The 60,948-nt window shown below is 45.5% G+C and overlaps 2 protein-coding genes across 5 annotated transcripts; both read right to left on the reverse strand.

Annotated features, from left to right (window-relative positions):
• Nucleotides 1–1,708: 1,708 nt before the first annotated feature.
• GP1BB (glycoprotein Ib platelet subunit beta) lies at nucleotides 1,709–6,143 on the reverse strand. Its single transcript, XM_058158776.1, has 2 exons — nucleotides 5,748–6,143; nucleotides 1,709–3,957 (listed from the first exon to the last, which is right to left on the reverse strand). The coding sequence occupies exon 2, from the start codon at nucleotides 3,947–3,949 to the stop codon at nucleotides 3,344–3,346; it is 606 nt and encodes a 201-aa protein (XP_058014759.1). The 5' UTR covers nucleotides 3,950–3,957; nucleotides 5,748–6,143; the 3' UTR covers nucleotides 1,709–3,343.
• A 6,229-nt stretch (nucleotides 6,144–12,372) lies between these two features.
• On the reverse strand, nucleotides 12,373–59,640 carry SEPTIN5 (septin 5). 4 transcript variants are annotated; one of them, XM_058158427.1, is made up of 11 exons: nucleotides 59,622–59,640; nucleotides 29,777–29,873; nucleotides 28,565–28,651; nucleotides 27,164–27,287; nucleotides 25,141–25,275; nucleotides 22,590–22,707; nucleotides 22,001–22,102; nucleotides 19,166–19,262; nucleotides 18,426–18,561; nucleotides 17,332–17,434; nucleotides 12,373–14,402 (listed from the first exon to the last, which is right to left on the reverse strand). In XM_058158427.1, exons 2-11 carry the CDS (start codon nucleotides 29,784–29,786, stop codon nucleotides 14,346–14,348), a joined length of 969 nt encoding a protein of 322 aa, XP_058014410.1. In that variant the 5' UTR covers nucleotides 29,787–29,873; nucleotides 59,622–59,640; the 3' UTR covers nucleotides 12,373–14,345. The 4 variants fall into 4 exon arrangements, with proteins under 4 accessions (XP_058014410.1, XP_058014407.1, XP_058014409.1 ...); XM_058158424.1 differs by lacking the exon at nucleotides 59,622–59,640 and adding an exon at nucleotides 35,079–35,303 and having other exon boundaries at nucleotides 29,777–29,906; XM_058158426.1 differs by lacking the exon at nucleotides 59,622–59,640 and adding an exon at nucleotides 35,079–35,301.
• Between the last annotated feature and the right edge of the window lie 1,308 nt (nucleotides 59,641–60,948).

The raw sequence follows: 60,948 nt of genomic DNA on the forward strand, positions 1-60,948 counted from the left end.
AAGAATGGATACTGAAAGTCATTAATTTGGCTGAGATGGCTAAAATCTCAGCTTTTTAAAAAGACAATACGCAGGAAAGATATTTAATTGAATGGAAAAAATGGATTGATTATCTACAAAACAGATATCAGATTAAGAAATATCAGATTGCCTTTGAATAATTAGAAAGTTATTTTATTTAATGGGGAGGGGGTTGGGAGATGAAAAGCTTTGGGTGAGGCTAATCGGATTGGAAGGGAAAATTTTATTCTATGTTTGGTTTATGTATAACAATACCTTGTGATTGACCCGGGAAGCCGGGGGAAGGAGGGGAAGGGGTTTTCTGGGAGGGAGGGAAAAAGGCGAAAATGTCTTTGTTTTTAAAACTTTTCAATTATATATATATATATATATATATATATATATATATATATATATATATATATATATATACATACATACATACATACATACATACATACATACATACATACATACATACATACATACATACATACATACATACAGGATATATATTATTTTCTTAAATGGAAAAAAAATATATAATATTGTGCCCTGGGATAGTTGTTCTATTGTATTAATGAATGGACTAGAGAAGTTTTCTAATTTTTCTCGTCTGTCTGCAGACGTTTGGTTTTCTATATATTATTTGCATTAGTAAAATACAAAAATTAGCTAGAGAAAGCCAGGGAAACAAACTCCAAGAGAATTCCACCTTTTCTGCAGACTGTTTTTTTGTACAAAATCAGTGTCGGCAGGTTCTATAACAGAGAAATAAAATCTCTTTGCTTCTCTGGCTATGATAGAGAGAGAGAAAGAAGTTAGCATTTGTCCTGGCAAGGAAGACACCAATTTGCTAATGAAATGACAAAATGAAAACACGGGAAAGAAAATGTAATGGGGTTTGTGCGCCCCCTTCTGGGGACAGAGAAAATACTTTTCTGGAAGTGAGATTTTAAAAAGAATTTTTAAAAAATGAACTGGCATACATTGAAAAAGGGAGGGAGAGAGAGAGAAAGAGAGGTGGGGAGAGATACAGAGAAAGAGAGGGGTGGGGAAGAAACAGAGACAGTGAGGGAGGGAAAGAGAGAGAGAAAGAAAGAGAGAGAAAGAGAGAGAGAGAGAGAAAGAGAATGGGAAAGAGAAAGAGAGCGAGAGAAAGAGAGAGAAAGAAAGAGAAAGAGAGAGGGAGAGAGAGAAAGAGAAAGAGAAAGAAAGAGAGAGAGAAAGAGAGAGGGGGAAAGAAACAGAGAGAGTGAGGGAGAGAAAGAGAGAGAGAAAAAGAAAGAAAGTGAGGGAGAGAAAGAGAGGGAGCGAGGGAGGGAGAGAGAGAAAGAGAGAGGGAAAGAAAGTGAGGGAGAGAAAGAGAGAGAAAGAGAGAGAGAGAGAGAAAAAGAGAGAGAGAGAGAGAAAGAGAGAGAGAGAAAGAGAGAGAGAAAGAGGGAGAGAGAGAGAGAGAAATTAAGCACCACAAACTTCACTGCGTTGTTTGAAAGAAAAAGGAACTTGACAGGACAATAGGTTTTTGAAACGAAGCCCGATTAATCTCTCTCTGCTCTGTAATCTCTTTAAACTGCCTAATAACAGAGTAGGAAGGGACCCTGGAGGTCTTCTAGTCCAACCCCCCTCCTCAAGCAGGAAACGCTGTACCATTTCAGACAAACGATTGTCCAATTTCTTCTCAAAAACCACCAGTGAGGTTTTTAAAGAGGTTTTAATAACTGCATTTTAATAATTTGAGATTAAAACTGAGGTTTCATAAACCGGAGCTAATCCAGACTGGAGTGGAAGAAGGACCGTGTTAATATGTTGAAATTTTTTAAAAAGCAACAAGTTACCACCTGCCATTTAACAGACTAAAAACAAAACAAAACATGGAAGGATTATACATGCAGTCCTTGACTTAGAATTACAATTGGGACCAGAATTTCTGCCGTTAAGCAAGACAGTCGTTAAGTAAATCACTACACGTTATTAAGTGAATCACTACTAACTTTGCTTGCCAGAAGACGGCTGAGAAGATCACAAATTTTGATCCCGGGATGCTGTAGCTGTCATAACTATAGGCCACATGCCAAATGGTTTGATTACATACAGATACAGATTAACAGAGTTGGAAGGGACCTTGTAGGTCATCTAGCCCAACCCGCCACCCAAGCAGGAGACCCTATACCATTTCTGACCGATGGCAGTCCAGTCTCTTCTTGAAAGCTTCCAGGGATGAAGCTCCCACAACTTCTGTTCCACTGGGTAACTGCGAGGACTTTTTTTCAGTGTCATTTTAACTTCGAATGGCCACATAGTGAGTGGTTGTAAGTCAAGGACTATCCATGCATAATATAGGGGGCATCAGGCAACCTTTGGCACGAGGCCGGGGGGAGGGGCTCAATCACAAGCCCCAAACCATTTTTTTCCCCTCTAATTATAGGAAGACTCTACGGAGTTTAAGTACCAAATGAGGGTCCAGAAATGGCAGCTTTTTCCATTTTGTTCTTCCACAATTATGTTTATCCATCCCGAACGTTGTACGTAGAAGCTTCTTCTTCTTCTTCTTCTTTTTCAAAACCGAGCATCTTCCAAATTCTGCCTAGAACTCCCAAGGTTCCTCCAAGGAAATAAGGCATTTTGGGGGAAAAAGCTAATTCCTGTGTGGCGATCTATTGATAAAAGGTAAAGGTTTCCTTCGCACATATGTGCTAGTCGTTGCCGACTCTAGGGGGCAGTGCTCATCTCCGTTTCAAAGCCGAAGAGCCAGCGCTGTCCGAAGACGTCTCCGTGGTCATGTGGCTGGCATGACTCAACGCCAAAGGCACACGGAACGCTGTTCCCTTCCCACCAAAGGTGGTCCCTATTTTTTCTACTTGCATTTTTATGTGCTTTCGAAACTGCTAGGTTGGCAGAAGCTGGGACAAGTAACAGGAGCTCACCCCGTTACACAGCAGCACTAGGGATTCAAACCGCTGAGCTGCCGACCTTTCGATCGACAAGCTCAACGTCCTAGCCCCTGAGCCACCGTGTCCCTTTGGGGTATCAATTGATACTGTCCCCCAAAGGTGCTTTTTTCAAAAGACAACTGGACTGTCTTAGTTTGTTTCCTTGAAGACCTTTCGCTTCTCATCCCAGAAGCTTCTTCAGTTGAAGAAGAAGCTTCCTGGAACTGAAGAAGCTTCTGGGATGAGAAGCGAAAGGTCTTCGCAAGGGGAGGGGAAAAAACCCCTAAGGAAGTCCAGTTGTCTTTTGAAAAGCACCTTTGGGACAACCATGACCTGGATGGTTGAGAATCTCCATAGACATTCAGGATTAAAAGGGTGGAACAGGGGTGAGGTTGGGTCTCCCCGGACCGTCAGTCAACACTGTTCTTACGAGCGCTTTCCCACGGATCCGTATTCTCATAAAATTCCAGCATGGTCCTCCTCGCTTCCTTGGCTATCCGCTGAAACCTGCAAAGGTAGAAGACCGCCAGAAGCAACAAGATAGCCTGCACCAGGATGAAGACAAAGAGGCAGATCTGGGCCACCAGAGCAACACCGCAATACCAGGACTGGCAGGTAGAGATGATCTCGTCTTCGGACAGGTAGGTGATAATCCGACCTTGAAGATGGGCAGGCGTCGAACACACCACGTCGCGATACAGAGTCCGGTTCTCTTGCCACTGTAGCCAGGAGCGGAGGTAGAGGATGTTGCAGGTACATTCCCAAGGATTGCCCCGCAGGTAAACAGCCTGGAGGTTGTGCAGGTTGTCGAAGAGACCTTTGGGGATGAAAGTCAAATAGTTGTTGTTGAGATAGAGCTTGCTCGTCAAGGGGGAGAAGGAGAGCGGGATCGTGTCGTCCGTCAGATGGGTCGACATGCAGTCCACGATGTCGGCGGCACAACGGCAAGGGCGGGGACAGCCTAGGGCGACACGAGGGAGCAAGGTGAAGATGAAGAAGAAGGCGACGAGACTCATCTTCGACTCTGAAAGGCACAGAAATCAGTTCAATTCAATGTAGTTTCAATTCGGAAATCGTTAAGTAGAGCAAACTCAAGGCCTGTGGCCCGGATGCGTCTACCCAATGTGAAGAAGAAATGTGGCAGCAGTTTGGGAGCGTGGCCATGGTGGGCATGGCCTAGTCGGCTTCCTGCACCACGGCGGAGGGAGGGGACTTTTTGCCCTCCCTGGGCTCCAGAGGCTTTCTTCGAGCCTCTGGGAGGGCGAAAACAGCCTCCCCAGGCTCCGAAGGCCCTCTGAAGGCCAGAAATGGGCCCGTTTCCAGCCTTCCCAAACTTCCGGTAGACCTGTTTTTCCGCCTCCCCGAACCTCCGCGCACACCCTGCACTTAAAGGTAAAGGTAAAGGTTCCTCTCGCACATATGTGTTAGTCGTTGCCGACTCTAGGGGGCGGTGCCAATCTCCGTTTCAAAGCCGAAGAGCCATGCTGTCCAAAGACGTCTCCGTGGTCATGTGGCCGGCATGACTCAACGTCAAAGGCGCACAGAACACCGTTCCCTTCCCACCAAAGGTGGTCCCTATTTTTTCTACTTGCATTTTTAGGTGCTTTCGAAACTGCTAGGTTGGCAGAAGCTGGGACAAGGAACGGGAGCTCACCCTGTTACACAGCAGCACTAGGGATTCGAACCGCTGAGCTGCCGACCTTTCGATCGACAAGCTCAACTTCCTAGCCTCTGAGCCACCGCGTCCCTGCACTTACCTGCATCCAAAACAGGCCACGTGGGGACACCTGGAAGGGGCGGGCAGGACTAGCCAGGAATAAGATTTGGGGGTTCTCCAAACTGCACAGAATCTTAGCTAGAGGTTCTCCCGAACCCCCAGCAGCCCACTCCTGCTATTACTTCTCGAATAATAATACAATTTCTAGTAAAACGTAAAATTTAATTTTGAATGAAACTCCGGCACCTTATTTTCAGAGGCTTTCTATTGCAACCTCTTCCTCGAGAACATTTGAATTTATTTACAGTAGACAATTGGTTTAGCTTAGAGTTGGCTCAATCACAGTCTAGCAAAGTCTAACAAATGCAGTCTAACAAGGAGAAGGACTAGGGGAGACATGATAGCGGTGTCCAATATTTGGGGGCTACCACCAAGAAAAGGGAGTCAAGCTATTCCCCAAAGCACCTGAGGGCAAGACAAGAAGCAATGGATGGAAACTAATCAAGGAGAGAAGCAACTTAGAACTAAGGAGGGCTTTCCAGACAGTTAGAACAATGAATCAGTGGAACAACTTGCCTCCAGAAGTTGCAAATGCTCCAACACTGGAAGTTTTTAAGAAGATGTTGGATAACTATTTGTATGAAGTGGTGCTGGGTTTCCTGCCTAAGCAGAGGGTTGGACTAGAAGACCTCCAAGGTCCCTTCCACTCATTAATCAGTGGAACGAATTGCTGCCAGAAATTGGGGGTGTTCCATCACTGGAGGTTTTTAAGAAGAGACTCAACAGCCACTTGTCTGAACTGGTATAAGGTATAAGTTGGACTAGAAGACCTCCAAGGTCCCTTCCAACTTTGTTATTCTATGTTCTATAGGAGCGATGTACATTGATGGCTTGATCAAAGCCTTACATGGAAAGATGCAACACCTATATATTGGGTGTCTCCTAAATGAAAGACACACACAGTCGGAAAGATACATGTCTATCTAACAGGCTGAAGGAACTCCAGATGATCTCCTCAAATGGTCATGGTCAACCACTCATTTGACCTGGTGGCCAAAATTGCTGTATAAGTGAAAGAAAACCCATTGAGGACTTACCTCTCTATGTCGCGTGTCTCTCTGGTATGAGATGTGAAGGACAACTGGCTGGTACAGCAAACAGCAGCAGAAGTTGAGCTGATAACCTCCATGCGTGTTCCAGAAAGATAAGAGGAACGCTTGTTGTCCTTAGTCATTCTCTAGAAATCCCTGGAGGTTTACCCTCTGATGGGGCCTTCTTCTTCTTCTTTTTTTCCCAAGCCAACATCTCTTGAACATTTTGTTTTGAAACGCAAGCGAAGTTGGAGTTTTTAACAAAGCCCGTGGATGGGAGTGCAGGAATTTTTGTTACCATCCTGGTTATTCACTTCGTGATTGAATCAATTGGACGTCGTGGCTCAGTGGGTAAGACACTGAGCTTGTCGATCGAAAGGTTGGCCGTACGGCGGTTCGAATCCCTAGCGCCGCGTAATGGGGTGAGCTCCCGTGACTCGCCCCGGCTTCTGCCAACCTAGCAGTTCGAAAGCACGTAAAAAAAAAAAGCAAGTAGAAAAAATAGGGACCACCTTTGGTGGGAAGGGAACGGTGTTCCGTGCGCCTTTGGCGTTGAGTCCTGCTGGCCACATGACCACGGAGACATCTTCAGACAGCGCTGGCTCTTCGGCTTTGAAACGGAGATGAGCACCGCCCCCTAGAGTCGGGAACGATTAGCACGTATGTGCGAGGGGAACCTTTACCTTTACCTACCTAAGTGTGTGCAGGATATCGACCCGTAGGCCAACCAGATGAGTTGCACAGGATGAGGCTAACTGGGTTCAAACTAACCAGGTTTAATGGGTTGTGGTTATGGAAATGTGGTTGTGGTTCTATCATTCTCATGGGTTTACTAATGCAATTCTTCAAATATTGTATTCTCAGGTGCAAATTTAAGAATCCTAGGGTTTAATCCTGTACCCCTGGACCACTTAGGATTCCCACAAAGTAGAGTCTTTGCTTGCAGACTATCTCCAGCATGGCTTATCAAGCCACCACACCCAGCTATATCCAGCTACTGTAGCTTGCAAACCATGTTTACGGTGTGTGATGCCAGTCCAATTTGGTGATTGGCCCAACTATCTTTAAATTGCGGTTTAGCCTAGTAACGAATCCAGGCGGCTCAAAGGGTCAGTCTAAAATGACACTTCATATGGTAACCAGATGTTCATGATTTTATCTTCCGGATAACCAAAAACCCAAAGATGGATGGGGTAGAAACAGTAGTGAAATTCAAATTTTTTTACTATCGGTTCTGTGGGTGTGGCTTGGTGGGCGTGGTAGGGGAAGGATACTGCCAAATCCCCATTCCCACCCCACTCCTGGGGGAAGGATACTGCCAAATCTGCATTCCCTTCCCACTCCAGGGGAAAGATACTGCCAAATCCCCATTCCCTCCCCACTCCAGGGGAAGGATACTGCAAAATCCCCATTCCCTCCCCACTCTGGGGCCAGCCGGAAGTGGTATTTGCCAGTTCTCTGAACTGCTCAAAATTTCCGCTACCGGTTCGTCAGAACTGGTCAGAACCTGCTGGATTTCACCCCTGCTTTGAAGGCACGAGCCAGTTGGTCCAGTGGAGAAGGTGTTGGACCAAGAGTGAGAAGTCCCAGATTCTGGTTCTCCCTCAACCATGGAAGTTCTCTGGATAATGCTGGGGGATAGTTCCTCTGCCTCAGGACCAAGATCCAGCGTGAGGTGTTGGTGAAGGTGGACAAGGATGGAGAGACCCAGCTTCCAACCTAGTTTGACCACAAATCCCTGGGGGAACCCTGGGGGAACTTGGGTTGAGTTCTTCCCCCACTCTCACTTCACTTCTCATAGGGGTCGTCATTGGTGGGGGTGGGGAAATGGCAGAAGGAAACCCCCTTGAGCTCCTGAAATACAGGATGAGTGGAAACCAACCAACTCAGTGGTCGGCAATCTTAAACACTCAAAAGAGCTATTTGGACTCAAAGAAAAGAAAACAACAGGAGCCACAAAACCCTTCCTGTGCCTGACTATTTCTTGAGCAGTCCCAAAACTAACATACATAGTTGAATTAAATGTTCTGTTTTCTTCTGAAACTTTTCTTTTCTTGGATTTATCCATGGTTAGCCTACCGGGGGTTAAAAAGGTCAATCAATCGCGTGCTGGCAGATGTCGCACATTGGCGTATGCGACACATATTTTGAGTGACAGGGAGCCGCAGCAGAGGGGTGAAAGAGCCACACGCGGCTCCAGAGCCCCGGGTTGCTGACTCCTGAACTAACCCAATGAATAAATAAGGAGACATTTCTGGACAGTGAGAGCAATTAAGTCAGTAGAACAGAAGTTGCCTCCAGACGTTGTGTGCAGACCTGCTCCATCACTGGAGTTCTTCAAGAGAAAATTGGACCACCGTTTGTCCGGATTGGTACAGGATCTCCTGCTTGAGATGGGGGTTGGACTAGAAGACCTCCGAGGTCCCTTCCAATTCTTCTGTTATTCTGTCCTGTTAAATAAATTGTAGAGACACTCCACCCACCCTCCACCCTTGTGAAACGGTGTTGGCTCTTTAATGACCAACCTCAAGCCAAAAAAAGAGGACAACCTCACAATGTGTTGCCACCCGATGGGGGGAAACGTTCTAGCCACAACAGCCAAACACTTCCTCTGTTAAGACAACCAGGAGTCCAGATTAGAATCTTCCCCCCCGAAGGAAGAGCAAAAATAAAGCATGCCATGAAAATGATAACTGGCAACTGTCAAGAGTCGTGGTGGCGCAGTGGTTAGAATGCAGTACCGCAAGCCAACTCGCTGCTCACGCCAGGAGTTCGATTCTCACCACCAGCTCAAGGTTGACTCAGCCTTCCATCCTTCCGAGGTCGGTAATATAAGGACCCAGATTGTTGGGGGCAAGTGGCTGACTCTGTAAACTGCTTAGAGAGGGCTGGAAAGCACTGTGAAGCGGTATATAAGTCCAAGTGCTATTTCCATTGCTATTATCCTTCCTTCCTTCCTTCCTTCCTTCCCCTCGCTCCCTCCCTCCATGGTGCACAGTGGTTAGAATGCAGTATTGCAGGCTGACTCTGCCCACTGTCAACAGTTCGATCCTGACTGGCTCAGGGTTGACCCAGCCTTCCATCCTTCCAAACTCGGTAATATAAGGACCCAGATATTGGGGGCAAATAGCGGACTCTGTAAACTGCTTAGAGAGGGCTGTAAAGCACCGTGAAGCGGTATATAAATCTAAGTGCTATTTCCATTGCTATTTTCCGTCCGTCCTTCCTTCCTTCCTTCCCTCCCTCCATGGTGCACAATGGTTAGAATGCAGTATTGCAGGCTGACTCTGCCCGCTGTCAGCAGTTCGATCCTGACCGGCTCAAGGTCGACTCAGCCTCCCATCCTTCTGAGGTGGGTAAAATGAGGACCCAGATTGTTAGGGGCAAGAGGCTGACTCCGTAAACTGCTTAGAGAGGGCTGGACAGCACTGTGAAGCAGCATATAAAATCTAAGTGCTATTTCCATTGCTATTGTCTGTCCTTCCTTCCTTCCTTCCTTCCTTCCCTCCCTCCATGGTGCACAATGGTTAGAATGCAGTATTGCAGGCTGTCTCTGCCCGCTGTCAGCAGTTCGATCCTGACCGGCTCAAGATCGACTCAGCCTTCCATCCTTCCGAGGTGGGTAAAATGAGGACTCAGATTGTCGGGGGCAAGAGGCTGACTCCGTAAACCGCTTAGAGAGGGCTGTAAAAGCACTGAGAAGCGGCACATAAATCTAGGCGCTACTGCTATTGGTGGAATCTGAAAGTCTCAGAACCAAATGCAATATAGGCAGTCCTCAGGTTACGACCCTAATGGAGCCTCTGCCTGTCGCATAAGTCAACTTTATAACTTTTTTTCCAAGTGGTCATTAAGCGAACTTAATGGTTGTAAAATGAATGCCACAGTCTTTCAGGAAAACCAGTGCTCCAATGTGTGCACAGAAAGCCAGACGTGAAGGCAAAACTGTTGTAAAATGGGGTCACGTAACCGTAGGGGGGTGGGATCAACTATCAGAACTTCAAATCCAGGTTATACGTTCCCCCCCTGCAATTGTAAGTTTGAATGGTCGCTAAGCAACTGGTCATAAGTCAGGGGGCCGCCTGTAAACCCCAAGCTCCTCATCCTGGAACTTTTTAAACGAATGACAGTTCTATTCCCTAAAAGGATGGGGCACCAACAGGAATAGACCATGATCCTCTTTTCTCCTTCTGTTTTGCGGGCTTTTTTTCTCACAACTGCATTTTGACTTTTTTTTCTTTTTAACGATCCTAACCTACAAGAAATCCTCAAAAATCAGTCCTGAAATTAGTTCTCCCGTAAAAGAATGGGGCACCAACAGGAATAGACCATGATCCCCACCCGCTCTCCTTTCTCGATCCGCTTTGCTGGCTTTTTCCCCTCACAACTGCATTTCAAAAGCAACAGTTTTTTTTTAAATAAAAAACACATTTCTTTGGATGCGATGAACGATAAAGAGATACGTGGCTCGTTTCCGCTTTTTTTTTTCTCCTCCTTTACTTCTTTTTGATCAGTTCAGGTAGTAGCAAACATTATATTAATATTCAATCCTCATCCCCATATTTTTTTTTTTAATAAAACGGATATATTCAAAAGGTCTCGCATCACGACGCACGAAATATCCCACCGAATATTTACAAAAAAAATCGGAACGATGCACGGAGGAAAGCCGAACGCAACGACAGAGCGACAGAAGGCAGAATCGGAATTTGGAACCGGGGTGGGTGGGGTCCCCAAGGGGTGACGGTTGAGGGTGCAGCCCGGAAAAAAAAAGAAAAGAATCCACGCCACGAAGAATATTCCCCACCAAGAAACTTTCTTTCTAGGAAAATCAATAAATAAAGGCATGCAAAGTGGGGCCAGGAAAACCAGCAACTGGACCACGGAGAGTTGATCACCGATTCTGGGTGCAAGTCAGCACATAAGCACAGAGTTGGGTTTCATACACTCTTCTTGAAGGTGCAACGTACCTAGGGACTCACATACACACACACATACATCCACACACACAAATGCTGTTTTTGTACAATTTTGGCTTTCAACCAGTGTTCCTTTCACCTTGGCAGGTTGGAGACTTCCAACTCCCAGAATTACTCCGCTTAGCCTTCTAACCAACTTCTAACCAAACGACAGAGGGTGTGCCTCTGGTTTTAAACCGGAGCCGGTTTTAAACCAAGCTGGGGAGTGGGGGGCAGGCGGGGGGAGAGAACCACGTCGCTTTCTTTCACACCGAAGAAAACAATGTGAATTTTGGAGCAGCTCAGAAACCGCTCCCCCCCACCCAAAAAAAAAAAAAGATTGCAAATTTTGAACTTCTAAAGGGGTAGATGGTTAACCTTTCTGGTGGCGAGTGCCCAAAGCGTGCGTGTGCATGCTCACGAATGAACGTGCCAGAACCCCCCTAATTGCAATGTGAGCACGCCCCTCCATGCGTGCGCAACCACCACTACCCCGTGCCTGTTTTGGCTTCCAGATTGGTGCAAGTGGTTTTCCAGGCCCAAAACGGGGTGCAGGGGGGGGGAAGGCGCCCCATTTTGGGCCTGGAAAACCACCTGCACCAATCTGCACCACAAATGCATCCCCCCGCCTCTCCCCCACATGCGCGACAGAGACAAGAAGACCAGCTGGCTGGCGGGAGGCGCCTGCACATGTACGGTGGAGCTGGGCTGGGGCGACGGCTAACATGCCCGCAGAGTGGGATCTCTGTGCCATGGGTTCGCCATCATGGGTTCTAAAGGGACGGGAGAAGAAAACGACGAACGGGAAAGTCATGTTATTAACGAGCATTTTGGATGGACCGACAAGGGAATCAAATTTGTATTTGGGCTTTGGTTTCCCTTGCCCGCAATTTTCTGGCCGTTCAGTCTCCAAATAACATCTTCCACTTGGAGGAGGGGGTATTGGAATTGTGAAATGCTGAGTGTATAACACAGTTTGGTGAAGAAGATGTGGGAGTGAGCGCGTCTTATTTTCTTATTTTAAGAGGAGTTTGTTGGTGCGGGAAAAATAAGCGTATCTTTTGTCAACAGGGCAAAAAAATATACTATTTTAAAAGAAGTATCCCGTTGGATGTAGAGAGAGGATCCTTATCTCACTTCAACAGGCCAAAGTGTTATCATTTCCTCTTGCTTTAAAGAAAAAAACCACACACACAAACGCCAGAGAAACACAAAAAGCCAAGAAAAGCCTTTGTAGCACCAGGTTGGCCAGGAAAAAAAAACAACAACCAGTGGGAAAATAGGAAGAAAACTTCCTAGCATTTAAGGATATAAAGCAAAAAGGATATAAACCAGGGATGTAGGGGTATTAAAACAGCCTGTTTGCAACTTTTTAAAACAGCTGCTTCGCTTTCTGGATTGCACAGCCGTGGAAGAAAAGAATTCGAACTGGTTTCCCCGGTTGGATTTTTTTTATTTTTATTTTTTTTTGCTGACAAGGAACATCCGATACAAGCTTAGGGATTTTGTTCTGGGGTTGGGTGTTTTTTTTTTGGGTCCTATGGAGAGGGGAAGATTAGGTTATATTTAGAGATGCTGACAAGCTGTGAATTAATTGTTTTAATTCGTTAAATTAATTAATTTAGGGTGATGGGCCACTTATTCTTTTTCTGTTCTTCTTCTTTTTTTTTCCCTTTCTTTTCCGTACTCGGTTTCTTTCTTGTTTATTTCTTAAGAGATGAATTTAAGGGGGTGAAGGAGAGAGGGCAGGTTGTATTTGAGATGCTGACAAGCTATGAATTCATTTAAACTTTCTACCTGCTGGGGTGATGGAGAAGTTACTGTTTCTGTTTTTCCCCTTTCTTTGGCTCACTGGGTTTCTTTTCGTGTTTTTCTCTTTGTATTCCTCATCCTCGCTATTTCTTTTCACTTAATTTAGGCTTCGTCCAAAAATTATTTTTGCGGAGGGGGGGTGGGAGACTACAAAACCCACGATGCCCCAACAAACCAAGCTTCTCAAAAAGGGAATATTTTTGCATTGAAAGGGAAAAAAAATGACTGAACTCCAAGGGAGCCCCCCCCCCCCAAAAAAAAAAAACTTTTGGCTCAAAGTTTCGTTCCTGCTCAGTGGGAATTGGGACGTCCTACAAAGAATCTACCAAGCGACTTTAGAATCAATATAGATCTTTATCGGTGGGTCCTGGTTTTTTTATCTGTGTTAGGCAAGAAGGGAAATATAGATTTACGGGCAAAGACGAGGCAGAATCTCAAAACACAGACGCAAAGCTTGGTTCATTGGAAAAAATCAGCCAATTATGGAGAGATAGGCCACCTAAAGAAAAAACTCCCAAAATTTTGCATTCTGACCAAGGGTGAAATTTGACCAGCTCAGACCGGCTCAGGCGAACCGATCGGGACGATTTGAATCGGTTCGCCAAACTGGTAAAAAAGCAGGGTGTGGGAGGGGCCACCCTTGGTTGGCCCCGCCCGGTCACCCACTCGCTGCTCATCCCTTGCGGCTGCTTGCTCGCCCCTTCCAGTCGCTCGACATGCCCACCCACCTCGCCCTATGGGGTGAGACTTTTCACCCTCCATTTACAGTGGAGCTGCTGCTCCCTTTATGGTCCTCCCCCCCGGCCCCCTCCCTCCCGGGGACTACCTTAAAGGGATAGGCTGCAACAGGTCTGCTGTGAATGGAGCGAGACAAATTCAGTTCTCATAGCATTCACTCTGAGCCCTTCTCGTGCTCATACGCATGTTTTTTTTCCCTACCGGGTTCCGTGGGCATGGCTTAGTGGGTGGGGTGTCATGTGACTGAGTGGGTGTGGCTGTGAGTGACATCGAGTTGGCCACGCCCACTCAGTCACAAGACATCCCCCATAACCAAGCCACACCCACAGAACTGGTAGGGAAAAAAAACATTTGAATGCCACCACTGATTCTGAGCCACAAAAATTTAGTCCACCCCTGCCCGCCTGCCCAGAAAGGCCTTGCGTTTCTCAAGAGAGTAGAACCAGATAGAGGACCAACCAGGAACCAAGACCTCCATCCAAACCCTATTCCCCCCACCCCACCCTGACACAGCCAATTTTCTGCTCCTTATTCTCTCAAAACAGGCAATGGGGAAAGAACCAAAAGTTATTTTCCGAGCCAAATCAAATCTGCCCAGGAAATCCCACAAACGGTTTGTTCAGATATGCATAAGAATGTCATTGCTCCCCCCCCCCAAAAAAAGGCAGGTGTTAAGAAAGAGTGGGGATGAAAGAAGGAGAAAGTGAGGAGGAGGAGGAGGAGGAGGAAAATCACAGCACCGTGGTTAGTCGTAAACATTTAACGCGCACGTTCATAGAGTCCTCACACTTCAGACGCCACGCCCCCTCCCATCCCGAAATTTTCGTTTAAATAGTAGAATGCTGTCGGAGAACCGAGGGGTGGGGGGGGGACCCTTTTCCCGCCTTGAGGACATCTTGCAAGACAGTTCATCAACCTTGGAGGGAGAAGATGGGTTGGGGGCCTCTCGCTCACACGCCCCTTTTTGCTCGTTTGGATCGTAGGAAAAAAAAAAGAGTTTCCTGAAGCGGTTTCCTCGGCAGGATGGAGCCCAGGGTGCGTGCGTGCGCACACGTGTACACACACACACATCCCTCCGTTGCTCTCTTCGTCCTTCTCATTGCTCTTGAATTTGCTGTTGCATTTTCTGTAGCATCTCCTGCATTCTTCTCAGCTGCGGAGAGATAAGGAAGGGAGGGGAAGGGGGGGGGTGTCACAGTTTTGTTTGAAAATAAATAAAGGAAGGCTTGATTAATTAATGCTCTTGCTAGATCTTATATTGTCAAAATATCATCATCAAAAAAGCACAGCGAAGACTGTTCTTTCTGCGCCAACTCAGGAAGCTCAAACTGCCCAAGGAGCTGCTGATCCAGTTCTACAGAGGAATGATTGAGTCTGTCATCTGCACCTCATAACTGTCTGGTTTGGTTCTGCAACCCAACAAGACAGACACAAACTTCAGAGGATCATTAGAACTGCAGAAAAAAAACAATGGCTACCAACCAGCCTTCCATTGAGGACTTGTATACTGCACGAGTCAAAAAGAGGGCTGGGGAAATACTTAGATACCTCACATCCTGGACATAAACTGTTTCAACTCCTACCCTCAAAACGACGCTATAGAGCACTGCACACCAGAACAACTAGACACAAAGACAGTTTTTCCCTGAACGCCATCACTCTGCTAAACAAATAATTCCCTCAACACTGTCAAACTATTCACTAAGTCTGATTTGATTGCTTATTTGTACCCTATGACTATCATTAAGTGTTGTACATTCTTAACAAATGTATCTTGTCTTTTTATGTACACTGAGAGCAAAGACAAATTCCTTGTGTGTCCAATCATACTTGGCCAAGAAAGGATTCTATTCTATTCTATTCTATTCTAGTCCTGTTCTGTTCTATTCTTCATTCCAATGTCTATTCTATTCTATTCTATTCCATTCTATTCTATTCTATTCTGTTCTGTTTTGTTCTGTTCTGTTCTGTTCTATTCTTCATTCCAATGTCTATTCTATTCTATTCCATTCTATTCTATTCTGTTCTGTTCTGTTCTGTTCTATTCTTCATTCCAATGTCTATTCTATTGTATTCCATTCTATTCTATTCTATTCTATTCTATTCTAGTCCTGTTCTGTTCTATTCTTCATTCCAATGTCTATTCTATTCTATTCTGTTCTGTTCTGTTCTGTTCTGTTCTTCATTCCAATGTCTATTCTATTCTATTCTATTCTATTCTATTCTATTCTATTCTATTCTATTCTATTCTATTCTATTCTATTCTATTCTATTCTATTCTATTCTAGTCCTGTTCTGTTCTGTTCTGTTCTGTTCTGTTCTATTCTTCATTCCAATGTCTATTCTATTCTATTCCATTCTATTCTATTCTATTCTGTTCTGTTCTGTTCTGTTCTTCATTCCAATGTCTATTCCATTCCATTCCATTCCATTCTATATTTGAGGCTGATTTTAACGATGTTATTATAATGTAGGTACTGATGAGCCAATTCGAAATGCTTGCATCTACCACTGTTCGTCTTTTGACTGTACTGTTTAACTAAAAGGAAGACCAAAATTTGAGGACTTAGCTGGAGGACAAGCTCTTCCAATCATCTCCAGATCTGTTGCTCTCCTTAAGGCAGTGCAAAAAAAAAATTAAATTAAAAAAATCATTCGGGGAATTTGATTCACAGACTGTTGGGATCGATGCACGGTTTTCGGAACCGGGTCATAAAATTGAATCGCATCCTCCAATCAGATCCTTTTTAAGATCCGCTTAGTCGATTCGCTTCAGATGGAGGAACATTGCTTTTTCCGAATCAATTGTAAATCCAAATCAAATGACGGCAAATCGGTTTATGGGTGTTCTCTAAGCATTTGATTGCAGATGTTTCATCCCCTGACTAAGTAACATCATCAGCGCTAAGGAGCGAGGGGTTTGCTCCCTGTTTATAGACAATTACAGACAGTGGCTTGCCCCAGCGTTGTTGGCAGGGGCTGTTGTGTTCTCCTTGGTCATTCCTTGATTAGGGCATGGTTTTCCGCTGGAGTGTTTGTCTGGTGTTAATCCCTGCTTATCTGGGTGTCGGGTTGCTGGAGAAGAAGTGTTCTGGTCATTGGGTTTTCTTCTTAGCTTTTTTTAATTTTATTTTTGTTTACGTCTGGTTAATTTCTACTGTGTTTCCCCGAAAATAAGACCCTGTCTTATATTTTTTGGAACCCCGAAATAAGCGATTGGCCTTATTTTCGGGGAGGTCTTCTTATTTTGGGGTGCATGGAGCAAGACGGGACTCTTCTTGCCGTCTTATCTGATTTCCAGCTCTGTCTCCCTAACCCTAACCAGAGGAAATGGCGGGGACCGGCTGCACATGCGTTTAAATATTTTCGGGGCTGTGCTTGTGTTTAAATATTTTCGGGAAGGGCTTATTTTCAGGGGGGCTTATTTTCACTCATGCGCTCAAAAGCCCGATTGGGCTTGTCATCAGGGGATGTCTTATTTTCGGGGAAACAAGGTATGTATAAATGTATAAAAATCGAAATTAATAAATAATAAATAAATAAATGTCTCAGGGATGAAATCCTGCAGGTTCTGACAGGTTCTGGCAAACCGGTAGCGGAAATTTTGAGCAGTTCGGAGAACCGGCAAATGCCACCTCTGGCTGGCCCCAGAGTGGGGTGGGAATGGAGATTTTGCAATACTCTTTCCCCCAGGAGTTGAGAGGGAATGGGGATTTTGCAGTATCCTTCCCCTGCCACGCCCACCAAGCCACGCCCACCAAGCCACACCACACCCACCAAGCCATGCCCACAGAACTGGTAGTAAAAAAAATTGGACTTCACCACTGGTATGTCTCTGTTGATGCTAATCACTGTTGTTGATGGCTAATAGTTACTTAGTTGGGAAACATCTGCAAGCAAAGATGTTTGCATCAAGGACTCTACAGTTCAACCCCAAGCTATAGATCTTCCCTTTCATTGAGGGCAAGAGTCACGGCTTACGACCATAATGGGCAGGCTCCATGATAAGCAGGCTCTTATGATGGTCATAACTCAAGGACTTGCCCTATTTAAAACTTTTAACAGTGTCTTCAGCGGCTTACCTCTTCGTCCTTCATCTTGATGAGCTTCTCTGTTTCAGCATCTGGGGTTGGAAGCGGCAAGATGGGAATTGGGCTTTCGATTCGGTTGTCCTGAGTCAGTTTGCTGAAAAGGAAGATTTAAACTTAACTTCTGTGAATCAGCCTCAGTTCTTCTCTTCTCTAGAAAGGAATGGGAGGAGGGAGGAGAGGTGGAGGAGAAGAAGAAGAAGAAGGAGAAGGAGAAGGAGAAGAAGAAAGAGGAGGAGGAGGAGAAGAGGAGAAGGAAGAGGAAGAGGAGGAGAAGGAAGAGGAGGAGAAGGAGAAGGAAGAGGAGGAGGAGGAGGAGGAGGAAGAGAAGGAGAAGAAGGAAGAGGAAAAGGAGAAGGAGAAGAATAGGAGGAGGAAGAGAAGAAGGAGGAGAAGGAGAAGGAGCAGAGAAGAAGGAGAAGAAGAAGGAAGAGGAAAGGAGAAGGAGAAGATGGAGAAGAAGAAGAGGAGGAGAAGGAGAAGGAGAAGAAGAAAGAGGAGGAGGAGGAGAAGAGGAGAAGGAGGAGGAGGAGGAGAAGGAAGAGGAAGAGGAGGAGAAGGAAGAGGAGGAGAAGGAGAAGGAAGAGGAGGAGGAGGAGGAGAAGGAGAAGAAGAAGGAAGAGGAAAGGAGAAGGAGAAGGAGAAGAATAGGAGGAGGAGAAGGAGAAGGAGCAGAGAAGAAGGAGAAGAAGAAGGAAGAGGAAAAGGAGAAGGAGAAGGAGAAGACGGAGAAGAAGAAGAAGAGGAGGAGGAGGAGAAGGAGGAGGAGGAGGAGGAGGAGGAGAAGGAGGAGGAGGAGGAGGAGGAGGAGGAGAAGAGGAGGAGGAGGAGCAAAGGTGAAGAAGGAGGAGGAGGAAAGGAGAAGGAGGAGGATTGTGGGGCCCTTGGTGTTCTCTGAACTTAGTTGTCTTCTTGCAGATGTTTCATCACCCAAACAATGCCTAGCACTGATGACCTACCTAGTTACTAGTTGGGTCATGAAACATCTGCAAGAAAACAGCCAAGCTCACAAAGTATCAAGGACCTCACAGTCCTTCTTCTCCTCCTCCTCCTCCTTTCTTCCTGATCTGATGGGCCAGGGAACTCACCTGGTCATCTGTTGGATGCACTGCGCTCGATAGTTCTCATAATGAACGTCACAAGTCACGTCTTTCAGGTCATGCATGTGAGTTCGGATCAGCATGTTTCGTAGCTTCACAAAGTCACAGTGTGCTTGGTTCTCCACTAGAGAAGCAGAAAGACATCCTTTTGGAGATGGGTGGCATGAACAAGTCAACCCATCAATAAATTAAAAAGAGTCCACTAATCATTCCGTAGCGGAAAGACACAGAGGTCATTGAAGAAAGAGATCTTCTCATTTAATGTTCAACGTTATCTCTATGATAGATCTCCATCCATCCATCTTTAGGACGCACCCTGGGAGGAGGGGGGAAACAGGGTCATAACTGAGCCATAAATTACGTAGGGTCAGAGCTGATTTCGCTTGGGTACCTGCCAACATGTTGCTCCTAATAAATAACTGGATTTCTTTTGAAGCTTGGCTCGAGGGTCATGGTTTAATTAGGGCATCCGTCGGAACCCTGACACAGTCCACATCTCTAAAAGGACAACTGGGAACATCTACTAGTCTGACTGGAATATACCAAGATCAAACCAGGATTGGTTTTGACCCTAAAATGACCACCGCAGAAGCTCATAATTAAAACTTTCACACTGTTTTGGCTTCACTGCTTCCAAACCTGGAAGTTTTGCTTAGATTTCGAAGAAAATGGTTCAATAGATCCTTGTGTTCGTAAGGTCAATGTTAAAGTCAACAAAGACAGCTTACCTTCCACAATGCCCCAAGGGTAGAGTCTTCCTCGGACCCTCTGCCCTTTGGCTTCGACCACTGTGTTGCTACCAATGACGGCAAAGGGCGCACTCTCCTGGTGCCAACACAAAATGTTACGAGAAGTTAAGAGAACCACTGATGTGACCGAGGCCCAAGTAGCGATTACCAAACACAATTCAGTCCTCAACAAACTTATTTGATTAGAACAGCTGAGAATTAATTCATTCTCAGCTTAGTCCAAAACAAACTCTTCATAAACAGTCCTTCGGCTTTATCATCAACCTTTGCTGCCTTTGGCAATCCGCCAAAGGCTTTTCTTGACAAAAACTCCACAAAGTTCAAGAGACACTGACCAGAAGCAATGGACTCAATGTTGCTTTTCCACAAAGATCCCAACAGCTCGTTGCTGCTCTTTTAAGCCTCATGGGAGGGACCAATCATATCCTGGCCTTACTCCAGAGTCGGCCTTTTTGCTTCAGCTGCTCTCGCTTTCTGGCAGCTCTTTGCATGCGTGCACTAGGAACAGGCTCGTCCTGTTCCTCTGCCTCTCTGCTGTCCACCTCTGGAGGCTGTGGAGTTCGCACATTGCTCCCAGATGGCCCTGGACCCGGACCCGTCTCTGCCTCTGACGCAGAGCCCTCATCCAGACCTCCCCCTGATGCCAGGACTGGCCCATCGTCCTCCCCATCATCCTCACTGTCTGACTCTTCTGCCAGATCCACAGGCTGCTGGCAGACCACAACAACCACAACCAAGAGAGGTTGCTTTCCCTGGACACCCATCAGAAAAGCAGACAGGTTTACGAGGAGAACCTGGTTGAAAGTTTAACCAGGCTGACCTTACTTCTGAATAGGCAGCAAACCCTGGGCACATTTGGTGCAACAAACCTCACGTGTTTATTGGTGTAGGTTAACATTTGGTTGACCAAAAGGGAAGCAGCCCCACGGAATTCCAAAATTGGATTAGATTTCCAAATTAAATAAGTCCAAGATTGGATACTTCTGCATCAATTCAGACCATTGTTTTGTCAAAGAACAGAATAACAGAGTCGGAAGGGACTATGGAGGTCTTCTAGTCCAACCCCCTGCTCGAGCAGGAGACCCTATACCTGTGATGGTGGACCTATGGCACGCATGCCGGAAGCAGCACACAGAGCCATCTCTCTGGGAATGCAAGCTGTCGCCCTTTGCTCTTCTGGGTTCCGATGCATCAACCAGTTGGTCTTCACGCACGTGGGAGCACCAGAAAGCAAAAGAGCAGCCGTCCAGAGCGCATGCACGCACTGGGAAGATGATCTTCTGGTTTCCAGCGTGCACTTGCGCACCATCCAGCTGGTCTTCATGTGCATCAGAACCTGGAAGGCCAGGGAGCTGGTGTGCATGCGCCATGTGCCGGAAACCGGAATATTGCGCCGAGCGGCTGCTCTTATGGTTTCCCACGGATGCGCACCAGGTGGCTGCGCTTATGGTTTCTGGCACACACGCACACACACACATGCTCCTGTTTCAGCACTAGGTGCCGAAAAGGTTTGCCAAAACTGCCCTGTACCATTTCAGACAATGACTGTCAATATCGTCTTAAAAACCTCCAGTGTCGGGGCACATACAACTTCCAGAGGCAAGTCGTTCCAGTGATTAATTGTTCTAACTGTCAGGAAATTTATCCTTAATTCCAGTTGATTCTCTCCTTGATTAGTTTCCATGCGTTAATTCTTGTCCTTGTTGTGGCCCAGGCCCAAGTAGGTAGTAATAAACTTAATCCGTGGAAAAACAAACTTTATTCGAACAGCGGGGAATTACTTCATTCCCAGCATCGTTCAACTCAAAGTAAAACAAATGCCTCCCAACACAAATTCCTCAGTTATCTCACAAAACTTAGTCCAATTAGGCAAACTGCCAAAGGCCTTCCTGGCAAACATCCAGAAGCAACAAAACCAAAGATGTACACGAAGCAGAAGACGCAGCTACAACGTTATTTCCGGCAAAGCTCAAAACGCCGTTGCTGGTCTGTTTTAAGCCTTATGGGAAGGGCCAATCATCTCCTGGCCTTACTCCCGAGTCATCCTCTTTGCTTGAGCTGCTCTTGCCTTCTGGCAGCTCTTCTCATGCGTGCATCAGGAACAGGCTCCTCCTGTTCCTCTGCCTTACTACTATCAGTCTCTGGAGGTTCTGGAGTCTGCACCTCACTTCCTGATGGCCCTGGCCTCACCTCAGCCTCATCGCTGTCCGACTCCGTTGTCAGCTCCGTAGGCTGCTGACGGATCACAACAGTCCTGCCTTTTGGTGCTTTGGAGAATAGGCTGACACCCCTCCCCCCCTTGAGAAGTGAAAATTGGGAAGGGTTAACGTTTTCCCCGAGCGAATTGGGAAATTCACATCAAATCCGTCTGATTCAACTATTCAGTTCGGATGTCCTCACACTGGATCGAACCAAATTGCAAATTCAATTTTGGCTGATTTTCAGACACCCCTCGGCCCCAGTTTTGATAAAGCTGCCCTTCCCCCTAATTATCTCATTCCCTTAATTTTTCTTCGTCTAGGCACCAGGACAAATAGATAGCTACAACTGGGCAACCCTGTCTCTGAAAAACTCTTTAAGGCTAACAAATCATTTTTATACACCTAAAAAAGGCTGTGTACAATCCTGAGCGACGGGGCGCAGGTAGTCCTCGACATGTGACCGTAATGGAGCCCGGCTGTGAGAACTACAGAACTGGATCATAACTCTATTTTTCCATGAGGTCGTAACTTTGAACAGTTGCTAAGCAATCAATCCTTAAGTCGAGTAATATAATCAATACTTGAGTCTCAGGATTATGCGGTTTTGACTCACCTTCAGTTCTCTGTCTTGCTGCTTGAAATCCTCATCTTCATCAGAGTCGCATTCGGGAAACTGGTAAACTTTAATTCCAAACTTATCGATCTCTTCCCGGATCTGACAAAAACACGATCCATTACAATCAATATTATTACCGTCCTGTATTGCAATGCGTTCTTTGCGCAGGGGTTAGAATGCAGCACTGCAGGCTGACTCTGCCCGCTGCAAGCAGTTCGATCCTGACCGGCTTCAGCCTTCCATCCTCAGCCTTCCATCCTTCCGGGGTGGGTAAAATGAGGACCCAGATTGTTGGGGGCAACATAGGTTGACTCTGTAAACCGCTTAGACAGGGCTGTAAAAGCACTGTGAAGCACTGTGAAGCGGTATAGAAATCTAAGTTTCTATGCTCTTCCTTCCTTCCTTCCTTCCTTTTCTTCTTCCTTCCTCCCTGCCTCTTCCTTCCTTCCTTCCTTCCTTCCTTCCTTCCTTCCTTCCTTCCTTCCTTCCTTCCTTAAGTTTTTTTAAACAAATCATAAAGGTGGGACATAAATAAATAATTTTTTTAAAAACCCTTTCCTTTAGAAATAAGGAATTTTCTGCCTACCCGTTCTTTTAGCTTCTTGATCTCGGAGGGAACGAGGCAGTCGGCTTTCGCAATGAGGGGGACAATATTGACTTTTTCATGGAGCGCCTTCATGAATTCCACATCAACCGGCCTTAACCTGCGACGCAAAAAGGGGTAAAAAGACAAAAAAACCTCAATCCGGGTGGTATCTAGATGTGGTACTAGATAAATCCCCTCCCAGTTGAGTTCCAAAACCAGGCGGGAATTGCAACTTGGAGGTGACAAAGAGAAAGCGAATGACAGGTTCAAGAAATCAGGAACCAGGATAGAGCTCAAAAAAAACCACTACAAATTTATTTCATGCTATCTATGACCGTGATGGGATCCTATGGCATGCCATATCTGTCGGCCCTAGCTCAGCTCCAGCGCACATGTGCAGGCCGGCCGGCTGATTTTTGGGCCTTCTGGGCCCACTGGAAGTTGGGAAATGGATTGTTTCCGGCCTCCGGTGGGCCTCCAGTGGGTGGGGAAGGCCGTTTTTACCCTCCGCAGGCTCCTAGAAAGGCTGACATCTCGTCTGGATTACTGCAATGCTCTCTACATGGGGCTCCCCTTGAGGAGCACCCAGAGACTCCAGGTAGTTCAGAATGCGGCTGCGCGGGTGATAGAGGGAGCCCCTCGTGGCTCCCACGTAACACCTCTCCTGCGCAGACTGCACTGGCTACCTGTGGCCTTCCGGGTGCGCTTCAAGGTTTTGGTAACTATCTTCAAAGCGCTCCATGGCATAGGGCCGGGTTATTTACGGGACCGTCTGCTGCCACCGATTGCCTCTCACCGACCCGTGCGCTCTCACAGGGAGGGACTCCGCAGGGTGCCGTCAGCCAGGCAGTGCCGACTGGCGACACCCAGGGGAAGGGCCTTTTCTGTGGGGGCTCCCACCCTCTGGAATGAACTTCCCCCAGGACTTCGCCAACTTCCTGACCTTCGAACCTTCCGCCGCGAGCTTAAGACACATCTATTTATTCACGCAGGACTGGACTAGAATTTTTGAATTTTTAAATTTTGAATTTGGTTTTATTGGGGTTTTATTATTTGTATTTCTATTTTAAGTATTTGGCCTTATTTAATAAGTTTTTTAATTGTTGTTTTATCCTGTATTTATATGTATGTTTTATTCTGGCTGGAAACCGCCCTGAGTCCCTAGGGAGATAGGGCAGTATAAAATGCGTAAAATAAAATGTATAAAAATGTGAATAAATAAATAAATAAATAATAAATAAATGAAAAATGGGCCTACTGGGCCCACCGTGCCAAAAGCGGGGGGGAGCGCAGGGGGTCATGCGCGCATTGCCTTATTACATTGTAAGCCGCCCTGAGTCTTCGGAGAAAGGCGGGATATAAATGTAAATAAATAAATAAATAAATGAATAATGAGGGGGCAGGAGGCATTAAATTATGGGTGTGGGCACGCACCCCCGCACTCCCCCCCCTGCGCTCCCCCCACTTTTGGCACACGACAGCGAAAAAGTTAACCATCACTGACCTATGAGGTCCTCTTGATGCTCTCTGAACTTGGTTGTTTTCTTGTAGATGTTTCATTACCAACTAGGTGACATCATCAGTGCTAGAAGAGAGTGGGGTTTGTGGAGAGGAAGAGGAGGAAGACTGTGGGGTCCTTGATCATCTCTGAGCTTGGTGGTTTTCTTCCAGACATTTCATCATTGTCTAAACAAGGTAACATCCACAGTGCTAGAAAGGAATGGGATTTTGGGGGAGGAGAAGGACAGGGAGGAGGAGGAGAAGGAGGAGGAGGAATACTGTGGGGTCCTTGATCATCTCTGAGCTTGGTGGTTTTCTTCCAGACATTTCATCATTGTCTAAACAAGGTAACATCCACAGTGCTAGAAAGGAATGGGATTTTGGGGGGGGGGAGGAGAAGGACAGGGAGGAGGAGGAGAAGGAGGAGGAGGAGGAGGAGGAGGAATACTGTGGGGTCCTTGGTGCTCTCTGAGCTTGGTTGTTTTCTTGCAGACATGTCATTACAAACAAATACCAGCAGTGATGATGTTACCTAGTTGGGTCATGAAACGTCTCCAAGAAAACAACCAAGCTCAGAGAGCACCAAAGACCCCTCAGTCTTCCCCGCCACCTCCTTCTCCCCACCCCCCAAAAAAACCCCATTCCTTTCTAGCACTGATGATGTCACCTAGTTTGGGTCATGAAACATTCACTTCTTCATTTCAACCCTGAGCTACAAATATCCTTCTTTATTGCCACATGCTACCTATACACACAAATCTAAATTACTAACGGCCAAAGCAAATTGGCGCCCGATAAGAGTCAAAGGATTTCAAGGGGGCGGGATTAGATCTCTTGCAGAGGCATAAAGACTCCAAGCTGATAGTGCATTTGACCCCGCCCTCAGACTCAGCCTAGTTGTCCCCTACAGCTGAGGTCTCCAACTTTTGAGACTTGTGGCTGACTGACGAATTCTGGGAGTTGAAGTCCACAGGTCTTGAAGTTATCAAGTCCTACAGCGTAACACTTGCTTCCAAGCAAAATGGCTGGGGCTGTTGGATCTCGGCCTTACCCGTGTCCAAACGGCGAGATAAAATAGAGGCAACAATGAACCCGATTGTCTTGGATGTTCTTCCGGTTGAGTCCACTCTCATCCCGGAAGTATTGTTCAAACTGTTGATCGATGTAGTCGGTGATCGGCTTCCAACTGGACAATAGTAACAAACAAGGAAAATGAAAGCAATGATAGTTCCCAGCGTCAGTGGCCGTGAAAAAACAATTAAATAAATACAGATAGTCCTTGACTTACGACCACAACCAAGCCTAAGATTTCTGTTGTTGAGCGAGATAGTTGTTACATGAGTTTTGCCCCATTTACGACCTTTCTCATCCCTGTTGTTAAGTGAATCACTGCAGTGGTTAATATAATAGTTGTTGGTTGTTGTTGTTTTTAAACATTTATTTTTATTAAACCATTTTCTTCACTTTACATCGCAGTTTCCATCTTTACAACATTCCTGTACATTAACAGTATATATGTATACAATATGTATGGGATGCGGCGGCTCAGTGATTAGGACGCTGAGCTTGTCGATCAAAAGGTCGGCAGTTCAGCGGTTCGAATCCCTAGTGCTGCCGCGTAACGGGGTGACCTCCCGCGACTTGTCCCAGCTTCTGCCAACCTAGCGGTTCAAAAGCAGGTAAAAACTGCAAGTAGAAAAATAGGGACCACCTTTGATGGGAAGGAAACAGCGTTCCGTGCGCCTTTGGCATTGAGTCATGCCGACCACATGACCACGGAGACGTCTTCGGACAGCGCTGGCTCTTCGGCTTTGAAACAGAGATGAGTGCCGCCCCCTAGAGTCGGGAACGACTAGCATATATGTGCAAGGGGAACCTTTACCTTTACCTTTATACAATATGTAGTTGTTATTCTGAATATTTTTTGTACATTTTACGCTTGATAACATCGTACTATAATACTATATATTCTTTATCTATCCTTACTTTATACATTACTATTTTCTAATTCATTTAATCGTCTTTTCTTGTTAATTTCCTAATCTTAACATGCCATGGTTGTTAAGTAACTCCGGGCTTCCCCATCGACTTTGCTTGGTCAGAAAGTCGCAAAAGACACACCGACACACTGCAACCGTCATAAATATGAGCCAAGCGGCTGAATTCTGATCACGTGACCTTGGGGAATGCTGCAAGGGTCATAAGTCACTGTTTTCGGTGCCGTTGTCATTTCGAATGGTCACTAAATGATCTGTATGATGTTTTGACTGGATGGTCAGGAGACACTGGACCAATGAAATGGAAGATCTGGGGGTTGCATTCCCAGAGGGTGTTAACTTTGGTTAGTTTTAACCTTGGTTAGAGAGGATCTCAGAGAATGCATGAATTGAAAGAATAGAATGGAATGGAATGGAATGGAATGGAATAGAATAGAATAGAATAGAATAGAATAGAATAGAATAGAATAGAATAGAATAGAATAGGATAGGATAGGATAGGATAGGATAGGATAGGATAGGATAGGATAGGATAGGATAGGATAAGAAAATGAATAAAGAATAGAATAGAATAAGGAATAGAATAGAATAGAATAGAATAAGGAATAGAATAGGATAGGATAGGATAGGATAGGATAGGATAGGATAGGATAGGATAGGATAGGATAGGATAGGATAGGATAGGATAGGATAAGAAAATGAATAAAGAATAGAATAGAATAAGGAATAGAATAGAATAGAATAGAATAGAATAGAATAGAATAGAATAGAATAGAATAGAATAGAATAGAATAGAATAGAATAGAATAGAAAGTGGAATAGAATAAAGAATAGAATAGAATAGAATAGAATAGAATAGAATAGAATAGAATAGAATAGAATAGAATAGAATAGAAAGTGGAATAGAATAAAGAAAAGAATAGAACAGAACAGAACAGAATAGAATAGAAAGTGGAATAGAATAAAGAAAAGAATAGAACAGAACAGAACAGAACAGAATAGAATGGACATTGGAAGTCTTCTAGTCCATCCCCCTAATTAAGTGGGTTTTGTACAAATTCAGACAAAAGGACTCACCAATCTGAGTTGTTGACGGCATCTCCAAAGCCTGGCGTGTCAACTATTGTCAGCTTCAGCTTGACTCCTTTCTCTTCGATGTCCACGGTATGTTTCACAATCTCTACCGTCTGATTTATTCTTTCTTCATAGATAAAGGACCAAAGGAAAAAGAGCAATGGAGGCTGGTTAGCACCATGGTCTTCTCCATGTCCCAACTCAGGAGTCAACCCCAGGTTGCATCTGTTCTCCCTTTCCCTCCATAATAAGCAATGGGCTGGGTGGCCTTGGCAGGTCTACAACAGTTGGCCATGACCATATCATGTCCCCTACACCCTATTCCCCCCGCTCCAGGTGAGCCATCATGGGCGTTCAACACTAGCTGGCCCTCCATGGACACTTAACTGTGGCTCAGGCGACCACGCCCGATCACGCAGTGATCACGTGACCATGGGGATACTGCAACGGTCGTAAGTGTGAAAAACAGCCGTCCGTCACTTTTTTCAGTGCTGTGGTAACGTTGAATGGTCACGGCTGCAAGTCGAGGACTAGCTATATAAGGGACAACTCATCCATTACACCGAAGGCATCCGAATTACACCGGATGCCTTCAGCAATCCCATGATGTAGTTTTGGGCCAGGAAAGATCCCGGTTGGTCCATGAATCCGCTCATTTTGTAAAAACAGATCCTCTCGGATTACAAAGACGCCCACCCAGTGGTGAAATCCTCCAGGGATCGCCGCCGGTTCGCTGCCCGCGCATGTGTGGTGCATGCCAAAAGCACGCTGCGCGTGCATGCACACATCACTCCAAGCCGGTAGCTTTTTTAACTATCAGTTCGCTTGAGCCGGTAGCTTTTTTTTAACTACCGCTTTTGTCACTACCGGTTTGGCTGAACCGGAGTGAACCAGTTGTCAGTTTTGGAAGGCAATTTTCTTTTTTGCTTCTTAACTGCCACATATTTTAGCTGGGGAAGTTGGGAGGGGGTTGTTGTTGGAGCGGTAGAAAGTTAGTCATAACAACATTCCGTATTCAAGGACATCCTGCGTCTGATGTAGACTGCCTGAAGATTGTATCCAATTGAGTGTGAAGAGTTGATTGGGCAATGTGATGAACTTGTGGGTGTGGGGCAGGGCTGTGAACTGTCAACTGGGTGTGGAAAACCTGGAAGCTTTCAGATTCGGGTTTTCCCAGCTGTGCCAACATGACATCTCTAATAAATTGGTACTTTAAGGAACCTCAAGCCTCAGAGCTTTAATTCGTTGGGGGTGTTCCTTGGAACCCTGACACCAGTAGCATTTCACCCCTGCGCCCACCCACACGCTTCTACCAAGAACAAACAATTAAGATCCACAAGTTATAAACATTAGGGGGGGGAATTGTGCTATTGGCTGAGCACAAGGACTAATTAAGAACGGTACCCTCAGCGTTGAGAAGTTTTCGGTCTTTGTAGAGATCTGTCAGAAAGAGGCTGTTCACCAGGGTTGATTTGCCCAGACCAGATTCTCCTACAAGAACAAAAATCAAACAATTCTTTTTTAAAAATATATATATATATATACTGTATATATATCTTGGACTGAGTCTTGAATATTCAGAAATGGCACAGCAGAACTGACACTATCTTTTCTCTGTACCTGATATTATTATTTAGGACATTCTGTCCTTGGAGAGAGACAATATTTCAGTCTAATTTTTAATCTGCATTGTCAGGGAAAGGAAGGGGAGGAAGGGAAAGGGGAGAGGAGAGGAGAGGAGAGGAGAGGAGAGGAGAGGAGAGGAGAGGAGAGGAGAGGAGAGGAGAGGAGAGGTTGACTCCTCTTGAGATGTTATATCCCTGGAGCTGGTGGTAATTTGGGAGGTTGTTTTTTCTTTTTTCTTTTGTAAATCGGCGTTTCTCAATCTCGGCAATTTTAAAGAAGTCTGAGCTTCATCTCCTAGACCTAGAGCCAGACATGTGTGGCTGGGGAATTCTGGGAGTTGAAGGCCTCGTGTCTTAAAATTGCCAAGAGTGAGAAACAAGAATAGAATGGAGTGGAGTGGAGTGGAGTGGAGTGGAGTGGAGTGGAGTGGAGTGGAGTGGAAGGGAAGGGAAGGGAAGGGAAGGGAAGAGAAGAGAAGAGAAGAGAAGAGAAGAGAAGAGAAGAGAAGAGAAGAGAAGAGAAGAGAAGAGAAGAGAAGAGAAGAGAAGAGAAGAGAAGAGGGGAAGGAGGAGGGAGAGAGGGAGAACAAAGAGAAAAAGAGGGTGGGAGGGAGGGAGGGAGGAAGAGAAGAAGGAAGGAAGGAAGGAAGGAAGGAAGGAAGGAAGGAAGGAAGGAAGGAAGGAAGGAAGGAAGGAAGGAAAGAAAGAGGGAACGAAGGAAGATTAAACAGCATTCATCCTTTTGATTCATCCGCTCCTGGATGTCCACAGTTGGTCCACCTCTAGCCAGGATGAGGTTGAACATGCAAGCTATTCACAAGCAGAACCTTGGCTGACCATTCCTAGCTGATCTTGGATGACCTTGGAAGATGCACAAAGCCAGAATGCTTAGCCCATCCCAGAATTCTTCTACCGGGAAGCTGAAGACCCATCTTTGGTAGAACCACCTCCATACTTAAAGAGAAGGTCCTGAATCTGGGTGTTCCCTCACCTGCCACCATGAGGGTGAAATCGAAGCCCTTCTTCACCGATTTCCGATGGACCTGGTTGGGCAAAGTGGCAAAGCCCACATACTGCTTCTCATGGTCCTGAGAAGGGGAGATAAGCAGCCATGGGTCAGACTGGGGAAAAAGGAGAGAATGAGAAAGGACCAAACATCTGGTTTCCACAACAATCACATCAACTCTTGAGGTTGGCTATTCCTGAGTGTAAAAGTCCGGAGCTGTTCGCTTAGATCGGGTCTGTTGTGACCGAGGCTCAAGTAGTGATTACCAAACACAATTCAGTCCTCAACAAACTTATTTTATTAAAACAGCTGAGCATGAATTCATTCTCAGCTTAGTCCAAAAACAAAATTCTTGATAACCAGTCCCTCGGCCTCATCACCAACCTTTGATGTTTTTGGCAACCCGCCAAAGGCCTTTTCTTGGCAAAAACCCCACAAGATTCAAGAGACGCTGACAAGAAGCAATGGAATCAATGTTGCTTTTCTACAAAGAACCCAAGGGCTCGTTGCTACTCCTTTAAGCCTTATGGGTGGGGCCAATCATCTCCTGGCCTTACTCCCGAGTTGTCCTTTTTGCTTCACTGATATAGGATCTCCTGCCGTGGGCAGGAGGTTGGACACTAGTACAGCGGTCACCAACTGGTGGTCCGTGGGCCACTGGTGGTCCGCTAGAAAAGTTTGGGGGTCCGCAGAAAAATTATTTGCTTTTTTTATATTGCACTAAATCAAACTAGGGACCCTGGGCCGGATACATGCAATGAATGTTTGTGTTGCTGCAGAGTCTCCCCCTTCAGGGTCTTTTTGTGTGGGTCAGAGGGGGGCAGAAATTCTGACCTGGGGTCTGCTTCAGCCTCCTGGTGCAAGCTTTGGACGAAGGCTGAAGGGAAGCATCACTGGTGAGGAAGAGCCGGAGGGCCTTGTTCCAGTGGGACTGCATCATGGCCTGGAACTAGCTGACCATTTCAGGCCACTGAGCCTCCAGGTCTTCCCTCTGCTTGGAAAGCAGTCCAGGACTAGGAGCAAAGAGTATGCTCCTAGTCCTCAGTGAGGTGCTTCTACTGAGCCTCCTTCTTGGCCAGATCCAATTTGAACTGAGCAGCTGTTTTGCCAACTCTGTCTCGTGGTGGCTGCTTAGCTCCAACAACTGCTTCCTGCTGGGGCCCTAAGGAGCCCGGGTGGGGAGGCGAGGAATGGTTGGGAGGGGAGGGGCGAGTAGAGGCTGCCGAGGGGTCCCTCGATGTGAGTGACATCAAGTTGGCCACGCCTACCCAGTCACATGACCACCCAGGCGGTCATTAGGCAGATCGTATTAGTGGTCCCTGGGATTTAAATTATGAATTTAGTGGTCCCTGAGGTCCGAAAGGTTGGGGAACCCTGCACTAGAAAACCTCCAAGGTCCCTTTTAGCTCTGTTATGCTATAATTCTGCAACTGCTGTACAGAGGTTTCACAATTTCTCGAAAACCTAGTTAAGGGTAATGCTAACCTACTGGACAGGGACGCGGTGGCTCAGGGGTTAGGATGTTGAGCTTGTCGATCGAAAGGTCGGCGGCTCAGCGGTTCGAATCCCTAGTGCTGCCGTGTAACGGGGTGAGCTCCCGTTACTTGTCCCAGCTTCTGCCAACCTAGCAGTTTCGAAAGTACGTAAAAATGCAAGTAGAAAAAATAGGGACCACCTCTGGTGGGAAAGTAACAGCGTTCCATGCGCCTTTGGCGTTGAGTCATGCCAGCCACATGACCGCGGAGACGTCTTTGGACAGTGCTGGCTCTTCGGCTTTGAAACGGAGATGAGCACCGCCCCCTAGAGTCAGCAACGACTAGCACGTATGAGCGAGGGGAACCTTTACCATTACCTAACCTACTGGACAAGGACAAATTTGTCAGAATGGCTTCATTTTGTTAATTGCCCCTGTCCTGGGACCACCTTCAGTGAAGGCCGGGAATATAAAAAAGAATTACATTTCTTTTTCTCTAGCAAAAGTGGATTTTGCAATTTCCTTTTTGCTGCGTTTTGCTCAAAAGGAAACGAGCGTTGGGTTGATGCCCTTGTTCACACACAACAGTCTTTAAACCCTCCCATCTACCCACCCTGGGCTTTCAAAATCTCCACGGCTGGGTTTTACACAACACCAACACAAATCAAAATCGAGGAGCGGGGTGGGGGTCGGGAAAAAGCCTCACTGCAGCTTTTAGGACAATGCGCAAATCTAGGCCACAGCGCTCACTCCCGAATGCAATCTTTTGCGATTAGAAAGGCACGGCGTGACTCAATTGCTTCTTTCTCAAAGAAAAGAGCAAAAACGCAGAAAGATTATTTCCAGCGGAGAGCCAGGAAAATATGAACGAGAAGGCCCGTTAATCAAGGGAAAAGTAGGGTTTGCAAACCATGACAATATATAATCAGCTTTTTCGGATACATTTCGCCCTCTGAAGTCAAGGCTGGTACACAGTGGCCTCTAAAAGATATCAACAGATTCTCTGGCTTTTTTTTTTTTTATGTCAACGTGGACATTGGCTAATCTGGCGCCCCCTTGATACGTCCGATTCCCATCGTCAAAGGCCACCCTAGCTAAAAATTATGGGTGCTGAAGTCCCATTCCCTCCAAAACATTTGTTTCTCAACCTCAGCAACTTTTAAGATGTGGAGGACTTCAGCTCCCAGTTTCTCTCAAACTTCAACATCAGATCGTAAAGCAACTCACGGACAACCCCAACGTAGGATGCAACACCTGCACAGATCTTCTCACCTCCCCCACATCCCCCTCAATCTTCTGTTCAGACAATATGGGGGGTTGACGGCTGGGAAGATCTCCGCAAACCATCATCGCAAAAATCCTTGGGTGTAATTTTTGTTCCTCCCGTTCTTTGTCAACAGTCAAATGAGAGCAGCCATAAAAAGCCACCGACGGATGCAAACCACAAAATAACCTTGACCCATCTCTGTCTCTTCCAATTTGCCTCGCCAGCTAGATGACCTACAAGGTCCCTTTCACCGCTGTTAATCTAATCTAATCTAATCTAATCTAATCTAATCTAATCTACTCTAATCTATTCTCATCTAAAACTCTAACCGTCCAGCAATTTTTTTTTCCAGGGCAAAAATTTTTATTTTCCATAATAATTCCCACAGTTTGACCAATGTACAATACAATCACTTATCCAACAATCGATCCTATACTCAAAATATGCTCAATCAGGGCTGCTCGACCGCCACTCCCTCCCTTAATCCTTTCTACCCTTCTCATCCTTCTTCGACTTTCCCCACCATCCTTCTCTTCGCTTTCCTACTTCCCCTCCTCTTTCCCACTTCTCACTACCATCCTTTCTAACCCTCTATCTTCTCCTCCTTCTCCTCCTCCTATCCTTTCTTCTCCCTCCCTTCTTTCCTACCTACCTACCTGCCTACCTACTTTCTTCCTTCTTTACTCCTCTTTCCTTACCCTTTCCCTTCGGGAGTGGTTACCGAGCAGTCCCGACTTTACACCATTCCAACTTGTTTAATTCTACCATTATTCCTGTACAATGGCAATCAATCAATTTATAATCTCCCCCCCCCCATTTCCCCCCCCCCCCCGAGACTTCCCAGAACAGAATACAGGGTATTGTAACTAACAAACATAATCTAAAATATAACATAAAACATATTCCATTTCACACCATCACACTATCAATTCCCTTCTTTCTTAAACTAATACATAGCAATTCCTAACTTCACTCAAAAACTAATTGATATTTTTTAATCTGATACTTATTTTGAATATAATCAATCCACTTTCTCCATTTCAAAATATATTTTTCTTGTGTACAGTCTTTCAAGTAGGCAGAAACTTTTGCCATTTCTGCTAAATTTGATACTTTACTAATCCATTCTCCAATTGTAGGTAAGTCTTTTTTCTTCCAATATTGTGCAATCAATAGTCTTGCAGCAGTTATTAAGTTCAAAATCAGTTTTGTCTCTATAACAGTAGCAATTTTTGACCTAATAAAGGAGTTCATAGTTTGGGGTTGAAATGAGGGAGTTCATAGTTTGGGGTTGAAATGGGCTTGAAATCAGGGGTCCTCGGTGCTCTTCGAGCCTGGTTGATTTCTTGCAGACCTTTCATGACCCAAACTAAGCAACATCAGAAATGATAATTGAGCACTGATGATGTTAGCTAGTTTGGGTCATGAAACATCTGCAATACAACTACCAAGTTCAGAGAACATCAAGGATCCCACAGTACTTCCTCCTCTTCCTCCCTTCTAATACTGATGCGGTTACTTAGTTAGAAATAGAATAACAGAGTTGGAAGGGGCCTTGGAGGTCATCTAGTCCAACCCCCTGCTCAGGCAGGAAACCCTACACCACTTCAGACAAATGGTTATCCAACATCTTCTTAAAAACTTCCAGTGTTAGAGCATTCATTCTGCAGGCAAGTTGTTCCACTGATTAATTGTTCCGACTGTCAGGAAATTTCTCCTTAGTTCTAAGTTGTTTCTCTCCTTGGTTAGTTTCCACTCATTGCTTCTTGTCCTGCCTTCAGGTGCTTTGGAGAATAGCTTGACTCCCTCTTCTTTGGGGCAACCCCTGAGATATTGGAAGACTGCTATCATGTCTCCCGTAGTCCTTCTTTTCATCAAACTAGGCATACCCAGTTCCAGCAACCGTTCTTTATATATGTTTTCGTCTCCAGTCCCCTAATCATCTTTGTTGCTCTTCAGTTGGGTCACGAAACGTCTGCAAGAAAACCACCAAGCTCATAGAGCACCAATGACTCCCTCATTTTTGTCCTGAACGTTTTCTTCCCTTGCGTTTTGAAGGGAAGATGATGCTTCTCCCGGGTTATCCTTCTCTCTAAGGCAGGGGTCTCCAACCTTGGCAACTTTTAAGACTTGTGGACTTCAACTCCCAAAGATCTGGTCTCAAATCTACGTGGGCGAGAGCTTCTTAATAGGTGGTCCTTCGGTTACGACCATCGTTGAGCCTGGAATCGTGGACGTGAGCCATGCTGTTAAATTGGGTTACCGTGCATCTGATTTGACGACTGTTTCTTGCTTTAACAGATTAACAGAGTTGGAAAGGACCTTGGAGGTCTTCTAGTCTAGCCCCCTGCAGAAGCAGGAGTTCCTATACCAGGGGTCTCAGGGGGCTGAGGATCTCTGGGAGTTGAAGTCCACAAGTCTTAAAGTTGTCAAGGTTGGAGACCCCCTGCTCTAAGGCAGCCCCTTCCCCCTCCTCTTCCCACCCGCCCATCCACCTACTCCTTCCCTTTCCAATTTGGGTCCTCGCTCTGCAGATATCCTGGTACCTTCAGCTTGGCAGAATGACTCCGCTGGGTTTGAGTGCGGGGTAAAAGCAGCTTTTCCACCAACTGTTCTTGCAGGATGACCGAGTCCATCGGAAGGAATCGTGCAGAAGGCCGCCCCCGTCCCCGTCCCGGGGGTGGGGGGAGCTCCAAGCATCAAACTATAAATGGATAAGCGCAGAGGAGAGCAGCCCCCAATTCAGGAGTTCTTATCCAGTTTTGACTAACTGTATCTGGAAGGCACAAGTCCGCCCACCCACTCGCACCAGCCAGAGGGCTGGGATTTCCTGCCCAACTCTTACAGGCTTACTCAGAGGGAAGGGAGGAGAAAACCTGTGTGTGTGTGTGTGTGTGTGTGTGTGTGTGTGTGTGTGTGTGTGTGTGTCTGTGTGAACACAAAGGAGAACATCCACTGCGGCTAATAGGAAGCTTCCTAGAGTGAGCATTGGCACCCTGATCATGGCAATGGAGCCTAGGGGTTATAACAAAGGCTTTGAAATAGGAATTGGGGGGGGGGCTCAAATCGGCTATTCCTCTCCCATACTTTTTGATAAATAGAGAGGTGTGGGGAGGGAGGGGGAGGGAGGAAAGGAGGGAGGGAGACACAGAAACAGAGGCAGTCAGAAAATGATAGATGAGAGAGAGGGACAGACATCATAGATAGATGATGGTTGGATGATACAAAATGATAGATAGGTAGACAGATAAATAGATAGATGATAGATAGATAGATAGATAGATAGATAGATAGATAGATAGATAGATAGATAGATAAAAGCGAGAGAGAGAGAGAGAGAGAGATAGTTAGATAGATGATAGATAGATAGATAGATAGATAGATAGATAGATAGATAGATAGATAGATAGATAGATAGATAGATAGATAGACAGACAGACAGACAGACAGACAGATAGATATAGATAATAGCAGGATAGATAGATAGATAGATAGATAGATAGATAGATAGATAGATAGATAGATAGATAGATAGATAGATAGATAGATAATAGCAAGAGAGAGAGAGGTAGGTAGGTAGGTAGGTAGGTAGGTATGTAGATAGGTAGGTAGATAGATAGATAGATAGATAGATAGATAGATAGATAGATGATAGATAGATAGATAGATGATAGGCAGGCAGGCAGACAGACAGATAGATAGATGGATGGATGGGGATGGATAGATGGATAGATAGATAGATAGATAGATAGATAGATAGATAGATAGATAGATAGATAGATAGATAGATATGGATGGATATATAGGTAGAGATAGGTAGGTAGGTAGGTAGGTAGATGATAGCAAGATAGATAGCAAGATAGATGGATGGATGGATGGGTAGGTAGGTAGGTAGGTAGGGTGAATGGGTGCGTGGGTGGATGGATGGACGGACGGACGGACGGACAGACAAATGAAGACAGATAGATAATAGAAAATGGTACATAAAAGAAAGGGAGAGGGAGTGGAGAGAGAGAGAGAATGTCTTTATTGGATTTCAACATCAAACATTAAAATGCAAACTAAGATAAAGGAGAAAGGGAAAGGGAATGACAAAAAAAAGTTTAAAAATGACCCCAAAATTATACCTCAGACAAATACAACCAAAGAGACCTCAACTTTCTTTTAGTACAGAGAATTTCACAATACAATACACCCACCTCTTTCTAAGTTTAAACAAATAACGCCCATCTATTTTAATATATTAGCAGTCAACCTACTAAAAAAAGCCTAGAGAGGTGGTGGGCGAGTGCTGGTCTCTTGCGGCTGCGCAATGACTCGAGGCTAGCTCCTCGCTTGATTCCTCCTCCTTGCCTGGCTGGGAATTCCCAGCAAACACAATAGAGATTATCATTTTCAAATGGGGATTTTAATGCCCACAAAATAATACACAGATCCTCCTTCTGCACAGGCACAAAACTCAACCAGGCTGTTCAGCTAAAGAATCGTTCTTGCATTTTGTTGCAGTACAGCTGACATGCAATACAAATTGCCCGTTCTTTCAACCACTTCCCAATTCTGATTTCTTTTGCCCAAGTCAACTATTGTGCAATGAGGAGGAAGTGGCTCCTTTGTCCAACAACCTGCTAGAAATTTACTTATATATAAGATTAATTAGTGCAGCAGCGGCCAAAAAAGCCAACACAATTCTAGGCTGCATCAACAGAGGGATAGAATCAAGATCGCGTGGAGTGTTAATACCACTTTATAATGCCTTGGTAAGGCCACACTTGGAATACAGCATTTAGTTTTGGTCGCCACGATGTAAAAAGGATATTGAGACTCTAGAAAGAGTGCAGAGAAGAGCAAGAAAGATGATTAGGGGACTGGAGGCTAAAACATATGAAAAACGGTTGCAGGAACTCGGTATGTCTAGTTTAATGAAGCGAAGGACTAAGGGAGACATGATAACAGTCTTCCAATATCTCAGGGGCTGCCCCAAAGAAGAGGGAGTCAAGCTCTTCTCAAAAGCACCTAAGGGCAAGACAAGAAGCAATGGGTGAAAACTAATCAAGGAGAGAAGCAACTTAGAACTAAGGAAAAAATTCCCGATAGTTAGAACAATTAATAAGTGGAACAATTTGCCTGCAGAAGTTGTGGATGCTCCAACACTGGAAATTTTTAAGATGATGTTGGATAGCCATTTGTCTGAAGTGGTGTAGGGTTTCCTGCCTGGGCAGGGGGCTGGACTAGAAGACCTCCAAGGTCCCCTCCAACTCTGTTGTTGTTGTTGTTGTTGTTGTTGTTGTTATTATTATTATTAATGTTGCTTAAACATCTCACAGGGAAGAGGGGGTGGACATATTTTCCCAAGCACCTCCCAAGGGCCTCTGTAGCTCAGACTGGTAAGACAGTCTGTTATTAACAGCAGCTGCTTGCAATTACTGCAGGTTCAAGCCCCACCAGGCCCAAGGTTGACTCAGCCTTCCATCCTTTATAAGGTAGATAAAATGAGGACCCAGATTGTTGGGGGCAATAAGTTGACTTTGTATATAATATACAAATGGATGAAGACTATTGCTTGACATAGTGTAAGCCGCCCCGAGTCTTTGGAGAAGGGCGGGATATAAATGCAAATTTAAAAAAAAAAAAGCACCTGAAGGCAGGACAAGAAAGAAATGGATGGGAACTAATCGAGGAGAAAACCAACCTGGAAATAAGGAGAAATTTCCTGGCTGGGAGAACAATTCATCAGTGGAACAGCCTGCCACTGGAAGTTATGGGTGCTCCATCACTTGAGGTTTTCAAGAGGAAACTGGACATCAATTTGTCTGGAATGGCATAGGGCAGTGATCGCTAACATTTTTGCCGTCGCGTGCCAAAAGTGGGGGGACCGCGGGGGGTTCACACGCATGCATGCCCACACCCTTAATTCAGTGCGCTCTACCACCCCCTGTGCTCCCTTTGCTTTTGGCATGCAATGGCACAGTGGCCACGATAGGCCTATTTTTCACCCTCCCAGGTTCCAGAGTCTTTCTAGGAGCCTGGGGAGGGCGAAAACGGTCTTCCCCACTCCCCGGACGCTGCAAACGGCTCATTTCCCAACTTCCAATGGGACCGGAAGGCCCGTTTTTCGCCCTTCCAGGCTCCAGAGTCTTTCTAGGGGCCTGGGGAGGGCGAAAATAACCTTCCCCATCCCCAACCCCAGAGGCTGGGAAACAACTCGTTTCCTGACTTCTGGTTGGCCCGGAAGGCCCGAAAATCAGCTGGCCGGCACACACATGCGCTCCAGAGCTGAGCTAGGGCAACACTCACATGCCCCCCGATATGGCTCCACATGCTACCTGTGCCAGGCGTGCCCTAGGTTGGCCATCATGGGTATAGGGTCTCCTGCTTGAACAAGGGGTTGGACTAGAAGACCTCCAAGGTCCCTTCCAACTCTTTTTATTCTATGCTCTATGTTCTATCGTACGCCAAAACCATGTTCCACATCTTTTTTTCTATTTTATTTTTACATTTGCCCCAACTTTAATATTTTATTGCAACATTTGTTTTATTGCAACAATTTATTTCTTACTTTAAAAGAAAGATCAGCAGGAGAATACTGACTTGGAGCTGGCACGGATTACATTTAAAACTCCAAGGTTTGATTTTATTCGTTGTTGTGTTTTTTTTAAAAAAAAAAAAGCTTTTGCTTTGAACAAGGTCAGGGTCAGATTCTACCAGCTGCTCAGCTTTGAGATTATAAATTGTCTTCCGTGACTGCAATGTTCACCTTAGACCACCAGAGGTACGTCAAGGACTATAATACAGACAATTATCATATACTTGGGTTGCAAATCATGGTCTATCTTCCCAAGAGTTAAGGAATAAAAGAGGATTCCATACGTAAGTGGCCAGTAGAGGGGAGCGTGCATAAGTGCACTGACGTGCCTATCGTCCCTGTCATTGTATTTTTATTCTCTTGTTCTTGTTCTCGTTTTTGTTTGACCAATTCCAATAAAGAAGTAAAATAAATAAATTCTGGGAACTGAAGTCCAAACAAAGTTACTATACACACACACACACACACACACACACACACACACACATTTGTTTTCTGAGGTTTTTGCAGGTGTTTGTATGTAGGTCTTTGCTTGTTCCGGTTTTCTCCCGCGTAAAATTGGAAGTGTCTTGGCGACGTTTCGATGAAGTCTCATTCGTCATCTTCAGGCTGGTGTTTACAGCTTCGTGCTTCTACAGCTTTTGCTCCTAGAAGCACGAAGCTGTAAACACCAGCCTGAAGATGATGAGTGAGACTTCGTTGAAACGTCGCCAAGACACTTCCAATTTTACGCGGGAGAAAACCCGAACCACCAAAGACCCCCACACACACACACACGTTTTCTGAGGTTTTTGCGGGTATTTTTATGTAGGTCTTTGGTTATTCGGGTTTTCTCCCGCGTAAAATTGGAAGTGTCTTGGCGACATTTCGATGAAGTCTCATTCATCATCTTCAGGCTAGGGTTTACAGGCTCGTGCTTCTACAGCTTATGCTCCTAGAAGCACGGCTGTAAACACCAGCCTGAAGATGATGGATGAGACTTCGAAACGTCGCCAAGACACTTCCAATTTTACGCGGGAAAAAACCCGAACCACCAAAGACCCCCCCACACACACACACACGTTTTCTGAGGTTTTCGCGGGTGTTTGTATGTAGGTCTTTGATTATTCGGGTTTTCTCCCGCGTAAAATTGGAAGTGTCTTGGCGACGTTTCGACAAAATCCCATTCGTCATCATCAGGCTAGGTGTTTACAGCTTAGTGCTTCTAGAAATGTGTGATGGCAGCTGTTTCTTCCTTTTAACTGCTAGTGGGGGTTTGAACTGAAGCACAAAGCTGTAAACACCAGCCTGAAGATGACGAATGAGACTTCGTCGAAACGTCGCCAAGACACTTCCAATTTTACGCGGGAGAAAACCCGAACAACCAAAGACCTACATATATATATATATATATATATATATATATATATATATATATATATATATATATATAGAGAGAGAGAGAGAGAGAGAGAGAGAGAGAGAGAGAGAGAGAGAGATTATGCCTTGGCGTTATAATTTATGTCTGTGTTTTGTGCCTGTTGTTTTTCTTTCTCCGTTATTACTTTAAAAGCATTAAAAATACGAATAATAATAAAGGGGAAAAACTAGAACCTGCTTTTCTAGCACCCAAAGCTTTCCCTGGCCTTGAGGAAGACCAATCAGGGTGCAAAACCTAACATTTACCAGCCAGCAAATCAACCTAACTAAACGGGATACAGACTAAACAGTGCAAAATAGCAAATGTAAAAAAAAAAAAAGGGACAATCCTAGCTCAAAATACCCTCCTTCTCTATCACAATCATTTCTTTGTCCAGCGTGAAATCAAAGGGAAAGTGATGTCCCCATCTGACACGCTGGGCGGGAAAAGCCCTGATTTATAAATTGGCAGATCATTTCACCCCAAAGAGATGCCCATCATTAAAGTTGGCGGAAAACCAACTTTATTTTGAACTCCTTGGTACAAGGAAAGGATGCTAAAGGATAAAGGAATGCGTGCTGTGCCCAGAAAGTCAAAAATCAGATTTAAAAAACAACAACACTCTAAATCAAGTGTTTTTTCAATACTGGCAACTTTTAAGATGTATGGATGTCACCTCCTGAGATTCCCCACTGTGCATATTTTACCATGGGTGGACTTCAACGCCCAGAATTCCCCAGACAGCATGCTTTTAGAGGGATGGACTTCAACTCCCAGAATTCTCTAGTCCTCATGTTTTAAGATTGGTGGGCTTCAACTCCCAGAATTCCCCAGCCAGCATGCTTTTTAAGATGTTTGCACCAACTCCCAGAATTCCCCAGCCAGCATGCTTTAAGATGGGTGGACTTCAACTCCCAGAATTCCCTAGCCCTCATGCTTTAAGATGGGTAGGCTTCAACTCCCAGAATTCCCCAGCCAGCATGCTGTCATTTGCACCTCTATAACTGTCTGGTTCGGTTCTGCAACCCAACAAGAAAAACACAGACTTCAGAGGATAATTAGAACTGCAGAAAAAATAATTGCTACCAACCTGCCTTCCATTGAGGACCTGTATACTGCACGAATCAAGAAGAGGGCCGTGAAAATATTTACAGACCCCTCGCATCCTGGACATAAACTGTTTCAACTACTACCCTCCAAACGACGCTATAGAGCACTGCACACCAGAACAACTAGACACAAGAACAGTTTTTTCCCGAAGGCCATCATTCTGCTAAACAAATAATTCCATCAACACTGTCAGACTATTTACTGAATCTGCACGACTATTAATCTTCTCATAGTTCCCATCACCAATCTCTTTCCACTTATGACTGTATGACTATAACTTGTTGCTGGCAATCCTTATGATTTATATTGATATATTGACCATCAATTGTGTTGTAAATGTTGTACCTTGATGAACGTATCTTTTCTTTTATGTACACTGAGAGCATATGCACCAAGACAAATTCCTTGTGTGTCCAATCACACTTGGCCAATAAAAATTCTATTCTATTCTATTCTATTCTATTCTATTCTATTCTATTCTATTCTATTCTTTAAGATATATGCACCAACTCCCAGAATTCCCCAGCCAGCATGCTTTAAGATAGTAGACTTCAATTTTCATAATTCCTCAGCCAGCATGCTTTAAGATGTGTGCACCAACTCCCAGAATTCCCCAGCCAGCATGCTTTAAGACAGGTGGACTTCAACACCCAGAATTCCCCAGTCAGCATACTTTACGATGTATGGACTTCAATGTCCAGAGTTCCCCAGCCAGCGCGCTTTAAGACAGGTCAACAGCCAGCCATGCTGAGCAGAGAATTCTGGGAGTTGAAGTCCACCCATGTTAAACAGGATGGCTACGGAATTCTGGGAGTTGAAGTCTCCACTTCTTAAAGCTGCCAATGTTGGGGGAAAAAATCTTGAATCCTACCCTTAGGTTATCAAAACATAATACCTGCGTTCAAATACAATCAAAACAAATCATACGGTGGTTTAAGGAAAATATCCAGGTTATGATGGCAGGGTTCACACAACACACCGAATTAGAACAACAGAATAATGGATTTGTAACTTCCATTGAGATAATGCTGGAGGTCAACATTTTGTAACAGAATAACAGAGTTGGAAGGGACCCTGGAGGTCTTCTAGTCCAACCCCCTACTTAAGCAGGAAACCTTGGCCTATACCATTTCAGGCAAACAGCTGTCCAGTCTCTTCTTAAAAACCTCCAGAAATGCTCCCCTACACCATTTTCAACTAGCTAGGATGTTGAGGGAACCCAGCCGGATCAGAATTGTTTTCACAGACCAACAAAATAATTGAAGCTCACTGGCTCATTCTTAGTTTTCTTCCTTTATTTCTCCTGAAGAAATGAGCAGAAAGCAAAACTAAGCCAGTTTTCTAAATTTTAACACTCACCTTGTTTTAAATATAATAAATGTAACCAGCCGGGCGCAAAACAATTTAAAACCGAACAAAAATCAAACACAAGACATTCACTTTACAACTCCTTGTGTTATGTAAACATAGGGCAGGTCAGACTTGCTTCAAAAACAAGACCATGGATTATTTCAAGAAGCTTTCCGTATTTTTATAGTGTCTTTCAACAGCAGCTATATTTTTCCAATTGTTTTTACAGGGGAAAGAAATAAGAAGAAAAGATATAAATATTATTATTTAGATGTTCTATTAAAAGAGCATTATCCCAAAGGCGTCACATTCCAAAGAGGAAAAACAAAAAATTGAACATTTCAATGGCTTCCATTCTTCCAGAAGAATGGTGTGCACCATACAGATATAAACATTTGTTGTTAGTTGTAAAGTCATGTCCGACCCATTGCGACCCCATGGACAACGTTCCTCCAGGCCTTCCTGTCCTCTACCATTCTCTGGAGTCCATTTAAGCTCACACCGACTGCTTCAGTGACTCCATCCAGCCACCTCGTTCTCCGCCGTCCCCTTCTTCTTTTGCCCTCCATCGTTCCCAGCATTAGGCTCTTCTCCAGGGAGTCCTTCTTTCTCATTAGGTGGCCAAAGGATTTGAGTTTCCTCTTCAGGATCTGGCCTTCTAAAGAGCAGTCAGGGTTGATCTCCTCTAGGACTGACCGGTTGCATCGCCTTGCAGTCCAAGGGACTCGGAGGAGTCTTCTCCAGCACCAGAGTTTAAAGGCCTCCATTCTTTGACACTTGGCCTTTCTCATGATCCAACTTTCACAGCCATCCATTGCAACTGGGAAAACCATCGCCTTGACTACACACTTTTGTGGGCAGGGTGATGTCTCTGCTATTTAGAATGCTGTCTAGATTTCCCATAGCTTTCCTCTCCAGGAGCAAACGTCTTTTAATTTCTTGGCTGCAATCCCCATTTGTGGTGATCTTGGAGCCCAGGAAAATAAAATCTGTCACTACCTCCATTTCTTCCCCATCTACAAACATACAAACACAGAGAAAGAAAGAGAGAGAGAGAGAGAGAGACAGAAAGACACAGAGAGAGAGAGAGAGACAGACAGACAGACAGACAGACAGAAACAGAGAGATCACCAGAGGGTTGGACTAGCAGACCTCCAAGGTCCCTTCCAACTCTGTTATTCTAGATTCTCTTTTATATTGTCTATCACCCTATCATAGCAACTGGCGTGGTTTTTTAAAAACTGGAAATTTGTGTTACTTTTTCCTCTGCTGTTCTCATTCTCGCTAAAGACATCGTTCAAAACGTTGTGCCTTAAAATAAGATTTAAAAGAGTTAGGCACTGGAGAAGAAGAAAGCGAGAAAGATTGAGTCTGATTCAGCCAAGTGGAATTATTTCAGGAAATTCATTCTGCCAACAAATGAAGCACTGAGTCATTGGCGCTGGAAAATACACCTGTTTCTCTGACCCTCCCAGCCCAGAGGGGAAAAAACAGTTTTGGTCCTCATGTACAAAATTGTGATAAGGGAAAACTGCCTTGCAAAGAAAGAAAGAAAGAAAGAAAGAAAGAAAGAAAGAAAGAAAGAAAGAAAGAAAGAAAGAAAGAAAGAAAGAAAGAAAGAAAGAAAGAAAGAAATTTCTGCTCCAAATTAAGAGCCGGGAAAGGAGAGGCAGTCAACAGCTTTGGAAAGTGACAGATATAAAATCCTGAGGTGGTGAAGAGTGTCGCAGCAAATTTGTTGGGCTAGGTTTCTAGATCTCATGATGGTGGACAGCGATGAAACTACGAGGTGAGGAGATCTCGCTTCTTTCAGGTCTGGTTGCCCATTCTTGTACAATAGAACTCCCAACTTGTTGTCAACCAAAATAAATTGAATGTGGTTCTTGCCTCAGCTTGCAGGAGGATGTGAAGAAGTAGAAAAAAGAAGAAAAATGAAAGTGGAAGGAGGAGAAAGAGAGGAAGAAGAAAAAGGAGAGGAGGGAGGAGGAGGAGGAGGAGGAGGAGGAGGAGGAGGAGGAGAGGAGGAGGAAGAGGAGGAGGAGGAAGGGTAAGGGGAAGAAGAACCGGAAGAAGAGGAGAAGGAGGAGGAAGGGGAAGAAAGGGAAGAAGGGGAAAAGGAGGAGGAGGAGGAGAAGGGGAAGAAGAAGGAGGAGGAGAAGAAGGAGGAGGAGGAGGAGGAAGAGGAAGAGGAAAAGAAGAAGAAGGAGAGGAGGAGGAAGAGAAAGAGGAGGAGAAGGAGGAGGAAGAGGAAAAGAAGAAGAGGAGGAGGAAGGGTAAGGGGAAGAAGGACGGCAAGAAAAAGAGGAAAAGGAAGGGGAAGAAAAAGGGGAAGAGGAGGAGGAGGAGGGGGGGGAAGAAGAAGAAGAAGAAGAAGAAGAAGAAGAAGAAGAAGAAGAAGAAGAAGAAGAAGAAGAAGAAGAGGAGGAGGAGGAGGAGGAGGAGGAGGAGGAGGAGGAGGAGGAGGAGGACGAGGAGGAGGAGGAGGAGGAGGAGGAGGAAGAAGAAACAACAACAACTTGCACTGATGGTTGTCACATCCTCACTACCTCATTTAGAACTCTCTTATCCAATGCCAATTTTTTTACTCTCAGTTTCACGCAATTATGATCCTCCGCTAATAGTTCTTATTTTTCCTCCCGCAGCCTGTGAAAAACACACTTCTATCAGCAGCTACTTCCCCGTCTCTCTTGCCAACTCCCCGAAGTTGACAACCGGGTGGTTCACCGCACCCCGAACTCACAAACTCCCTCCTGTACATGCATGAACGATCGTCTGTAGCCGACCCAGAAGGATTATTTTAAAAAAATTAAAAATCACGTGTGTGTTTTTCTCCAAGCCTATCCAAAGTTCTCCGCAGTTACACAGGGCCTTTTTTTGCTCATTTGGGGCCAAGGAAAAGAAAAATACAGGACGACACGGAAAATAACTCACAAAGTCTACCCATTACGCTGATTTTCCGTAAACTGGTTTCAGCTGAGGTCGATTCAGTTCGCAGCAAACCTCGTTTAAAGTATGAATCGTATCCAGTTCATGGTGCCTGGCTGAATTATTATTATTGGTCTTCAGCATTCTCAAACACAAGGAAAAGAAAAAAGAAAACAGCTTTAGATCGCTTTTGGACTTGGTACTTGGGGCGAAAACAAACGAAGCTTTGATTTTGGGTTTTGCCGATGAGTTCGTTGTTTGAGAAACGGATCGTATAGATAATTATAAAAGTAAAAAATTGAGGTCATATGTTATTATTATTTTTTTAGAACTTTGTTTCCGATTGGTCTAAAACTTGGCAACTTCAAATATCAACCAGCAAATGCTTACAGTCTTACATATTGGTAAAAAGAACCCTAATTATATTGTATCTGAAGACCTAAAGTAGACAGCTAACATCAAAAACGTCATCAAAAAAAGCACAGCAAAGAATGTTCTTTCTGCGCCAACTCAGGAAGCTCAAACTGCCCAAGGAGCTGCTGATACAGAGGAATTATTGAGACTGTCATCTGCAGCTCTATAACTGTCTGATTAGGTTCTGCAACCCAACAAGACAGACACAGACTTCAGAGGATAATTAGAACTGCAGAAAAAACAATGGCTACCAACCTGCCTTCCATTGAGGACCTGTATACTGCACGAGTCAAAAAGAGGGCTGTGAAAATATTTACAGACCCCTTCACATCCGGGACATAAACTGTTTCAACTCCTACCCTCCAAATGACGCTATAGAGCACTGCACACCAGAATAACTAGACACAAGAACAGTTTTTTCCCAAACGCCATTACTCTGCTAAACAAATAATTCCCTCAACACTGTCAAACTATTCACTAAATCTGCACTACTATTAATCTTCTCATCATTCCCATCACCCGTCTCCACCAACTTATGACTAATAACTAGTTGCTTGTATCCTTACGATTTATATTGACATTGTTTCCCGGTTGCTGAGCCTCTGGTGGCTCAGACTGCTAAGACAGTCTGTTATTAACACAGCTGCCTGCAATTACTGCAGGTTCAAGTCCCACCAGGCCCAAGATTGACTCAGCCTTCCATCCTTTATAAGGTAGGTAAAATGAGGACCCAGATTGTTGGGGGGGCAATAAGTTGACTTTATATATAATATACAAAATGGATATTGCTAACATAGTGTAAGCCGCCCTGAGTCTTCGGAGAAGGGCGGGATATAAATGCAAATTAAAAAAATAATAATTGTACCCTATGACTATCACTAAGTGTTATACCTTATGATTCTTGATAAAGGTATCTTTTCTTTTATGTACACTGAGAGCATCTGCACCAAGACAAATTCTTTGCGTGTCCAATCACACTTGGCTAAGAAAGAATTCTATTATCTTATTCTATTAGGCTAAAAAGAGTTGGAAGTCAATGTTTCCCCTCCACCTTTTCCCTTATATCTTTTCCGTCCTCCCTCTTGCTCTTTCCCCATTATATTCATTTTTTCTTTGTAGAAGTCGTCCTCGACGTACAACAGTTCACTTAGTGACCGTTTGAATATTACAACAGCACTGAAAAAGTGAATTATGGCCATTTTTCACACTTACAACTGTTGCAAGCATCCCCATGGTCACGTGATTTACATTTGAATGTTTGACAATTGATTCACATTTATGACGGTCGCAGTGTCCTGGGGGTCATGCGATTCCCTTCTGAGACCTTCTCACAAAGCAAAGTCAATGATGAATTCACTTGATAACCGTGTGACGAATTTAAAGCCATGATTTCCTTAACAAGCATAGCACACACACAAAAAAAGGTCATGAAATTTGGCACGGATCACTTAACGACCGCCTTGCTTAGCAATCAAAATTCTGGACTCAACTGTGGTCGTAACTTGAGGACTAGCAGTCCTCGACGCACGGCCACAAATCGAGCCCACAATTTTTTGTGAGACATTTCCGAAGTGAATTTTTTGCCCCATTGTAGGACCTTTCTTGCCGTGGTTGTTAAGTGAATCACTGCAGTTGATAAGTTAGTAACCCAGTCGTTAAGTGAATCTGGCTTTCCCATTGACTTTGTTTGCCAGAAGGCGGCCGCAAAAGGGGATCACGTGACCCCCCCCCCGGGACATGTAACCGTCATAAATGTGAGTCAGTTGCCAAGGGCCTGAATTTTGATCACGTGACCAGGGGGATGCTTGCAACGGTCGTTAAGTGTGAAAAACAGTCCTAAGTCACTTTTTTCAGGGCTGTTGCACCCTTTGAAAATGTCACTAAACGAACTGTCGGCGAGGACTACCTGTCTTAGAATCAAAATGGGACGGAGCCAGCATCTAAAGACACATAAAAGGGCAGAAGCTCCTTGTTTTTTTTAAAAAAAATTCTTATTTAATAACAAAATAAAACCAAAATGCACAGGTACAGTATATGTGGTACCTTGCTCAATAGTAGTAACTGTGAGAGGGATCTTGGAGTCCTAGTGGACAACCATTTAGGTATGAGCCAGCCGTGTGCAGCAGCTGCCAAAAAAGCCAACATAGTTCTGGGCTGCATAAACAGAGGGATAGAATCAAGATCACATGAAGTGTTAGTACCACTTTATAATGCCTTGGTAAGGCCACACTTGGAATATTGCATTCAGTTTTGGTCGCCACGATGTAAAAAAGATGTTGAGACTCTAGAAAGAGTGCAGAGAAGAGCAACAAAGAGGATTAAGGGACTGGAGGCTAAAACATATGAAGAACGGTTGCAGGAACTGGGTATGTCTAGTTTAATGAAAAGAAGGACTAGGGGAGACATGATAGCAGTGTTCCAATATTTTAGGAGCTGCCACAAAGAAGAGGGAGTCAAACTATTCTCCAAAGCACCTGAGGGTAGAACAAGAAGCAATGGGTGGAAACTAATCAAGGAGAGAAGCAACCTAGAACTAAGGAGAAATTTCCTGACACTGAGGACAATTAATCAGTGGAACAACTTGCCTGCAGAAGTTGTAAATGCTCCAACACTGGAAATTTTTAAGAAAATGTTGGATAGCCATTTGTCTGAGATGGTGTAGGGTCTCCTGCCTGGGCAGGGGGTTGGACTAGAAGACCTCCAAGGTCCCTTCCAACTCTGATATTATTATATATTAATGTATAAAAAATCCATTTTCAGTTTAAACCGTTTTGCTGTCTGGGTCCAAATAGTTATGAAGGAAATAATCTTCGAAGCGTTTAAAGTGCCCCTCGCTTGTTTTTTTATGGGCTCCAAGATGGGGAATTCCTGCTGGATAAGCGACGGGGGGGGGAAAAACACATTAAATCCCGCTTCTGCGTCTTCTTCTTCTTCGCCTCGAACCCAGCAAGGAATAAACGCTTCTGAACTTGAGGGCCCAGAGAGAGAACAAACTGTGAAAAGATCCGGGGGATTTGCGGGGGGAAAAGGCGTTAAAGGTTTCGTTTGACTGTGTAACAAACAAGCAAACGAGGCGTCAGCCCGAGTCAACCTTGGCAAGCTCAAAAAAAAAGACACACACACAAAAAACAAAACACACACACCACACCCGCTATATTACTATATTCCTTGGCACCGGAACGCGGATTCCCGCCCTGGACTGTCAATGAAGGCATTCAAACAGCAAGGAAAGTAGTTGAAATGCTATTTGCGTTGCCTTCTTTATGAAAAGGCATTTTTGGGAGTCCTTGGTGCGCTCTGTGCTTGGTTATTTTCTTGCCGACGTTTTATGACCCAAACTAGGTAACATCATCAGTGCTAGAAGGGAGTTGGGGGAGGAGAAGGAGGAAGAAGAGAAGGAAGAAACGGAGGAGGACTGTGGAGTTCTTAGTGCTCTCTGAGCTTGGTGGTTTTCTTGCAGATGTTTCATGACCCAACTAGATAACATAATCAGGACTAGAAGGCGGCGGAGGAGGAGAAGGCGGCGGAGGAGGAGAAGGAGGAGAAGGAGGAGAAGGAGGAGAAGGAGGAGGAGGAAGACTGTGGGGTCCTTGGTGTTTTCTGAGCTTGGTTGTTTTCTTGCAGACGTTTCATAACCCAACTAGGTAACTTCATCAGGACTAGAAGGGAGAGGAGGAGGGGCAGGACTGTGGGGTTCTTAGTCCTCTCTGAGCTTGGTGGTTTTCTTGCAGACATTTCATTACACAAACTAGGTAACATCATCAGTGATAGAAGGGAGTTGGGGGAGGAGGAGGAGGAGGAGGAGGAGGAGGAGGAGGAGGAGGAGGAGGAGGAAGAAAAGGAGGAGGACTGTGGGGTCCTTGGTGTTTTCTAAGCTTGGTTGTTTTCTTGCAGGCGTTTCATGACCCAACTAGGTAACATAATCAGGACTAGAAGGCGGAGGAGGAGGAGGAGGAGGAGAAGGAGGAGGAGGAAGAAAAGGAGGAGGACTGTGGGGTCCTTGGTGTTTTCTGAGCTTGGTTGTTTTCTTGCGGACGTTTCATGACCCAACTAGGTAACATCATCAATGCTAGAAGGGAGTGGCGATTTGTGGAGAGGAGGAGAGGAAGAGAGGGAGGGAGGGGGGAGGAGGACAGCTGTGGGGTTCTTGGTACTCTCTGAACTTGGTGGTCTTCTTTCATGACCCAAACTAGTTAATATCATCAGTGCTGGAAGGGACTGGTGTTTGCAGGGAGGAGGAGGAGGAGGAGGAGGAGGAGGAGGAGGAGGAGGAGGAGGAGGAGGAGGAGGAGGAGGAGAACTGTGAGTTCCTTGGTGCTCTCTGAGCATGGCGGTCTTCTTGCAGACGTTTCATGACCCAAACTAGGAAACATCATCAATGGGTGGGGGAGGAAGGGAAGGAGGAGGAGGAGTTTAGGGTCTTCAATGTTCTCTGAGCTTGCTTGTTTTCGTGCAAGAGTACATTTCATTACGTAAACTAAGTAACATCATTAGCGCTACAAGGGAATGGGGTTTAGCGAGATGAGGAGGAGGAGGGGGGACTGTGGGGTCCTTGGTGCTCTCTGAGCTTGGCTGTTTTTCCTGCAGACGTTTCGCGACCCAACTAGGGAACATCATCAGAGCGTGAAAGGAGTGGGATTTAAATACCCACAGCTTTAAATAGCTTGCTTGCAGAGAGCAAACCTCTCAAAGACACAAAGATGAAAGCACCTACCAACGGTGTTTTTCAACCTTGGCGACTTATAAGATGCGGGAACTTCAATTCCCAGAATTCCCCGCCGATGCTGGCCTGGGGAATTCTGGGAGTCAAAGTCCCAGATGTGGAAAAAAACACCCATCCGGAGGCACCCCATCCCATCCCCTGCCTTCTCTTCTCCTGAACGTAGTAGAGAAAACGACTTGGTGTCATGGTCAATTTGCAGCCATGTCCCAGCACTGGCTGGTACCGGCCAAGAACGTACCAACGGGGCGTGCGGTTCCCAAAACAGGAGACAGCTTTGTGTGAGCCAGCAACAAAAGCTGCCCTGAAAGAACACAGCCCCACAGCTTCGAGGCACCCCACTGTCTTTTCTCCAAGTACCCAAACATTTGCAGAGCAAAGGAATTGGGGGAAAGAGGAACTTTGAGATCTGTTCCAACGGAGCTTTTGAACAGAAAAGGCTCCACTCTGGAGCTCTCCCAGCCCTGAGACACAAAGTCTTAGCAGTGTGAAAACTCCGTCAAAAAAAATTGTGCAAATTGGGGCCTTTGGTGGCTCAGCAGACTAAGTCTGTCTGTTATTAACACAGCTGCTTGCAATTACTGCAAGTTCAAGCCCCACCAGGCCCAAGGTTGACTCAGCCTTCCATCCTTTATAAGGTAGGTAAAATGACCTTATAAAAGGACCCAGATTGTCGGGGGCAATAAAAGTTGACTTTGTATATAATATACAAATGGATGAAGACTATTGCTTAACACAGTGTAAGCCGCCCTGAGTCTTCGGAGAAGGGCGGGATATAAATGCAAATAAAAAATAAAAAAATCCCCATTCCCTCTCCACTCCTGGGGGAAGGATATTACAAAATCTCCACTCCCACCTCACTCCGGGGCCAGCCAGAGGTGGTATTTGCCAGTTCTCCAAACTACTCAAAATTTCCGCTACCGGTTCTCCAGAACCTGTCAGAATCTGCTGGATTTCACCCTTGCTTCATACCTAAAAAAATTTACTTGAGTCCTGCAGTCCACCCTAGAAAGCTTTAGAAAACCCTAGACAGGCAAGATCATGAAACATTTTTTTTTTCCGGGGACCAAAAAAAAAAAAATCCCAGAAAAACAAGGAAAGATTGCATTTTTTAAAAAAAAGGACTTCCATTTTTTATTCCCGAAAGGGTTAAATCCTGCGTGACCAGACCCACCATATGCAGAGATTATCTGATGCATTTGTCTGCTTGGAGCATGAATTATTTAAGAGAGGGAAACCTCAGCTCAAGAATCCAGCCAGCTTCAGAAGACAGACTTCCATCTGCTGGGGTGTATATTGTATGCACCACTCTCAGTTATGTCATATGTCAAACCAAAAGGAAACCTACCGTGTTTCCCCGAAAATCAGCCCTCCCCGAAAATATTTAAACACATGCACAGCTGGTCCCTTCCATTTCTTCTGGTTAGGGTTAGAGAGACAGAGCTGGAAATCAGGTAAGACGGCAAGAGGAGCAAAATAAGAAGACCTCCCCGAAAATAAGGCCAAGCGCTTATTTCGGGGTTCAAAAATATATAAGACGGGGTCTTATTTTCGGGGAAATATGGTATCTATATCTATCTATCTATCTATTCTGCTTCCCCGAAAATAAGACATCCCCTGATAATAAGTCCAATTGGACTTTTATTTATTTATTTTATTAATTGTATTTGTATACCACCCTTCTCCCGAAGGACTCAGGGCGGTTAACAGCTTTGGAGCGCATGCACTAAAATAAGCCTCCCCCCAAAAGTAAGCCCTCCCCGAAAATATTTAAACGCAGAGCTGGAAATCAGGTAAGACAGCAAGAGGAGCCCCGTCTCGCTCCAAGCGCCCCAAAATAATAAGATCCCCCTAAAAATAAAGCTTATTTCGGAGGTTCAAAAAAATAGAAGACAGGGTCTTATTTTTGGGGAAACACGGTATATTGCAGAAATACCTTTTTTAGGGAGTGTCATTTGGGGTGGCAGAGAACCTACCCTATATCTAAACAGATACCAGCTTGGCGAGAACTACCGTGTTTCCCCAAAAATACGACGTATTCAGAAAATAAGTCCCAGCTTGATTTTTTTGGGAGTGAGCCTAATATTCGCCCTATGCCAGTGTCAGCGAAACTTTGGCGTTCCCACGTGCTAGAAGTGGCACCTGAAACCATCCCGTGAGGTATGCGCGGCCCTGCTGGCCTCTGCGTGCGCAGGAACTGCGATACCCGGAAGAGCAGCATCTATCGTGCATGCGCAAGCTGGCACCCAAACACCCAGATACCGGCATGGAAGCGCGCCCGACGAACACCCGAAAGGTCGGGTGCCAGCCTGTACATGTGTGCTGGAACGCCGCTCTTCTGGGGTCTGCCGCTCCTGTGCGCGCGACAGCCAGCTGACCGGTGCGCATTTGAGCACAGGAATGTGGAAGAGGAGCCGGCGAGGCCACGCATTCTTCACGGGATGGTTTCAGACACCAACACTGCCTATGCCAAAAGTAAGCCCTAGTGAAAGGGTGGGCGTGGCCAGCACAGGAGGCAGCCCTTCCCTTCCCCAGGCAGCTAATGGCAGCTAGGGCCCGTGAATCGCGACCCACGGATCAGCTGTGCTGATCGGGAGCTGCCCTTCATTCTAGCTTTCTGGGCACCTGGAGGTTTCTCTCTCTTCTACTGCACGGCTGGCTGGGGAATGCTGGGAGTTAAAGTCTTTTATTTTATTTTATTTATTTTATTTATTTTATTTTTTAACAACAAACAAACATAAAAATCTCATCAAACCAATTCCAATATGCTGGTGGGGTGTTTACATATCTTCTTGTGCAAAAACATCTCTTTCATACATCCATCTTACATTGTATAAATCTCTTATTCAATCTGGGTCTTTTCTAACATATCTTTCCTTCTAACCAGTAGTAAAATAAATCGCATATTTTATAGTATTGCTTATCTTCTTGTTCTCTAATTTCAAATGTCAATTTACTCATTCCATCATCTTCCTAATAATTTCATCTTGGAAAGGTAATTTCTCGTTCTTCCAATTTTTAGCTAACACAATCCTAAGTCCCACCCCCCATCTTAAAACCACCGAAGTTGAGAAACACTGTTCAAGACCGAGTTACGACAGAAATAATTTTGATTCCTGCTCGAGGTTCTAACTCAGCAATTTAAACCAGGACATCCAGCTGCTTTTCTTTAATGAAGGCTACTTGGGGTGAACGTACTCTTTCATTTAGAGAGAAATGGCATTATCTTTTTTTTTTTTTAAAAAAAAACAACACTCCATCCGGCAGCGGATTAAAAAGCGACGAAGATTCTCGGCGATCGGCAGAAATCCGAAAACAGTTTATCCGGCGGTTTAAACTTAATCCAGCCACCGCTGGATTAATGACGGTTTAACTACCGCTCGCCTCACAATCTGTGGGTCGGGATAAACTGACTCGGGGATGCTGAAGAGCCGCTTGGGTTGGGGAAAGCAACTGTATCCTACAGGTAAAAAAACCACCTCGGAAGTCATTTCGCGGAAATTGCACATGGACACAACCCCGCGATCCTAGACAGGCCGTCTTTGACTTTACACCCATTCTGTCAGTTTTGGAAGGCAATTTTCTTTTTGCTTCTTAACTGCCACATATTTTAGCTGGGGAAGTTGGGAGAGGGTTGTTGTTGGAGCGGTCGAAAGTTAGTCATAACAACATTCCGTATTCAAGGACTTTTGCCTGCGTCTGATGGAGACTGCCTAAAGATTGTATCCAGTTGAGTGTGATGAGTTGATTGGACAATGTGATGAACTTGTGGGTGTGAGGCAGGGCTGTCAACTGTCAACTGGGTGTGGAAAACCTGGAAGCTTTCAGTTTTGGGTTTTCCCAGCTGTGCCAACATGACATCTCTAATAAATTGGAACTTTGAGGAACCTCAAGCCTCAGAGCTTTATTTCGTTGGGGGTGTTCCTTGGAACCCTGACACATTCATTTAAGCAGCAGTTCGAAGTTACAACGGCAATGAATAAAATTGCAGACTACGTAGACTCATCCCCAAAGGACTGAGCCTGTCTTCAACAAGGAAGGGACCCAGGGCAGAAGACACCCTGCAGCCAAGAAGGCTCCACACCCATTTGCACCACTCAGCTGACCCTGAGGACTCAGACAAACCTCCAAGTGGCCTCAACGACCTTCTAAAAGGATGCAAATGACGAGATGTCTGCAAGGAGTATCAATCCTTCCATTTTCCCCGCCATTCAGTGAGAACCGAAGAAGCTTCTTGGATGAAACGTCTTTGAAGGAAAACAAGAGAGGTCCAGTTGCCTCCTGAAAAAGTGCTTTTGGGACACGGGGTTGTTAAGCAAACTCAGCATTAGGGCCTCTGGTGGCTCTACAGACTAATGCAGTCTGTTATTAACACAGCTGCTTGCAATTACTGCAAGTTCAAGTCCCACCAGGCCCAAGGTTGACTCAGCCTTCCATCCTTTATAAGGTAGGTAAAATGAGGACCCAGATTGTTGGGGGGGCAATAAAAGTTGACTTTGTATATAATATACAAATGGATGAAGACTATTGCTTGACACAGTGTAAGCCGCCCTGTATCTTCGGAGAAGGGCGGGCTATAAATGCAAATAAAAAAAAAAGATAGAGATAGATTAGATAGATTAGATAGATAGATAGATGATAGATAGATAGATAGATAGATAGATAGATAGATAGATAGATAGATAGATAGATGATAGATAGATAGATGGGCCTCTGGTGGCTCAGGCTGGTAAGACAGTCTGTTATTAACACAGCTGCTTGCAATTATTGCAGGTTCAAGCCCCACCAGGCCCAAGGTTGACTCAGCCTTCCATCCTTTATAAGGTAGGTAAAATGAGGACCCAGATTGTTGGGGGCAATAAGTTGACTTTGTATATAATATACAAATGAATGAAGATTATTGCTTAACACAGTGTAAGCCGCCCTGAGTCTTTGGAGAAGGGCAGGATATAAATTCAAATAAAAATTAAAAAAAAAGCATGGTACAGCGTAAGACAATGATGGCTAAGCTTTTTCTCGTCATGTGCCGAAAGCGCGCACAGACGCACACGAGAGCACACACGTGTGCCGGCACCCATGATGCAATGCGTGCCCCCCTGCGCATGCATGCACGCTCCCGACGCTGCCCCTACCCCCTGCGCATGCGCACGCGACCCCCCCCCACCTCCCATTTTTGGGTTTAGCAGTCCTCCCTGCAGCTTCCTGGGCCCTAAAACAGGCCATCAGGGAGGCATGCCGTACCCCCCCTCTGCTCCGCCCCCAGCATCCGCGCATGTGCGCAAACCCCCCACACACATATGTGCGCGCATTTTCCACATGCACCCCGCCTTCCGTGCATCCTGAAAAATCAGCTGGCCAGCGGGAGGCACACACGCCATGCGCAGTGAAGCTGAGCTGGTTGACCATTCGCGTGCCCGCAAAAAGGACTCTACGTGCCAGCTGTGGTACGCGTGCCTTAGGCTCGCCATCACGGGCATAGGAGAATAAGCCCATCAGGACAAGATTCAACAGTCCACCTGCCTTTAAAAGACCAAAGGCCACTCTTTGGAAGACACCAACATACACGTTTTGGACCGAGAGGACCGCTGGTTTGAAAGAGGGGTCGAAGAGGCCATCAAAGGGGAAGATTATAAATTGAGTGATTGCCATTGTACAGAAATAATGGTAGAATTAAACAAGTTGGAATGGTGTAAAGTCGGGGCTGCTCGGTAACCACTCTCGAAGGGAAAGGGTAAGGAAAGAGGAGTAAAGAAGGAAGAAAGTAGGTAGGTAGGTAGGTAGGTAGATAGGAAAGAAGGGAGGGAGAAGAAAGGATAGGAGGAGAAGAAGGAGGAGAAGATAGAGGGTTAGAAAGGATGGTAGTGAGAAGTGGGAAAGAGGAGGGGAAGTAGGAAAGCGAGGAGAAGGATGGTGGGGAAAGTCGAAGAAGGATGAGAAGGGTAGAAAGGATTAAGGGAGGGAGTGGCGGTCGAGCAGCCCAGATTGAGCATAATTTGAGTATAGGATCGACTGTTGTATAAGTGATTGTATTGTACACTGGTCAAATTGTGGGAATTATTATGGAAAATAAAAAAAAATTGCAAATAAAAAAAAAAGACCAAAGGCCACTCTTTGGAAGACAGCAACGTCCACATTTTGGACCGAGAGGACCGCTGGTTTGAAAGAGGGGTCGAAGAGGCCATCGATGTCCAAATTAAACAGCCCTCCCTCAACGGGGGAGGGGAGGGGAGGGATACGACATCATCGCTCTTCAGTGTACAACACAATCCTTTCGGCAGTTCCACGAAGGCTCCACACCCGTTCGCACCACTCAGGTGGCCCTGAGGACGCAGACAAACCTCCAAGTAGCCTCAAGGGCTAAAGGAATGCAAACGACCAGCTCTGTCTGCAAGGAATATAAATCCTTCCCTTCCCCCACCATCCAGTCAGAGCTGTGAAGAAGCTTCTTGGAGGAGAAGCGAAACGTCTTCAAAGAAAAAAAAACGAGAAAGCCCAGTTGCCTCCTGAAGAAGGTAAAAAAAGGGCAAGGAAAAAAAGTGACTTACGACCGATCCTTGCCCTTACAACCGTCGTCAAATCCCCAAGGTCACATGATCAAAATTTGGGTTGCTGGGCAACCGACAGGTGTTTACAACGGTTGCAGCATCCTGGAGTCATGTGATCACCATTTGCAACCTTCCCAGGCGGCTTCCGGCAAGAAAACTCAACGGAGGAAGTCCGATTGACTTAACGACCTCTTGATTCGTTTAACAACTGCAGCGATCCGCTTAACAACCTTGGCAAAAGCAGCCCTGAAATCGGGAACCGTTCACCTCACAACCATCTTCCCTTAGCAGCGGAAACTCCGATCCTAATTGTAAATGGAGGACTACCTGCAATTTCTAGCATAATCATCCTCTTTTAACGGCCCCATCTTCCCTGGCAGGGTGGAGTTCTGGGCAACTGAATGGAGCTAGCAGTGTTTACTGGCCGGAAGCCCTTCCTGTCGCCAGTGCGGAGTTTTGTTCGGCAGTTACATTCTCAGTGTGCCCAGAGAGAGTAATTATCTGCCTCTACCTAGGATCGAACTCACAGCCTCCTGATTGTGAGGTGAGAGCTCCACCTCTAAGGCCACCGCACCACTCCTTCAGTAGCACATTGTAGATCATCATCTTCTTCTTTTAACGACCCCATAATTCCTTGCAGGGTGCAGTCTGGGCAACTAAATGGAGCTAGCAGAGTGTTTTCATGGCCGGAAGCCCTTCCTGTCGCCAGTGTGGAGTTTTGTTCGGCAGATACATTCTCATCATGCCCAGAGAGAGAAATTATCTGCCTCTACCTAGGATCGAGGGGGACGCGGTGGCTCAGGGGCTAGGACGTTGAGCTTGTCGATTGAAAGGTCGGCAGCTCAGCGGTTCGAATCCCTAGTGCTGCCGTGTAATGGGGTGAGCTCCTGTAACTTGTCCCAGCTTCTGCCAACCTAGCAGTTCGAAAGCATGTAAAAAAGGCAAGTAGAAAAAATAGGGACCGCCTTTGGCAGGAAGGTAACAGCGTTCTGTGCGCCTTTGGCATTGAGTCATGCTAGCCACATGACCATGGAGACGTCTTCGGACAGCGCTGGCTCTTCGGCTTTCAAACGGAGATGAGCAGCACCCCCTAGAGTCGGGAACGACTAGCACATCTTTGCGAGGGGAACCTTTACCTTTACCTTTGCCTAGGATCAAACTCCTGATTGTGAGGCGAGAGGCTCCAGTTCTACTGCACCACTGCAGTTTCTATCGTGATGTGGGTGGATATTTTTCCAGGGCGGTACAGGAAGAAGAGAAACCGCTCCAAATTTTTTAGAAGCTGCTGTCCCTTGCCTCTTCCTTCACCAGGAAGAGAAAATCGGGAAATGCCATAATCAGGAGGAGTCCAAACCAATTAGCAAATAAAACTGGATAGGCTGGCTCTCCAAAAAAACTCGCCTAGCCAGCTTTGGCATAAAAAGGCTGTCTTTGAAACCCTGGGGAGCCCCACATGCTGGCTTCGGGAATCCCGCTTGGGAGACAAAAATTCAGGTCCTGCAAAAAACAACAGGCCAGCCTTCCGTTCCTGCAAATTTTTTCAGCAATCTTTCATTATTATTTTTTTCCGCATAACTCGTGAGGCAGATAAATACATTTTTTAAAAAATCCAATTGAAGGATGTGTTCCTTGCACTCCACCCAGAATTAAAAATGTTTTCATCAGCAGCAAAGCTCTGCGAGAGCAGATCCCCGGGGATGTTGTTTCGGCAGACATTTGCATAGGGCAGGTTTTTGAAAAAGGCTGCAGAAGCACAGAGGCGGAAGGGAAGGGAAGGAAGGGGGCCCGACGTATATTGGAGGGGGGGAAATTGATGGAAATTGGTAGCTGTTGGCTCTTGTTCGGGAGGGAGGATGGTTTAACAATATCCTCCTGCTGGCTGGGATCAAAGGTTTTATCATCCCTGTGCACAGCCGTCCAAGAGAAGGGGAGTAAAGAGTCTGTAGAGCAGCGGTTCTCAACCTGTGGGTCGGGACCCCGTTGGGGGTCGAATGACGATTTGCCAGGGGTCGCCTAAGACCATCGGAAATATGGGAAGTATACTTGCGAGTCGAAGAATCGCGCTCCAATGGTTGACTCCACAAGCCAGCTGCAGGCTCTTCAAATCGCTAGCCAAATTCGGCTTCAGGCGCAATGAATTAAAAAAGAGAGAAAACTTTGCTCTGATGTCTCCCTCTCAAGCCAGCCGCAATCACTCCCAATCGCTAGCCTAATCTGGCTTCAGGCGCGATAAACTTAATAGGGGAGGAGTCTCCGCTTTAATACCTCTGTCCTCAAGGCAATCGCAAGCAGTTCAGATCGTTAGCCAATACGGCTTCAGGCGCGATAAATTCAAAACGAAAATAATTTTATGGTTGGGGGTCGCCACATAGTGGGGAATTGTATTAAAGGGGTCGCAGCACTATAAAGGTTGAGAACCACTACTGTAGAGGTTCTCAAGGCATCCAACGTCTCATGTTTGCCTTCCTGAAAAAGCACCTTTGGGGACAGTCCAAGAGCTGCGCTAATGGGAGTCAAAATTTCTTTTACGGTACATGCAGGGATGGGCTTCAAATATTTTAGCAAGGGGTTCTCTGCCCGGTTGCTGGATGGGCGTGGCCATGGTGGGCGTGGCCTAGTCGGCCTCCTGCACCACTCCCCACCCCCTCACCCCGCTGGGCTCCGGAGGCTTTTCTTGAGCCTCCGGGAGGGCGAAAACTGCCTTCCCAGGCTCTGGAGGCTGGAAATGGGCCCGTTTCCAGCCTTCCAGTAGGCCCATTTTTCGCCCTCCCTGAGCCTCCACATGCGCCCTGCACTTACCTGCATCCAAAATGGGCTGGGTGGGGACTAATGGGAGGGGAGGGGTGGGGTGAGCAGGGCCAGCCAGGAGTGGGATTTGGGGGATTCTCCAAACTGCACAGAATCTTAGCTAGAGGTTCTCGCGAACCCCTGCGAACCCCCAGCAGCCCCACCCCTGGGTACACTGTTTTATATGATTCGAAGAAGATGCAGAGAAGACCCCCCCGAAAGAGTGCAAGAGAAGAGCAGCAAAGAAGATCAGCGGTGTGGAGTTGCGAGAAACAGATATGTCTCATCTGATGGAAAGAAGGACAAGGAGTGACAGGATAGCAGTGTTTCCATATGTGTGGGGCTGCCCCAAAGAAGAGGGTGGGGTGGTCAAGCTATTTCTCCAAAGCACCAGAAGGAGCAGCAGAAACGGATGGAAACTAACCAAGGAGAGAAGCAACCTAGAACCAAGGAGGACATTTTCCAACAGTGAGCACAATTGATCAGCCAAAAAAAAAAACCCCAAAAAAACTAGCCTTCAAAAGTTGTGGGTGCTCCATGATTGGAGGTTTTTAAGAAAAGACGGATAGCCATTGATCAAGAA

The sequence above is a fragment of the Ahaetulla prasina genome, chromosome 15 (genome assembly GCF_028640845.1).
Source record: "Ahaetulla prasina isolate Xishuangbanna chromosome 15, ASM2864084v1, whole genome shotgun sequence".
Taxonomy (NCBI): Eukaryota; Metazoa; Chordata; class Lepidosauria; order Squamata; family Colubridae; genus Ahaetulla; species Ahaetulla prasina.

Coding starts and splice junctions, on each gene's coding strand:
- GP1BB (XM_058158776.1), bottom strand. CDS start 3,949: ATGAGTCTCGTCGCCTTCTTCTTCATCTTCACCTTGCTCCCTCGTGTC.
- SEPTIN5 (XM_058158424.1), bottom strand. CDS start 35,168: ATGGACTCGGTCATCCTGCAAGAACAGTTGGTGGAAAAGCTGCTTTTA. Junction 29,907..35,078: donor GTCATTCTGCCAAGCTGAAG/GTACCAGGATAT, acceptor CTTTTTCCCCAG/TCTGACCCATGGCTGCTTAT. Junction 25,276..27,163: donor GCCGTCAACAACTCAGATTG/GTGAGTCCTTTT, acceptor ACTATTGTCCAG/TTGGAAGCCGATCACCGACT.